Raw genomic sequence first — 72,089 nt, 5'->3', positions numbered from 1 at the left:
GGCTAATACGATCTAGCAGGGGTGGATTGGCTGGGTGGGTCCAGGGAGTGGTAATGCTTCACTATGTCAGGGGGTGGTTCCTGCTGCCTTGAAAGATGCTGTAACACACCCTCTCCTGAAGAGGCCCTCCCTGGACCCAGAGGTGTGTGAGAACTATCGCCCCATTGCCAATAACCCCTTTTGGGACAAGGTGCTTGAGCATGTGGTGGCTGGGCAGCTTCAGACGTTCTTGGAGGAAACTGATTATCTGGACCCATTTCAGTCTGGTTTCAGGCCAGGGTACAGCACTGAAATGGCCTTGGTTGCTCTGACTGACGACCTGCTCTGGGTGAAAGACGCGGGAGTGCTACCCTGTTGATCTTCCTGGGTCTCTCAGTGGCTTTTGGCACCATTGATCATGGTGTCTTACAGGTTCTGCTCTGCAGGATGGGAGTTGGGGGCACTGTGCTACAGCGGTTCTGCTCCTACCTGCAGGGCCAATTCCAGAGAGTGGTGTCGCAGGATTCCTGCTACCCCAGGGCTATTAAGCTGTGGGGTGCCACAGGGTTCTATTCTATCTCTCAAGCTGTTCAACATCTATATGAAGCCGTTGGGAGAGGTCATTAGGAGTTTTGGGGTGGGGTGTCACCAGTACGCTGATGATACTCAGCTCTATTTCTCTGTGCTGTTGGAGTTGGCTGAGGCGGTGAAGGTGCTGGACCAGTGCCTGGAGGCTATAATGGGCTGGATGAGGGCCAGTAAACTGAAGCTAAATCCTGACAAGACGGAAGCTCTGTGGACTGGTAGTTCCTGAGTCCGGGAATTGGGTAAGCGAGCTGTCCTGGATGGGATTGCACTCCCCCTGAAGGAGCAGGTGCATAGCTTGGGAGTACTCCTAGATCCATCCCTGTCACTGGAGCCCCAGGTGGACTCTGTGGCCCAGAGTACTTGGGGCCAGCTTCGGCTGATCCACCAGCTACAGCCTTTCCTGAACAGGGATAACCTAGCCACAGTAGTACATGTGCTGGTAACATCCCGATTAGACTATTGCAATTCACTTTATGTGGGGCTGCCCTTGAAGACGACTCAGAAGTTGCAGCTAGTGCATAATGCAGCAGCTAGACTGCTGACCAAAATGCCTCATAAAATTCATATAATACTAGTTTTAAAGGAATTGCACTGGCTGCCAATACACTTCTGGTCAGAATTCAAGGTTTTGGCGATGGCATTTAAAGCCCTAAGCAGCTTGGAACCTCAATATTTGAGGGAGCGCTTCTCCCTATATATGCCTGCCTGAGAGCTGAGATCTGTTGGAGGGGCCCTCCTCTGCATCCCACCAGTACAAGACATACAGTATGGTGGAACTTGGGAGAGGGCCTTCTCAGCTGTGGCACCCCGGTTGTGGAATGCCCTTCCCTTGGCGGCCCAACTGGCACAGACATTAGTCTTGTTTCGGTGCCAAGTAAAAACAAGGCTTTTTACCAAAGCCTTTGAGGGCTAAATGCATTCCCTAGCACATTGTTTTAACTGTTTTATTGTTTTAGATTTTAACTTGTATTAGCTTGTTTAATTGTTTAATATGTTTTAGGTGTTTAAATTAAGTATTGTTTTATACTGTTTAAATTGATTTCATCTGTACGCTGCCCTGAGATCTTAATGATATAGGGCGGGAGAGAAATGTTCTAAATTATATATGAATGATAGAAAGACTAACAGAGTATTCAAAAAATATATTTAAGCTAAAGATTTTGGCTTCTGCCTTCATCAGTAGCTGTGCTGTTAACTGGGTATTAGGAGTGGCAGTTTGGAATGCCTGGAGAGGAAAGTTCCTAAGGAGAAAGAAACAGAGGTATGGGTGGTATAACGCTTATGAACTGTCCTCCAGATTAAGGTCATTGGGACTAAGAGTTCTCAGTCTATAGATCCAGAAATGTTCCCTTTTGCCAAGCATATCATATCATTTTGTTTTGTTTGTTCTATTGGAAGCAGCTGTAAATCTGAGAGGCTATGTGAAGGTGAGTTGAAATGTCTTGCAACAGGCTTGTTGCAACTAAACATTTAGCATACACACACACCCTGTCTTTCCATCTTTCTTATATATTTTACCTTAAGACTGACTCCATCCACAGTGGTTCCAGAACCTCCTTGTTGTTTTGCTGTTGTGTGCCACTTTGCACCAACCTCTCTCTCGCTCTTGCTCCCTCTGTAAATATGTATGAGTTGGATCCAATGCTGTTAGTCCACTGACGGAACTGCTTCCATTATCAGTACCAGGAGAGGGTGATTCCCCCATTCCCTGCAGCTCCCTATGCACCCAAAAAGCTGCTCCAGAGTGCTAGGAAACCCTCCAGAGCCAGTTTTCATGCAGCGTGAAGGGCTGTGGTGAGGAGGAGAGAGGAGGAAAGTCCTGTTGTGCTCGAGAACGTCCACTAGCATGACATTGGATTTCACCCTATATTTACATAAAATATGTAAAATATAATATATAAGAAATTTGCACTTTTTGACATTCACATACAAATGCTAACAATCCCAGATTAATGTTAATGTCCAAAAATAGATATTTCCCGGGGGGGGGGGCATAACCCAGTAACATTCACCTCTAAATTTGGGGGGCATTCACATTTGGTTTTCTCAGTACTCACATGTAAATATTAAAATATGCTAAATGTGAAATTTATCTCTCTGTGTGTGCATGTGTAATAAAATCCTACTTTGAACCATTTCCAATATTTTTAAATGAAAATCTTTACTTCTTGAGGGGATAGCCTTCACTTGCCTTTTTCCCCTCACAGAAATAAAAAGTTATTGCCTATGGAAACTTTATTTCCTCTCTAATCTGACACAAGAATGCCCCTTCAGTCAGGAGTGGGCATAAAGTAGATTTCCAGATGTTTGGTCTTTAACTCCCAGCATGCATGACCATTGGCCATGCTGGCAGGGGCTTCTGGAAGTTGAAGTCCAAAATATCTAGAGATCTACCTTCTGCCCACCTCTGCCTGAAATGATCCAAAGATCATATGTAAGGGTAATATTTTTCTAGGAGCCCTAAGCAGCTGTTTCTTTTGGGTGAGTATCAGCAGCACATTAAGAAGATTCAGGTAGTAACCGTACTCCAGAAACAGCCGAGGCAGAGAGTGTTATTTAAAAACAAAAACAAAAAAACACCAACAACTTGTGAATAACTGTTGGTGCTGAACAGTGAACCAAACATTGTGTTATTGATCGGTACACTATATCATGTGCTTTTATTATTAATAATAATATTTTCCATTTAAATCCTGCCTTTGCTCCAAGGAGCCCAAGGCAGCACATGTGATCCTGCTCATCTCTCTCCCACATTGAATTTCCTCTCCCACATTGCCAGTCAATGTACAAATGCTGAAGAACTGAAAATACTTGTATGGGCAAAGCTGCAATTACATCATTCCCTTTGAGACTGTTCCCAATGTTTTGTTATGAACTGTTTTCACACAGAATGAATTTTCTACATGCAAGTAACTTCTGCATGAATACTGCATCTATGTCATGAACATTTTTCTGGTTTTGCCAGATTTTGCACATACTGTGGATCTGTAATAGAAAGTATGATGTACATTCATCATATGTGCTGAACTAAAAGGTGTATAAAATTTCCCACATGGAACGGGTTCCTTTTTAGAATATGATGCAGCCTTTGGAGTAGGAATGGAAAGAGATTCCAAGGTACTTATGCAACCGTTACTCTGCTCCTACATGGGCTTTCCTTCTTCTGAATGTGTATGTATTTGGGAAAACATCTGAAAGCAAAATACTTCTGAAGAAAATGTTGTCTCTTGCTGGGCAAGATTCCCCATGCCACCTCCATAAATATGATCCAACCCTGCCCTGAAGGGAACGTTTTCAGGGTGTGAGATTAATTTAATCTCCATGTACATCCTGTTCTCAGCTTCCCAATGCAGGCTTCCAGCCATGAATTGGTTTTCTGATAAGTATATGTTATATGCCACTGTTCGTTAAGCTACGAGATGCCCACTGTATCTTGTAAATTCAGGTTTTATTTGGCAATTAAACCTCACCCCAAGAGTAGGCTTTACCAATATGCCTCAATACCACATACTTTTTTGTTGGTCTTATGGTACTATAGATAAGAATTTTATCTTTTCTCCATAGTAGAAGGAAATAGTATGGTTATCTGCAATTTTCAACTGTAAACTGAACCCCAAATGCCTTTCTTTTTCTGTATCTGATTTTGTACCATAGTCTCTTTGGTGTAGTTTCTCTGTCATCATAGTTTGTTTAGCCACACCGATCCGGCTTCTTAAATCAAGGGTGCCACTAGCATACAAGACAAAGCTGGTAGAAGGCACTCCTGGCTACTGCTGCCACATTAGCAACTAGAGGAACAGGTTGTACCCCTAGACCTGGATCCAGATTTAGTCCTATGTAGAGCAGACCCATTGAAATCAATGTGGCTTAATTTAGTCATTACTAACTTAAGTCCCATTGATTTCAGTGGGTCCGCTGTACGTATGACTAAGTCTGGATCCAACCTCTAAACCATCAGATCCCCCAAAGTGAAACTGTTTTATCGTTATTCTTGTTCAAGATAAGATAAGTGGATACTTATGTATGTATGTGGATCCATAACCAGAAATGGAGCCAGTGAAACAGTGAGAGAGTAAGAAGCTTTGGCATGAACGAAGGGAGAGGGGTTAATTACTGTATGTACATTTGCAGCTGAACAAGCTAGGGCAAGAATGCCCATGCTAATTTCAGGCTATAAACTCAGCATATATATTAACCAGGAGGCCTCCTCCCTTTTCCCAGTTGGCAAAGTTACATCAATTTCTCCCCACCCCCTACCCCCACCGCACTCTCTCTCTGAACTTTTTCCCCACTGGACTCTACTGAAAGCCAGAAAGACTAGTTGGTCTTCTGTACTGTCCATGTATTCCAGACCTTAGGCTAATATGAAGACCCTTGAGACTGGCACAGTTTGGGGAAGTAGAGAAAAATGTCTTTGAGAAAGAATCCCTCATGTGGCAGTGGTTAGCATTAGTTGCTCCATCTTCATCCCCCTCATTTGTTGTTTTGAGTCTGTTTTAACTTGTCAGCAACTGAGTCATGTTGAAATGTATTTTGCAACCCCAGTTCTTCAGACTTTCAGTAGCGCAATCATTTTGGTAGACAGAACATGTTTGAACAATCTTGTGTGCCTTTTCTCTGGTAATGGGGTTGAATCATACAGAGCATGAAAAATCATGTACCGATATCTGCATCTTAAAACGTGCCCTAATGCTGGGAGAATGTATAGTTCTGGAACAGTCAAAGCCTCCAGTTGACCTATTCCAGTTCTTTGTGGAATTCCATAGTTTCTGGTGGCCTGTTTTCTCAGCCATTCCAGTGATCTGATCTCACTGCTTGACAGTGGTGTTTCACACCCATTAAAAGAGGAAAAGCAAAGCAAAAAAAGATAATCCTTTAGGTTCTTATCCTGTTCTGTAGCTTTAGCTGTATTAAAATGTCTCTTTCTCTGTAACTTTCAAGCCAGCATTCCTCAACCTGGCACCCTCCAGATGTGTTGGACATCAACTCCCATCAGCCCCAGCCAACATAGCCAGTGGTCAGGAATGCTAGGTGAGCACCAGGTTGGGGAAGCAGCACCACTGCTTAAGCTGCAGTGGTGCAAATTATAACAGGTGTCATTGCAGCTAAAGCTTCCAAGGAAAGGTACATACCCTGCAGCCACTGCTTTGCTCCTCAGGGGGGTTAGCTAATATTTGAAACTGCTAAGGCAAAAAAAAAGCACATAACATGAGAGGAACTCAAACATTCTCCCAGTCATTTAGTGTGTCACAAAGTTCCTTGTGGTAGCACAGCTGCACCACACAATGCTTAGGCAGGAGTAAAGATGTACAAGAATTTGGTTTCTGTTGCCAAATCATGCGAATATGTCCTTTTCACAATCATGAACATGAACATGAGCTGTACTTTTTTTCAATAAATGTTTGCAAATTTCTGAATTTGCACTTGCATTTGAATTTTTTAAAGTGCTTTGAAATGCTTGTTTCACCCCAAAATATGCATTTTCATGCTTAAATCAATGGGGGAAAGTATGCACTTCTTAAAAATATGCACAGAAATGCACACTTTTTCTGTTTGAAATGCACACTTTCCCATTTGCAAGAGCTAAGAAACAGGTTGAAAATGAAATTGGGAACAAGCCAAAATCAGCTCTGAAGTGATTTTCAGAGAATTTAGTTGAGCTCAACATTTGTGGGTTCTTCCATTCCTAGGCAGAAGCACTATAGTACTTCTGCACCAAAGCCAGGTCCTAGTGCAAGACTCTCGGCCAACTCTGCCAGTCCAAATACACCAGTCAGTGCTTGTTTTGAGATTCCTGTTTGCTATCCCAGTTTAAAAGTCCCAGACCTAGAGTTGGGGTGCCAAGCCCTTGAACATTTGGTGGGGAATTAAAAAAGAAGTGAAGCCTTTTCATAGGTGGGTCCCTAGTTGTTTCTCCAATTTCAAGCCAGTTCACAGGACCAAACTAAACATGAGACCATGCACATAATTAGCGATTGTGTGAATAGCTTTTATAAAGTAAATTGTGGGCACAGCGGGGCCAATCTAGACTGGGACCTGGGCATGGGGTAGGGGCCCACTGTGGCCCTGATCTGGATTCACACACATCTGCTATTTCATGGGGTAGCAGGGAAAGCTCCCATTGGAGAGAATAGGCACATTACCCCCATGCCTATAGCAGGCCAGGGGGATCAGGACCATTGCAGGAGCAAAGGGTTAAAGCACCCTTACCCACCATGCCAGGGTCCAATCCATATTATCCCACACACACCTGCAATTTATTTTTTTTAAAAAAACTCATTCATACCATTGCTTATTGCATTGTAGGCTGGTAAGTGCCTACTTTCTCTTGTTCCTAACACAGCTGGCAAAGAATCACTTTAGCATCAAGGGTCGTTTAACAGCAATGGAACTAAGTATTTCTAACACTCAAACTGATTGCCTACAGGAGTGAGGAACCTGCAGCCCTCCATTGACTCCCTCCCATCAGCCCCAGCCAACATGGGCAATGGTCAGGTTGACTGAAGTTGTAGTGCAACAGCACCCTGAGTGTATTTATTGTTAGAACAGTAATTTACATTAGGGCAGACAGAAAGGACAGTTTTAGTCTTCATTTTACCTCTCCATCTAGAAACATAGGAAGCTGCCTTACACTGAGTAAGTGTAAGCCCTTCTTGGCCCTTCTAGCCCAGTATTGTCAACACTGACTGGCAATGGCTGTCCAGGGTTTCAGGCAAGATGTCTTCCTAGCCCTACCTGGAAAGGCCGGGAATTGAACCCGGGACCTTCTGCATGCAAAGCAGGTGCTCTACCACTGAGCTATGGCCCTTCCCTATCTCTTGGAGGGAGCAATCCTATCGGAATAGGCAGCCGCCTCCAAACTTGGAGGCAACTGCCTATCCAATGCATGGTGGAAGAAGCAAGGAGGGGATCCTCTCCTCCACCACCCTACATTCATGGCTAGAGGGCCAATTTTGGCTGTCTAGCCACAAGATGTTGGAGAGCAGGGTGGAGGCCGGATGATGCATAGGAAGAGTCATACTGGGACTGCTGCACTCCCTGCCCCTGCCCGCCCCCAGGAACACCCCCTTTTGCCCTGTTCCATGCTGCTCTTACAAGCACGGAGGATGGGGACAATCCATGCCACTTCCAAGGCAGCAGGAGAGGGGGCAGGGAGGCAGTTCTCCGGGACCCGTCCTGGGAGTGCAGGTTCCAAGGTCAGTTCCTGGAAACTGACCAATCCTATAGTTGGCTAGCTGCTGTCTAGCGGCCACAGGATTGCGCCCTAAGTCTTACATTTATTTTTGCCCTGGGTATACAGAGCTCTACAGGTCTCCATAGGTTATTTAAGCTGCTGATGACCAGTGTCCACCAACTTTCTCACAGTTATTTCTCACCTTTTCTGTCCCATCTTGTTGCACCATTCTCCATCTCTGGTATGCCCTAATGCCCTGGTCTTTTCATATGACTGTCTTTGTCCACCAACTTCATGGAGATAGTATCTGTCTTTTTAAAAGTTCTATAACACCAAAATAATTTGCAAGTGCTCCACCTCTCACCCCACCCATACACACACTTGTTATGGGCAAAGCTAGAGCTCCAAATGCTACAAAACGGGTGGTGGGAGACAACAGACATATTTTCCAGTACAACCGCTGCTGAAAAGCACTCTTTTAGCTGGTTGGTCTGCTAGTCCTCTGGAGAATTTATAGCAGAGTTTACTATAATACAGCTTGCGTTGCTATAAGAAAAACAAAGCTAGTTTTTCCGTGGAACATTAATTTAAGCATGTCACCAGGAATCAGTATTTTACATATACACTTATACCCATGGAGCTGTGGAAGGAAAGCACCATGTATACTAAAAACTACATACTTTTTGTATGAAAATTATTCATTTATTTCTTGTACTTGTATTCTGCCTGTCTAGTTCAAACCTTGAACAACTCAAGGTACAGTCAGGGCCAGAAATATTAGATATTAATATTAGAACAAGGATAACTGTTTTGGCAGTTGGCCTCCATACACCACCACATTGAAGTTGAAAGGAAACACACCCAGATAGGAGCAAAGTCAGAACTTTCATCTCTAATTCAAGGGGTGTGACAAAAGTGGGGCACTAACCATTCAGGAAGGACAGCCAGTGGCATACACCCCCCCCCCCATCATTGATGGCTCATAAGTAATGGAACAAAGGGCTGACAAGCAGCTGCATGGCCAGGTGTGGCCTGTTTTCTGGGTACCCCATGACCAATCAAGCAGATAAAGAGGCTGAAGGTGGTTCTGAGTGTTACATTTGCATTTGGTAGCTGTTGACTGGAACTCCCAACATGAGGTCCAAAGAGGTGTCCATGCAAGTGAAGGAGGCCATAATTAGGCTGAGGAAACAAAATAAACCCATCAGAGAGATAGCAAAAACAGTGGGACTGGCCAATACAACAGTTTGGAACATCCTGAAAAAGAAGGAATTAACTGGCAAGCTCAGCAACAGCAAAAGGCCTAGAAGACCACGGAAGACAACTAAAGTGGATGACCACAGAATGCTGCTCATGGTGAAGAGGAACCCTTTCACAACATCTAGCCAGGTCAACAATGCTCTTGCGGAGGTAGGCATGTCATTGTCAACATCTACAGTCAAGAGACGGCTTTATGAATGTAAATACAGAGGCTTCACAACAAGGTGGAAACCACTGGTAATGCTCAAGAACCGAAAGGCCAGATTAGCCTTTGCCAGCAAACGCTTAAAAGGCCTGGCCAGTTTTGGAATAAGATTCTTTGGACCGATGAAACCAAGATTAACTTGTCTGAGAATGATGAGAAGAGAAAAGTATGGAGAAGGAAAGGGACAGGTCATGATCCAAAGCATACCACATCACCTGTCAAACATGGTGGAGGCAGTGTTATGGCATGGGCATGTATGGCTGCCAAATGGAACTGGGTCACTGGTGTTTATTGATGAACTGACTGCTGATAAAAGCAGCAGGATGAATTCTGAAGCGTATAGAGCTATACTTTCTGCTCAGATTCAGCTGAATGCTAAACTGATAGGACGCCGCTTCATACTGCAGATGGATAATGACCCAAAATATACAGCAAAAGCTACCCAAGAGTTTCTCAAGGCAAAGAAGTGAGATGTTCTTCAATGGCTAAGTCAGTCACCTGATCTCAACCCAACAGAGCATGCTTCTCACTTACTGAAGACAAGACTGAAGGCAAAAAGACCCGCAAACAAGCAGCAGCTGAAGGCAGCTGCAGGAAAGGCCTGGCAAAGCATCTCGAGGGAGGACACTCAGCATTTGGTCATGTCCATGGGTTCCAGACTTCAGGCAGTCATTGACTGCAAAGGATTTTCATCCAGGTATTAAAGGAGATCCTTAAGTTTGAAATGATGTTGGTTTGTTCCATTACTTATGAGCCGCCAATGGGGGGGGGGGTATACCACTGACTGTCCTTCCTGAATGGTTAGTGCCCCATTTTTGTCAAACCCTTTGAATTACAGCTGAAAGTCCTGACTTCACTCCCATCTGGGTGTCTCCTTTCAACTTCGATGTGGTGGTGTACAGAGGCCAACTGCCAAAACAGTTATCCTTGTTCCAATATTTCTGGCCCTGACTGTAGCTAATAGTATATGCAAAGCCAGCCTGGGTGTAACTAAAATGCTGTTTGGATCATTGTCAATTATGTAAAAAACAAGAACTGCTGACATAATCTGGTATTAACAGAATGGCAGTCAATTCTAATGGGACTAGGTGCAAAGCTGATATTACACTATTTTAGGAGCCAGAAGATAATTCTCCTGCTGATTCCTGTTAATTATATTGCTGGGTTTACAGTTTCTCCTGTGATGGATGTGATTAAAAACAACAAGCTTGATCATTTTGATAAGTCCCATTTTAATAAGATCTGGAAGGATAAGATGAATAATTTAATAGGAGCATTAGTAAACAGTAAAAGAGTTTTCAGGTAATTCACTTAAATGCCTTTGGTAAACTTTAAAAGTGCAGTTCAAAGAGTACACCAGTTGCTGGGGAACATGGGCGGGAGGGTGCTGTTGCACTCATGCCCTGCTTGTGGGTTTCCCGTGGGCAGCTGGTTGGCCACTGTGTGAAAGAATGCTGGACTAGATAGACCCTTGGTCTGATCCAGCGTGGCTCTTATATATCCAACACTGCCACTCCACTTACGCAGTTGATGTAGCGCTAGCGTAAGTGACTTCTCGCACTATGCGAATAGTGTAAGTTCCCGTGATGGGTGTTCTGCAGGAACCCATCACAACAGCTTATGCTATTGGTGTAGCACTAGAGGTCACTTGTGGGAGCACTATACCAATGGCATAAGCAGAGCAACAGAAGGTTCCTGCCTACCATTTTTCCAAACAACAGCCTGAGCAAGGAAACAGAAAAACGTATAATATTTGTCAGTGGCAAAACCTATGGTGGTTCATGAGTTATGGTTGACTGAACACACAAAAGCTAGGAAATCATTTTTTCAACCATAACCCCAGCCAGCCCCCTTTCAAACCACAGTGCACCTTGGGCAAAGGGGCCAGCACATGTGACAAAGGACAGGAGCCCTTTGGGATGCACACATGACTGTTGAACCACAGGGCTCTGGGACCTGTAAATCAACAGCCTGAGTGCTCAGACCTGTGAGTCGTTATGGATACCAAGTCAGAGTTACCCCCTCATTTAATATTGATTAAGCCTCCCTGGGTGTCTGCTTTTGTACCCTTCTCTGTACCTGAAGATCAAGCTACCTATAGTCCTGTAGCAGTGAAAGGGTTATCAGTTGGGATACAGAGAGAAAGCCTGTGACCAGCAGTACAAGGGTTATCAGTTTGGCCCCCATTGGGCTGCACTACCACTGCAGGGGTTAATGGCTCCTATAGCCTATACTACTTGTCCTTTTCCCTGTTTTTCCCAGCTCCTCCAATCTTGTGCCATCACCAGAAGCTGCTAGCACCATATAGTATTACAGGGGCAGTACTCATTGTAGTGGCTTATAGGCTTCAACAATCGGTTGATACATTCTAGCTGAAAATGCATCCCCAGCTAATTACAAGCCAATACAAATGTATCCTCATCCACTGATCTCCTCTTAACATCAACAATGAGCTGATACCATTTGTAGCTAGTGACTGGAGTTGCCCGAAATTAACTCCTGCACTCCTATAGGCAGGTAGAAAGCTGGCGGGGGGTTGCCCTTGCAGTGCTGCCGCAGCCCAATGGAGGCCAAAGTTAACTTTTTGTTTTGTGGGGCTCTGGCTTTTCTCTCTTTATCTGGCATGAGACCCCAGCTTCCTCTCTGCCAACCAGCGCACAAGCTGTTATCCCTTTCACTGCTGACAGTGGCACAGGGTAGGGGGTGGTAGGACAAAAGGGAAGTGGGATATGGAGTGGAGGCTATGGGTGCCAACCTGTTAACCCCTGTACTGCTGGCTTTCCCTCAGCTGTTTTCACTCAGGCATGAGGGGGCAACTCTGACTTGGCATGCATAAGATCTCACAGGTCCAAGCACCCAGGCTGTTGAGTGACAGGTTCCAGAGCCCTATGGTTCAACAGTCCCATGTGCATCCCAATGGGCTCCTGCCCTCATCACTTGCCACACTTTGTCCCAAGAGGAGGAGCTCATGCCTGGGTCTGCTGGGTGGGGCTTGTGCTAGGGATGGGTGTCTGGGGTTGAGGTTCATGCCAGGGCTGGTATCAGGGGTGGGAGTTTGTGCCAGGGGTGGGGGTCTGTGGGGAGCTTGGTTGGAGGCACCAGGCTGGGAGGGCAGTGGGGGCTCCAGGTGGGGGGGGTTGTACCTCGGTCTCTGGATGGGGAGCTCATGCCTGAGTCTGCACAGTGGTGGCTCAGGAGGGTAATGTCTGGTGTGGGGCCTCAGGGGGGTGATATATGGGGTAGGGGCACAGGGGCATGGGCATGTGTTCCAGTATAGGGGTAATAGTTAAGGTGGGTATATTGGGGGAGGGTGTGCTTAGCTTCTGACCTCCTGGCTCCACCTCAAGCATCACCCCCCTGAGTGCTCACCATGCAGACCCAGGTACTAGCTCCCCAAACCACCACCCCCAACCTGGATCCCCCACCCTGAGCCTCCATCCATAGATACTCACCCCAAGCATGAGCTTCCACCTCCGATCCCCCACCCCAGACTTTCAGACACCCACACCCAATACAAACCCCCACCACCACACTCAAGACTCCACCCCCTGCATGCCCCCCCCATGCCTGAGCTCCCTCCATAGATATCACCTCCTGAGACCCCACCCTGCAGACCCAGGCATGAACCCCCCATACCCTCCTCCCAGCCTGGAGCCGACTCCCCACCCCCCATCATACACATGCACACACACAGAGTATGAGCCCCCTGACTTCCGCACCTCCAATGCTTTCTATTGCAGCCTTTTTAAATACACACTGACTTGGTTAAACAAAAGAGCGAATCAACCACCCTTCTGCAGGGGCAGGGCACAGCCCCTTTAATTCCCTCTCCCTGCCTAGGGGTGTATGAACCCCACCTACCTGGCTCCGCTGGGGGTCTGTGGGGGGGAGGCAATCTGGTCCTCCCCCCCCAGAATCCTCCCCAGCCAGCTCCACTCCGCGGTGAGTCCACGGAGCTGCTGGCTGGGGCCGGCCGCTGCCGGACTTCCGGCCGCAGCTGGTCTTTGGACGCAAATGTCATTTGCATCCCTTCACCTTACTGTGATAGGCTATGTAAAGATTTTTGTAGCCTATCACGGTGAGGCAAAGGGACGCAAATGGCGTAGTGGACGCCATTTGCGTCCCTGCTCTTTACCGTGATAGGCTACGGATGGACCCGGCCGGACCCAGCGGTGCCAGGTAGGATCTGGCCGGGTCGGACTTCGCAGAGTGGCGGGGTGGGGTGGTCCATTCCACCATGGACTCCAGGGGGGGCAGATTCTAAGAATCCGCCCCCCCCCCCGGAGTCTGTGGCGGAATTCTCCGCCATCCCTATCCCTGCCTTAAACCTCGATTGATTGACCTGGACCAAGCTGCTCTGCCATGGGGCTCCAGAGGGCCCCTTTAATTCCTCCCCCTCTGGCCACATGCCACAGCTCAACATGAACATTCTGAAGCTTCCAATCAACTTCCCTCAATACAAACAAATAGGTGGGGGGGAGCTTATATCTCCCCCAATCCTTGACCGATCTTTCTGGATTTTGACCTCGCTGCTAGTTAGCCCATTCTCTCCCAGCCTGGAGAATCTGGTGGCTTTCCATCCATATTTTGCGTAACAGGCTGTTCATCACTCCTTTTCACTCTTTTTTGCTCAAATGTTCACACTCCAAAAAAAAAAAATTCTACCATAGCCTATGCACTAGAAGAACTCCCCACAGACCTATATCTCAAAGGGCAATGCTAGCTTCCATCCATGAGGCCCTACATGGAAGGATAATCCTTTACCCCTATAACATCTCATAATAAGCTTTGTTATGCATCAAACCTAGCTAATCTGCTACCAAATTACCATAGCTATCTAGGTGCAAAATTTGGGGCAGATCGGACAAAAGGAAGCTGAGCTATGCCCCCAAAACTGACTTTTTGCCCCTATGAGAAAAACATGCAGAATGGTGTTCCAAAGTGACATCTGCACACAATTTAAGATTCTGGTGTTGAGATGTGTATTCAAGGAGCCCTATGACGTTGACTCTTTCCTGATTTCCACAGACCCACTTGGTGAAAATATCAATTCAGGCACAGGGATCAGCCCTACATCTTCTGCAATGAAGACAGATCAAAATGATTCATTCTGCTTCTCTGCAGTCTCCTTATCCTCCATTAGTACTCTTTTAAGCATTGTCATCTAACAGTCCAACTGCCTCCCTAGCCAGTTTCCTGCTTCTGACATATTTAAAGAATCTTTATTGTTGGCCTTGATGCTATTAGCCATATGCTCTTCAAAATATTTCTTTTGCATCCCTTATGGTCTGCTTGCATTTCCTTTGTGCGCTTTTGTGTTCCTTTTTGTTCTCCTCATTTGGGCAAGACTTCCATTTTCTCAAGGAAGCCTTCTTTTCTCCTTGACACCACTCGTTAACCATGCTGGTGACCTCTTCAACTTGGTGCTACCTTCCCTGACCTGTAGTACATTCTGTCTGAGCTTCTATTAATGTGGTTTTGAGTAACCTTCAAGGATTTTGGATTTAACCCTCTTGACTCCCCCTTTCAACTTCCTTTTTACCAGTTCCCTCATTTTAGAGATGCTTCTTCTTTTGAAGTCAAATGTTACTGTGTTGGACTTCCTTGACAATTTTCCACTTAACTATGTATTAAATTTACTAGCACTGTGGTCACTGTTTCCAATTGGTACAACAAACCTCACATCTTATACTAGGTCCTGGGGGCAGCACCACTTAGGATTAGGTCCACTGTCACCTCCCCCCTGGTTGGTTCCATGACTAACTGTTCTAGGGCACAGTAGTTTAGGGCATTGAGAAATTTAACCTCTTTGCTGGAACATGCATTTGCCCAGTCAATGTGACGGTAATTGAAGTTACCCATTACTTCAAGACTTCCTTTCTCATTTCATTCTCCATCTCAACATTTTGGTCAGGGGGATGATAGCATGTCCCCAGCACTAAATTACTTTTGAAGCCTGGTATTATCACCTACAGTGACTCTGTGGAGGAGCCTGCCCCTTTCAGGATGTTTAATTTACTTGACATTATACTCTCTTTGATGTACAGAATAATACCACCTACAACTTGCTGCAAGCATACATTGAGCTTTTCTAGATGAGGCTTTTATTGTGCACTTGCCATTCCTCACTCACAGTTCCTTATGGGTGCTTTAGATGATGCTGTCCCTGTCCAGTTTTGCTGATGCTGCTTCTTTTTTAAAGCTGTTATGTGGGGGGCGGGGGGGGGTTTGAAACGGGGAAAATCTTTTTCTTTTCTTTTTTGCCAAAGCAAAACAAAGCACTAATCCCCACCATTGTAACTGAGTTATTCCACTATACCACAGCACTACCTAGAGGTTATGTAGCAGAAAGTACAGAAAGGCAGGGAAGAAAAATAATTTTATGTAGAGCTTCAATCTTAATTCTGCAATGAAACCAGAAGTATAAACTGTGGGTTAAACAGCCTCATCTAGAAAAGCTCTTGAAATCAATGAAAGTTACTTCTCAGTTTGTTGAAGAATGGAATGTTAATGTGAAACAGAGATGTTTCTCAGTGAGAAAGTTCTGAAATGTAAGCCAGTGATTGCCCCTTAATCTTCTTTGTCCCTTCTGAACCATCCCTGCCACCGCTACCACCACCCTACACACACACAATTTTTTTTTCTGGTGCCACCACTACTTAAAGAATTAAGGGCACAATCCAATGGCCATTAGACAGTGTCTAGACAGCCACAGGATTTTTCCGTTTCTGGGAACCAAGCTTGGAGCCAGCACTCTGAGCTCAGTTCCCAGAAATCCGACTCCCCGCCCCCTCCCCCACTGCCTCATAGGCGGCACGGTTCATCCCTGGCTCCACGCTTGTAAGAGCAGCGCGGAGCAGCTGAAAAGGGGGCATTCCTGGGGGTGGGGAGGGGACAGCGGAAGTGCCATTATGTCTCTTCCTATGTGCCGTCCAGCCTCCCCCCGCCCGCTCCAAAGCGCCCTGTCTAGACAGCTGAGATTGGCCATCTAGCCACAAATGCAGGGCAGCCAGAGCATGGAGAAGATCCCGCTCCATGCTCCACCTGCTCTGCATTAGATAGTCAGCCGCCTACGAGTTTGGAGGCGGCTGACTATCCCCATAGGATTGCGCCCTCCATGTGCTTAGAAACTGGAATCCCTGAATGGTTACTTTGCTGGTAAAAACATGCACAAGATTGGCATGTGGTGCTGACAATAAGATTTGCAAGATTCTGGTTGTCAGAATTAAATATTTAGAATTTACAACCAGAGCACACAATGTTTGAATTAAACATGCATAGGGTTGGGCTCTGCAGCTTAAAAAAAAAAAAAAAGCTTGCAAGAAGAAATATAAAATGTACCAGCATATATCTTATTAAACATTGACAAAGTACCAACTAGGGATGGTGGAGAATTCTGCCACAGACTCCAATGGGGCCGGATTCTTTAGAAGTCCATGGCAGAACAGAGCACTCCCCTCCCCCTCCCCCTGGAATCCATCTGGGTCGGATCCGTCTTGCTGTCGATCCTGCGGAGCCAGCCGCCTGCTCTGCATCACTGCCAACTATTGATATGGCCAGCAGCCATTGCTGTGCCGTAACACTGTAAGTAAGTCTCCGGATGCAAATGGCATAATGGGTGCCATTTGCATCCCTGTTCATGCAATAGGCTATGCAAATATTTGCGTAGCCTATCATGTCAAAAAACAGGGACTCAAATGGCGTAATGGACGCCATTTGCGGCCATAAAGCTGGTAGATTAACCTAAATGCAGCCATAATTGGCTGTATTTAGGCTAATCTACCAGCTTTATGGCTGCAAATGGCGCCCACTAAGCCATTTGCATCTGGAGACTTACAGCGATACAGCATGGCAATGGCTGCTGGTCGTATCGGCATTCAGCAGTGATGCAGACCAGGCGGCCAGCTCTGCAGGATAATGAGTTTTTAATCAGGTCCTGAATTGTCTTTGGTTGATTGTTTAAAAATTGTTTTTAGATGCATATTATCTCTGTGTGCTCTGTCTGTTTATATATTTTTATGTAAATGGTTTTGTACTTGGTATAATGTATAATGTATTTTAATGGTTTTTAATTTTTGTGAACCACCCAGAGAGCTTCAGCTATTGGGTGATGTAGAAATATAATAAATGAAATGAAATGAACCTTAAGAGCCTTAAGTCTTCTTTAAAAAAAAAAAAATGAAGGGAAGTTGAACCTAGAATGAACCTTAAAAGGGTGTCTTTGATTATTCCCTGTAAATTTATGGGTTCCATAGACACATTGTGCAGAACATTGTGGAGAGGTGTTGCTGTTAAAGAATTGTAGCTTTCAAGACAGAAAGGCATTTTTGGTTGTTGTTATGAACTCATTTTGCTGGCTCCATATATTTCTAGTAGGCATTGCTACTTTTGTGGTTGTTATATTTGAAAGATTTTAGATATATACATCCTTAGACTCTGTTGATGCAATAGGTGAGTTTTCCCCAACACTGCCTGCATTCATTCTTATGCCACCTATATCACCATGATGCTTCCAGACTCAGTCACTGTCATTATCGACCCTGTTGCACTGGAAGAACTTCATGCCATCAGCTTGCAATAAGCTTACACTACTCTTTCTGGTTATAGCCTCCTTCTTTTCCATCATCAAAATCCATAGGATTGGACCTTAATCTTTTAGATCAGTGCAGGACAGAAGGTAGATCTCCAGATGCTTTGGCCCAGCCAGCATGGTCATACTGGGAGTTGAAGTCCTAAACATCTGGAGATCTACTTTCTGCCCACTCCTGCTTTAGACATCTGAGGCTGCAATCCTGAGCACACATTTGCAGATGTAGTAAGTCCCACTGAAATTATTTGGACTTTCTTCCAAGAAATATGATTTGATTGGGCTGTAAGTAGGGAGATAATTTGCGGTTACTGAAGAATTCCACAATTTTGGTGTGCATAGAATTTGAGAAAGAAAAGGGGAGCCAAGTTCTTTGTACTGTTCTAGTTTGACTGTATACTTCCAATCTACCCCATGGTTATTTTAGGAGAATGATCTATCTTTGTTTTGAGGGTCACCATATTTATCACTAGCATAAATGTCATAAAATAGCTTTCTCCAACCTGTTGCCCTCCAGGTGTTTTGGACTACAAGTCCCAGCATTCCTGACCATTGGCCATGCTGGCTAGGGATAATGGGGTTTGTTTGTTTGTTTGTTTATTGAATAAATTATTGAATAAATAAATACAAGGTGGGTACCTCACCTTTCTACCAGGAAATGGCACTTAAGGTTGCCACTGAAATCCAAAACATCTGATGGGCACCAGGTTGGGGAAGGCTCTCACAGAGCCACCAGATGAACTGTTTCAATTCCATTGCCTCTTTACGAGTCCATTTGCAGCTGATAATTAACCTCTTATAATATCCATACTGAACATTATGGAATGCGTTCTATGCGGGGCTGCTTTTGAAGACAATGTGGGACTTCTAATGGTACAGAGAATGCCGCCTCGCAGGTACTCATTGGGACCAGGCAGTCAGAACATATTATATGGGTTCTATAGCAGTTGGACTGACTACAGCTGCATTTCCAGGACCACTTTAAGGTGCTGGTCTTGGCCTTTAAAAAAGCCCTAAAAGATTTGGGACCAGGTTATTTGAAGGACTGCCTGCATGAACCTCCCCATACCCTTAGATAAGTCTTGGAGGCCCTGCTCATTGGCCCACTTTTTATGATTGGTTAGACTGATCAGAACAAGGAAGAGGGCCTTTTCAGTAGAGGCCTCTACGCTATGGAACTCCCTCCCAAGGGAAGTAGTTGGCCCGTTTAGTCTTGGCATTCAAAAAGGCCTTTAAAGCCTATCTGTTTCAAGTGGCTTTTAACTGATGCACTTTTATTGGATGTGCTGCTGATTTTTTGTGAAAAATTGTTTTCACAAGTATTATTTTTCCAGAATTTTAAAAAAGATTTTGTTTTTAATATGTTATATTATACATTGTATCTTTATATTGTTTGCCACTTTAAGGGGGGCTTTGTTCAAAAAGGTGTGCTATAAATCATTAAGATAAATGAAGTGGATTAGGGCTTTTGACTCTTCTGGGAATTGTGATTGAGCCATGGTCCCAGGTGCGTGTACGTGGCTGGCTAGATGTATATCATGTACACTTTTATGTCTGCTACAGGAAACACCAATATAATTCCAGAATGTACATGCAGCAAATAATTTTACTACATAAACACTGATGTTGTAATGAATGCCTCTTAAGTCTGAGCACAATTTTTGTGAGCTGAGTAAAGAAATAACCACCTCAGAATCTCACATGAGGACCACTTAAAATTATAGTTGTGATATTCTTCATCCATTTCTATTCCATGGTTTAATTTCAGGATATGTGTAGTTAAGAGTATTTCATTTTCATTTTATCTAGAAATATTAGTTGTAATTGTGTAATGGATGATCAATTATACAGTAGCAGAGCAGAGGGCAGGAAGGCCTGGTGTCCATGGGGTCACGAAGAGTCAGACACGACTTAATGACTGAACAACAACAACAAATTCAATTATTAAAAATGTGTTGTTTTAAAAGACCAGAGTTAAGGCTATCTTATGTTGGCACAAAATCCAAAGAGCGAGGAAATAGGAAGCTAAGGCTGATCCCTTAACAGACATGCCCTGTGATCAACGATGATGTCATGCAATGTCACAAATTGTGCTTTCTTACAGTTTACCCTCTGTGCACCCATGCTTTTCCTTGCTCTATCAGGCCCAAATCCCGATGGGGAGGATGGAGTGTCTGGAACCAGCAAAGATTATCCTGGTCCTGTATTGCCTTGTGAAGCATCTGAACTTTGCTGTATTAGAGGAATCCTCCTGTGAGTTGACTCATGCCTGTTCATTGCTTACATCAGTAGCTGGCAGGATGGGTTACACAGTGAAAGAGAACCCTCTTCTAGCACATCCTCAAGATCCTTATGTTGTTTGTTTCTTGTTTCAGTGCTATGGTAACACACTGGATTACATAAAAACGTCAAGTTTCTTATTCTGGATTTGGAACTGCTCTATGATAAATGGGGCAGGGGGGTGGGATTCATTCACCACCACATTGACATTTCCATCAGCAGACATGCTGTAAGATATTTGGGGGGGGTTGGAATATGAGATGCTTGGTTGGGATAGAATGGGTTGGGGGTATGAAAAAAAAAATATTTATTGTCTACCACATTGAGGTTTCTACCAGCATGCATGCTGCAGGACCTATCTGTCATTACTCTGGAACTTAAAATGCCTGATGGGTATAAAATAGTTTTGGTGGTATGGTGTTGCAGTAAAAAAGAAGAGATAAATGGAAGGGTTAAGCACCTGACATCTTTGCTTCAAATTGCATCCTCCCTTCTTCCTTCAAATTTGTGTCATTGCACATCATCATCACTGGTCACAAGGCACGTCTCCTAAGGCATCAGCTTTAGCTTCCAATTTCCTGGCTGTCGGAGTTTGGATGAACATGAGATAGCCTTAACTCTGGTCTTTAAAATGAGCAGGTTTTAAAATCATTGAATTTCCTTTGTGTTTGAAAAGGAAATATCTCCCCAGCATATCAGACTCTGTCCAAACAAAAGGCACTTAGGGCACAATTGTATGTATGTATGTTTAGACAGAAAAAACTCCTACAACTCTCAGTATGCCCCAGCCAGTATGACTAACTAGAGGGCTGCTGCAGGTTGTAGGACTATTTTTCTGTCTAAACATGCGTAGGATTGTGCCATTAGCTTTTGAAACAGAAAGTACTGCTCCAATTGGAGCCTTAAGTCTTCTTGGGGATGGATTGAGTTGCTGCCTCCTGAACAATGTTACGGACCTCCATCCATAGTTCCTCAGGCACTCTGTCTATCAGGTCTAATCCCTTAAATCTATTCCTCACCTCCACTGTATATTCATAAGGGATATGATTTAGGTCATACCTGAATGGTTTAGTGGTTTTCCCTACGTTCTTCAATTTAAGCTGAAATTTTGCAACAAGAAGCTCATGATCTGAACCACAGTCAGCTCCAGGTCTTGTTTTTACTGACTGTATAGAGCTTCTCCATCTTTGGTTGCAAAGTACATAATCAATCTGATTTTGATATTGACCATCTGGTGATATCCATGTGTCGAGTCACCTCTTGTGCTGATGGAAAAGAGTGTATGCTATGATCAGCGTGTTCTCTTGGCAAAACTCTATTAGCCTTTGTCCTGCTTCATTTTGTACACCAAGGCCATGCTTGCCTGTTATCCCGGTGATTTCTTGACTTCCTACTTTAGCATTCCAATCCCCTATGATGAAGAGGACATCTTTTTTTGTGTTAGTTCTAGAAGGTGTTGTAGGTCTTCATAGAACCGATCAACCTCAGCTTCTTCGGCCTCAGTGGTTGGGGCATAGACTTGAATTACTGTGATGTTGAATGGTTTGCCTTGGATTCGTACTGAGATCATTCTATCGTTTTTGAGATTGTACCCCAGTACTGCTTTTCCCACCCTTTTGTTGACTATGAGTGCTACTCCATTTCTTCTCAGGGATTCTTGCCCACAGTAGTAGATATGATGGTCACCTGAATTAAAATCTGCCCACGCCTGTCCATTTTAGTTCGCTGATTCCCAAGATGTCAATGTTCAATCTTGCCATCTCATGTTTGACAACCTCCAGCTTACCTTGATTCATTGACCTTACATTCCAGGTTCCTAAACAATATTGTTCTTTACAGCATCGGATTTTCTTTTCACCACCAGACACATCCACAGCTGAGCGTCCTTTTGTCTTTGGCCCAGCCGCTTCACTCTTTCTGGCGCTACTTGGAAATTCCCTCTGCTCTTCCCCAGTAGTATATTGGACACCTTCCGACCTGAGGGGCTCATCTTCCAGCATCATATCTTTTAGCCTTGCGATAGGTTCCATGGGGTTTTCTTGGCAAGAATACTGGAATGGGTTGCCATTTCCTTCTCCAGTGGACAAATTTTGTCAGAACTCTCCACTATGACCTGTCTGTCTTGGGTGGCCCTGCACGGCATAGCTTATGGCTTCACTGAGTTACGCAAGCCCCTTCACCACAACAAGGCAGTGATCCATGAAGGGGACAATATGAAATATAATAGATTAAAACTACAGAATAAAGGTACAACCAGAATAAAACCTAGCAGCAGTGCAGATATTTAAAATGCAATAGCAGATTTAAGACAGCAGAGCTAAAAAAAAACCTGGAATGTTAAAAAGCTAAAAATGCCTGGGAAAATAAGGTCTTCACCTGGTGCTGGAAAGAGTACAACATAGGTGCCAGGTGAACTTCTCTAGGGAGCTTGTTCCACAACAAGGGTGCCACAGCAGAAAATGCCCATGTCCTGGTAGCCACCTTCCTTACCTCTTTTGGCAGGGATCATGGAGAAGGGCCCCTGAAGGTGATCTTAGGGTCTAGGCAGGTTGATATGGGAAGAGGTGATCCATCAGATAACCTGGCTCCAAGCCATTTAGGGCTTTGAATGTTAATACCAGCACTTTCAATCGGGCTTGGAAAGGGACTGGCAGCCAGTGCAGCTGGGAAAGTATTGGCAAAATATGATCTTGTTGGCCAGTCCCCGTTGATAATCTTGTTGCCGTTTTGGACCAGCTGAATTTTCTGATAATTTACAAAGGCAGCCCCATGTATAACGCACTGCAGTAATCCAGATGAGAGGTTATCAGAGCATGGATAACTGTAGCTAGGCTATCTCTGTCCAGATAAGGGCATAGTTGGTATACCAGCACTGATAAAAAGTGCTCCATGCCACTGAGTTCACCTGTGCCTCAAGTGACAGTTCTGGGCCACAGAGCACCCCCAAACTATGAACCTGACCCTTTAACAGGAGTGCAACTTCCTCCAGAACAGGTTGAACATCACCTAGTCAAGCAGACGAACCACCCACTAACAGTACCTACGTCTTGTCTGGAGTGAGTCTCAGTTTATTGGCCCTCATCCAGTCCATTACTGTGCCCAGGCACTTTTTCAGAATAGCCACTGCCTCACCTGGGTTTGATGAGAGAGGTAGAGCTGGGTGTGGGACACCTCAACCCACACCTCCGTATGACCTTCTCCGGCTATTTCATGTAGATGTTACACAGCATGGGGGTAAACTAAAGCCCTGTGGAACCATGGCATAGTTGCCAAGGCACAGAGCAATAATCCTCCAGCACCACTTTCTGGAATTGGCCATCCAACTAGGAGCGGAACCACTTCTATACTGCCCAATAGCTGAAGCTCTCTGGACAGTTCACAATTTTTTGTTCACAACAATATACCAGTGTGTTTGTGTGTGTTTCTGGTTTACTGCTCAGCCCTGTCCTATGTTTTCTCAGAAGTAAGCCCTATTGATTTCAATATATTTTTTTTCCAAGTAATTATTTTTAAGATTGGGGTGTAATGGAACAATCCTATATATGTGAACACAGAAAAAGGACTCACTAAGCTCAGTGGGTTTTACTTCTGAGTTGACATGTAGAGAATTACACAGAACAACAACAGTTGCTGAACTACAATAACAAATAGTTGTTGTTCTTTATTTCATTTTTTATACCACCCAATAGCCAAAGCTCTCTGGGTGGTTCACAGAAATTACAAACCATAAAATACAAGATGAAACAGTGCAATTTTTTTAAATAGTTTTAAACTTTTTATGTTAAACAGATAAACAATTTCAATTAAAAAAAACTAGACCTGATAAAGGCAGCTGACATAAATGTCCCATCATATGCCATTAAATGCCTGGGAGAAGAGGACAGTCTTAAGCTGGCACGGAAAAGATGACAGTGTTGGTGTCAGGCAGGCCTAAGTAGGGAGATCATTCCATAACTGGGGGTCCAGCACTGAGAAGGCTCTCTCCCTTGTTGCCACTTTCCAGGCCTCCTTCAGAGAAGGCACGTGGAGGAAGGCCTCTGATGTTGATTGTAGTGTCTGGGTACTTTCATGTCAGGAGAGACACTCCATCAGATATTGTGGCCCCAAGTTATGTAAAGCTGACCTATCAAAACATTAACCTGGTTTGATTTTCTCTTCTGAACCAATCCTGTTCATACTTAATAATCAGTCTCTTTTAGGTGTATACAAATCAATCATTTTATTATCCATTTTAATACTTTTTCAGGGACAGGAGACTGGGGTGGGAGGACACACGCACACATTGTGGGGGAGAGACACACACTGAGAGTGGAGAGAGACAGACAAAGAGACATTAGGTAGGGTGGGTAGAGACAGAGATGTACTGGAGTGTGCGGAAGCACATGCATTAGGGTGTGGGGAGAGACAGAAACATACACACACTGGGGATAGGAAGCCACAGACACACACCTATACTGAGGGGTAGGGCAATACAGACACACACAGAAACATACCAGAGGATGGGGAGACGCACAGACATATACACCCACTTATGGTAGGGAAACAGACATACAGTGGGACGGACGGACAGACACACGGGGGGGGGGGGTAGGGAGACACACAGAGAGAGCCTGGGAGGCACACACACATATACTGGGGTGAGACAGACATACTGGGGGAGGGGGGTGGGAGACACACACACCCCTACAGGGTGTGGAATTTAAACAGAAACCTGGATTGTTGGGGGTGGGGGCCAGGCTTATCACAGGGGGATCCAGGAGGGCCATTCAGCCCAGACCTCACATTCACGGTGGACCTCAAATTTAGACTTGACAGTTATCGCCAAATGAGCTTGTACACAAAGAGATTGACAGGAATGAAAGCCGTTGTTCATTATACAACTTTAAACATGTATCCCATTACAGGGCCATGCCGCCTGTAGTGCCAGGCCTTGCCTTTCCCCCAATGAGTTGTGCCTTCTGCTCCCACAGACGACCACCACCACCACCACCACCTCCTCCTGCTTTCAACAATGCAGCAGTTATTCCCCTCCCCCTCAACATTGTAAATCAGCTGTGAGGCAGAGAGAGGCTTGTGCAGCTACATCTTGTTATGAGAATCCCATAGACTGTCATTACATGTTCAAATCCATATTATTTTTAGATGTCATTGAATTTTGAAGGAAAAAACAGCATTCTTCCAACTACAACATAGGTGGAATAGGATATCACCAATCTTTGAGGTGGGGATCCTTTGTGTTTTTTTTCTTCCAGAAATTGTGTACAAGATCAGCACCAATCAGTTTCTCAGTCACTTTTGATTGGGGCAGGGGGGTTGTATTTTATTTTTAAACTGCTCTTTTCCCCCCAAGCTTTCACTGATCTTTCTGAAATTTTCCGTGTATGTAAAAGCAACACTTCTTTCTGGCTCCTGACAATTGCAGAGAGATTGATGAAACCATTTCAGTTTTATAAAGATGAGAACACCTCACCCACTCCAATCACAATTTAATATGAAATGTTCTTGTTTTTAATTGTTGGGCCTTAACAAAGGGGACACTAATGTCTTTATTTTCTGTTTTTTATTTAATTCTGTATCAGTTTAAAGAGGAAAGATAAAGCAATTGCATTGTAGCCTTGAGTGAATCCATTCAATTAGCCCAGTGGTGTAGTGCTCTGAGAATGTAGGGTATTTCTAAGTGAAAGTAAGATTACAGCGCACTGGAATTCTCAGCTGCAATTGGGCAGAATCGTCCCCCCCCAAAAAAAGACTTTACAACTCCCCCCTCCCTCAAATTGCGATTTGGATAAAGGTGTGACTACAAATTGTGTTGGACATTTCTGAACCAACTGTCAACATCAACAACACTTTCTGCTTTTGTTGTGACTTGCGCCATTGATCTATATATTTTACGATCTAAAATGGGCCATACTAGCCTTTTCCAACCTGGCACCTTCCAGATATTTTGGACTACAACTCTAATTATCCCTGACCACCAGCTGTATTGGCTGGAATGGGAGTTGTAGTCCAAAACATGTGGGGGACAGCTGGTTGGGGAAGGCTGCGCTAGACCATACCATCACTTTTATGTAAAACTCCCAAATACAAGGATGCATTAGGATCTATCAGGCAAGCATTAGAATTTGGTGGTTTTGTTTCTTTTAATCAAGTTGACTGAAAGAGTTGTTGTATTGTGATTACAGGTGTGATCTTTAAAACCTACTGCACTGACAAACTGCCCACATTGCTAATTTGCCAGTGCTGGTAGCTGAGCCTAATAAGTCTGTCTTACCAGGAAACCAGGATATTTTTTATTTCTTGTTTATATTACAGAGGTTTATAAACCACTTCCCAGTGAACTATCAAAGTGGTTAACATAACCATAAAAATATAAGATGCAATAAAATAACTGGTTGAGAATAAAACTGTATCAACCGGGTCCCACCTCAGAGAAAGCCTGCATGGAAGCCTCCATATCATATGGCCCAGCAACAGTTGACTGAGATGTGGGCAATATAGCAGAAATTAGTACTAAAGCCTGAGCAATGAATAAAACCCAAGCCACAGCCCTACTGAAACTCTGCCCATGCTTGCAACAGAACCTACCAGTGAGTGTAGGCAGAACATATAAGAAATGAGCCAGTTCTGAAGTGGCTCCCTTTATTTTGAAATAAAAGCCACTTTATTATTCTTGTACAAAATGCATTTAAAATATGAAGTTAAACAAGATGTTTACATGACTAGACACTTTTAAAGACGAATAGAGGTGGAAAGTACAAGTCCATTTCATTTTGAGTCAAAGCAGTTTCTGCTGGTAAGATAAACATAAAACATGATATATCAACTGCCTTTTGTAAATTTTTTATAAATATTTGATACAAAACTCTTAACTCTACATATTAAATCATACATTATTTTCAATTTTTCTCTTTTTCAGGCTGGCAAATTTAGTAATTCAAGGGGATTGCCAGATACAGTGGTTTCCAAAATGTCTTCTTTCAGGGAACTTTTCCATATCAACTAGTCTGCTAAACAACCCAATGGGACGTTTGGGCATTTTCTAGGTCACACACACGGTTCATGTAGGGCACGAGCCAGGCTGGTTATGCTTCACCATTGCTGCATGTGAATTGTGCACTGCAGGGGAAGATGTTTAGTGGTGACAAAGCTGTCTTTAGGGGGGGCTTATGGGCTATCATTAATCTTCACATCAAGGAATCCCTGATAGGCAAATACAGCTTGGAAAGACACCATATTTGTATACTGCAGCAACAAAGAGTCCTATTAACATCATAGTTAAATGAATGATTTGCTAAACATTTATGGGTCATCTTTGTAATTCTAACAGTTTGTCCCCAAGTGCAGAACAAGCAAATGGGAGAACCTGGTAATTAAGAGGAGTGGGGACCCTGTCTAAGCTGCTCCAATGACCAAGAAACTGCAATAATAATTTGCATGTATATAGAACACTTTCCCTGGGTGCTCAAAGCCCTTTAGATGCAAGGTCTCAATACTATGTAATGTAAAAAGGTAAAGGTAAAGGTGTCCCCAACCAATTGTGTCCGACTCTAGGGGGTGGTGCTCATCTCCATTTCTAAGCCGAAGAGCCAGCACTGTCCAAAGACGCTTCCGTGGTCATGTGGCCGGCGTGACTGAACACTGAGGTGCATGCAATGCTGTTACCTTTCCCACTGAAGCAGTGCCTATTTATCTACTTGCAATTTCTTGCTTTCGAACTGCTAGGTTGGCAGGAGCTGGGACTGAAGACGGGAGCTCACTCCGTCACATGGCACTCGGGTCTCGAACTGCTGTCCTGCCAACCTTCCGGTCTGCAGTTCAGTGTCTTAACCACTAAGCCACTGCGGCCCCAGTATTATTATCCCCATATTACAACTGGAGGGCTGAGAGATAGTGACTTGCCTAAGACCACGCAGTAAATGTATGACCAAGTGAAGATTTGAGCTAGGGATATTTCAGCTCATGCCACATACTTGTAACCATTACATTGCACTTCCTCTTATAAATATTATCTAAATTAAGAAAGCAGAAAAGATATAACATGATCTGATTTGGAATTAATGCGTTATTTTATAGTGTTCTATATGATGCAACATTTCTAATGTCCACCCCACCTTTTTCTTAATTATGTTCATTGGCTTTTGCAATTTAAAGTGACTAAAGAAATAAGAATAGAGTTACAGGACTTCTTTAGTTTTAATAAATTAAGTTATCAATGCAGACTTGGGGGGGGACAAATTCAGGAAGAAACCTGGTCCCCATTTTAAAATCACATACATATTCTCAAGAAGTAGTATTATTCTGAAGGCTTCCATTTTCTCCAATAATTCTGAACAGGATACTCTTCTTGGATATTAAATATTATACAATTGGGGGGAGGCTGTCCCTAGGCAGATTTAAACTGGTGGATGCCAAGCCCAAAACACACAAAAAATATTACTGAACAGAAATATTTGCTACTTTAGAGTAGGCTTTCATTTTAGTAAAATTTGTCCAGAATACCACACACATAATTTTTGTTGCTTTTCGTTTTTGCTCTGTACATTTCATCTTATAACCCAAAAAATATATTGAACAGGTAATTGAGTATACTTTAGTTTTTACTTTTTCTCAAAACTTAACAAACCAATAGAGAAAAATGATATCTATGTATGTGGATTTTGAACTCTGAGATGGTTGATTCTTTTTTCTGTTGTTCAAATTAGGAGAAAGGAGATAATGTCTATGAACTCTGTATGATATACAGCTAAGACAAGAACTGGAGAATAATAATAAGCATTTGTTGTGTAAGGGGAGGCAAAGGTAGATATCTTACAATCTTAAGAGATATTTTAGTGTATGTGTATTGTTGTTGTGTTTTTGTTGTTGTGTTTTTCTTTAAAAAAATTAAAAAAAAAACAAACAAACTTAAGAACCAGAAAAAATGCCTTTCTCCCATCAGTTCGATATCATTCTTTCCAGAAAAATACTAAGAACATAGCTTTGATATAGCATATTCTTCTTAGTTTCTGTTCCATCTCTTTACCTCAGTTTGTACTTTTGTCTATTTAACTATAAGGGCCCCAATACAGCTAAATTAGTCAAATCTGTCCACTGAAATCAATGTATAATGTAGTTGTGACTAACTCAAGTTTCCATTGCTTTCAATGTGACTTAATCATGAATGTTAGCTGGATCATGGCCATGATTTCCAAAGTAAGGCCCGTTTAGTATTCGCTAGTTTACGTGTGTGTGTGTGTGTGTGTGTGTGTAATATCTAGATTAGATATAGATCTTGGACCCAAGTCTGTGCATTAGAAACCCAACCCTTAATAAAGCCCTGAATCTAAAAGACATGTTGTTAATCATTTAAGGCTTTCCACTGACTTGGAACACTGTTTAATAGCTTTTCTGGATATTGCAAATCCAGAGAAATATATCCATATGGTATGAAAGGCTATAAGACTAACAGTTGACATACATGGGGAAAAACTGGTTTAAAGTGGACAAATCCACAAACCAATCACACCAACACATTTGGATTTAAGCGGATTCAGTGCAATTGGCTTTGGGAGGCAAAATCCACATAATGCTCAATATTTCACTTTAACTGGTCTAAAAGGTTCCTTTAAAAAGGCAAATCTATTTCTTATTTTTTCCTGAGACCGTGTACTTTTCTCTCAGTGCTCAGGATCTTTAGTGCTCCAGAAATAATCACTACTCATGATTATATAAACCAGTTCTGTTACTCTCCTATCAGTGGTACTGAAATGGGTTTAACAAAGTACAGGAGCATAGACAAAACTGGAATATATTAAGTTGAACATAACAAAAACAATTTGTTGTAACTCTATTAATTTCCAGTGTAAAGAAATGTAACAGGCATAACACTTTTTTAAAAATTCAGCAGGCTGGATCCAGACTTGGAGTAGACCGGCTGAAATCAATAAGATAAATTAGTCTACTCTAAGCATGATGAAGTCTGGATCCAATTCAATGTTACTTATGCCAATACATCTCCTTTATAAAGTCACCTCACTGAAGAGAGTAGATCTCAAAGTATAACAGGGGATATCCAACCAGTAGCTGCTACATGCCTCTTTCCCTCTTTTAGGAGTCCAAATTTCCAGTACCACACACTTGTTTTATGTTCCCAAGCAAATTGTAAATACATAAATATATTGTATGAAAAATATCAAACCTACATTCCATCAGAACAGTACACATCAGGGAAATTCATGCATGCAAATTTCAAAGCATCAGCCACCATGTGATGCAGACAGCCAGCAGAGATCATTCCTTCATATCTCTTAATTTGGCTCCCCACTTTACCCAAGATGGAAGGAGACAGAAAGTGGTGACTGATGCTAGCAATTTTTTCTAACTTATATCTGTAATTAAAATGTGATTGATGTAATGTTTTTTAACACTCAGCAGTATTCATTAGGTGACCAGTGCAGCAAATAACACTGTTATACCTGGAATTAATTTAAAATCTTGGAGTGAAATTGTGGCCTTTGCCATTCTTTTCAATGGCATGTGAATGTCACACTTTCATTTCTATGCTTATTGCTACAATGGCTTTAACACGCCCCTTCGTTCCTGCAGATTTGGTGCACAGAAATGCAATATGAGAGAGAAAAAGTTTAGAAATGCTAGATATATACATAAAGACATGTCTCCCTTCCCCCCCACCACCTATTTATTTTCAAATTTAGGAGCTTTTGCCTAATTTGTATGATCTAACGTATCATTTATATTAATGGCGAACTCATTGTCTGAGTGCTGTTCCTCATGCAGCCAAAATGGCACCATCCACACACAAGGGAGAGGTATCAGCAGGCTTGGGGGGAAAACCAAGGTTTGCCAAAGAACCTACCCCCCTCTTTAGGGGAAAAGCTCCTGGACAGCCCAATAATGACTGAGCATACTCAGTGGCTAGAGAACACTGAGTACCTGTTGGGTGGGGAAAACCATGAAGGGGGGGTGGAATGGTGGAACATGGAAAGGGCATGGTTGGCTGTAACATTTTGTTGCTTTAATTCAATTGCCTCGATTCTTAAAAACAAAACCCTTGGTTTTCATAAGAATATAAGAAATTAATAAGTATTTTAACATTCAGCAATAATGTTGTAGCACTTCTTTCTATACAACTAAAGGAAAGATTCAGGTGAATTAAACAAAGGTTACTACCACCCAGGCCCAAACAACCAGTAATGTTTTTGAAGCTTAGTTCCTAAAATGTTAAAGAATACACTTTGCCTTCCGTAAAAGGTAGGTGCAGAGAAAACCAGAAAATTTGTTGCTATTTAGAAAGCAATGTAACTACAAAACTGTATTTACATTTGGTTTAAAAAATAGATATTTCAATGTAAATCTAAGATAGTACATATGTAGATCAAATAGCACACAGCACCCTGAACTTTTGGTACAGAAACCTTGATACTGATAAACCTAATGTTAGAATGTATTTTGATTAACCACTCCCATAAGAAAAAAAGGAAGAAAAATCTGCTGTATTCAAGTTTTAAAACAGCTATCTTGTGGAAAGGGTGATGGTTTTCTGCACTATGGACAGCACACTTATCTCTTCACACAGGTTTCTGCTAATGTCCTAAACTTGGGTTCCAGCTGATCTAAAAAGTCAAGCGCCTCTTCTTCTTGCTGATCAGTGCAGCAGCCTACAGAGCCAGCCGGAGATCCTCTTCCTTCATAGTTATATGAAAGGATATAGTCATCAGAATGCTTATGCTCTTCATCCTGTCCACACAGATACACTTTCTGCATAGGAAAAAAAATGACATGTCATTTGTTTTCTTAAACTAATCTTAACATATGGCATAAAAATAATTTCGTTGATTTACCTTTCAATGTTTAATTTTTAATCAGAGTGTGTCCTCTAATGGATTCCTATATACAAAAAATGCACATGATTGGTCTATATCATTCATACTACGAAAAAATTAACAAATTTAACTTCTACTGATCACACATGTTATCAACTTCTTTATCAGTTAAAAAAAATTTACAGAGAAAATGAAAAACATAATGGTATATCATTTCTTATAGATAGGTTCAGCTTCTGGGCTTCAGTTCATACCAGATAGTTTCTCAGGCTGCACTAGCTAAGCAGCTTCTAACACCAGCAGTGGTGGTCAATACTGGAAAAATACTGATAGATTAGGTTGAAGGAAGGGAAAAAAGAGCACTACAGGGGAGTGCAGGAAACAAAACAAAGCCAACAGAAATTGCAAATACCTGGTGAGATAGAACAGTGTTTCTTTTCTTAAAACAAAGTAACTGTTCCAAGCAGAGCAAAGTTATTTTTTTTCCTAAATCCAAACACAATAGGACAACTGAAGGGAAGTCAGAACAGTAATGTTCCATGCCACAGGATGAATTCAAAGTAAATCCTATACATTTCTTCAAAATATATCGCCCATGGTTATAGATTATTAATATGACCTCTAAAAAATTATGAGCTAAGAATAACTGAAATATATGTCAGCATACTTACCTCGGTTAGGCGAGGGTGTGTGAAATTCTGCCATTCTGAATAATTGTATCTATATGTATCCATCATGGACTGTCCATTTCCCCTTCCATATTCTAATGTATGATGTCCCACTCCTTTGACAGATTCTAAGGTGTGGTGTCCTCCTCCCTTGACTGATTCCAGTGTCTGGTGTCCTCCTTTGACCATTTCAAAGCATTCCTGTCCACCAGTTTTCACACCAGTATCACATATAGCAGCCCCTTGATCACAAGTAACTATGTTTCCTTTTTTCACAGGAATTATATTGGGGTCCTAAAAGAAAAAAATTATAGCAAAAAAAAACCACATGAGGGTGCTTGGAGAGAAAGGGTGACATCTGAGAGTTGATTCGGATGTTGTCACAATCATGGAAATAAGGTATGCAATTTCTGCTTCCATATTTTTGCTGGATTTTCAGCCCAACCAAGCTTGTCCTCTACAGACCTTACATTGGAGGCCAATCCAATTAAATATCCGTGACTTTATTTAACACTTAGCTGATCTATTTCCATTGTGCCTTTTCACCTCCCTCCACTTACGTTCATGACAGCACATAGACAATTTTTATGGACCCCAAGTTAGAAAAACCTCAACTCCTGTGCTTCCTCCATTCACATAGTTGTAGCTCAGCTATTCAGAGTTGCATTCACCTATGTTACCCATGGCAAAATACCACTTCTATTTTCCCAAGATAGGTGATCCCATGGGGGCTGGGCCTAATTTTTTCAGCCAAACCAGATTGAGCAGTCACACATATATTCAGAAAAGCCAGCCACTGGATTATCTTGACTACCCAAGAATAGAAAGTGCAACCAAGCCTCATCTGTTCAATTCTTGTTAGAATAGATACACGTGCAAAAATACAAACTGAACTGAAAAGTGCTGCCATTTCTTTGCATTGTCCTTGATCCATTCAAATCATTTTATTGAAATAAGCACCTTCCTATAAAAATGGTGGTAGTTAGTATTAAGTACACTTATATTCTTTAATGATTTGAATGATTACATGGTTTGTTAAGTTCAGTTTTCTCATCTGAACCAGTTAAGAATTATTTGTGTCAAATGTTTATTGCTGTCTACTACAAGAAACTACCCTGTACACTGTGATGCCTTAAAAATATCTGCTTTTCAAATTAATACAATAATTCACAATATATTCACCCTCTTCTTTAATTCCTGAGATTACTAACTGTGCTATTTGGGCCAATACATTAAACATGCTTTTTTAAAAGTGTGCTCAATGCTGTCACTTTTATTTTGAAAGAAAGCAGCCAGATGGAGTCTTGCCCTAGTGCTGTGCTCCCAATCGAGATGAGGGCCCAAAAGTCAGTCATTCTCCCCCCACCCACTATTATTTTCCTGCTAAGATTCTGCAACAATGCCTTTCAAGCTAAAAAATAGTCTTGAGGGCAATTTTTGGCAGAAAACTGGCATAGGGCCTTGATCTGGATTGGGAGCAAAGCAACATATCAGGGCCCTGCACCACTATTATCCCCTCAAAATAAAGTGGCACTATTAAGGATACCTTTTAAAAAGCGTGCTTAAAACACGTGTGTTTTGGACCTTTTATCTCTTGCTGTTCCATATGGTTGGAGTACAATAGCTCTCTGATCTATTTCCATCTAGCTCCTTCCATTTCTGTGTGTAGAGCTCAGCCAAAACTTTTCAGAAGGTATTTTTCTGATTTTCGTTTTTCTCATGCTGCTGGGAAAAGGCCACTTTTGCAGCAGAAGCACACAAAAGAACCTTACGAAAAAAAGAAAGAAGCTGCGCTACTGCCACTGCTAATGGTGAACACTATCCCTGAGTAATTGTTGAAGAATTTGTCCTCCCTCTGAAGAAGTTTCATGAAATGGTCCCCTCGTTTTCTTTGCCAACAAATAGGGTGGAGAATTTAAGAGGTCATTTACACACAGCTCAGGTTTAAACAATAATTAGAAATGCATTCACTCTCTCAAACGGAATCTGTTCTGCCTTTTTCCCTTCCCCTACATGTCCAGCCTAGAAGGCTGCAGCAGGCCCATCCCTTAAGCTGAGGTATCACCTAGTATTTGTAGGTGCCTTAGATATAATAAATAAACAGAATAACTTACCATTACCTCTTCTCCAGGTGCTTCAGTATTTGATATGATTAAGTTCTGATTAGCTAAATCATCACACACATGCTTACTTGTGGTCACAGGTGCAGCACCCCAACAGCCACAAAGTGTTATCAGGATTACTGGAAACGGGGGAAATGAGGCATAATGAGATGCCAGTACATCTATGTGTTACTTGTTATTAGTATTTATTTGTTAAACAGCAGTTATGACACCCTTACTCTAATGAGGGTAGCATACACAGTCCATCCCACCCCCTCATCATTTATCCTCACAATGACCCAGTTCACACATCATGGTGGCAATTCCTGGGTTGTTTAACCCAGGAACTGTAGGGAAAAGTGGAATACACAGGCGGAGCACTCGTCATTTTCTCTTTTTATTAACAACCCAGGAACACCCAATTCCTGGGTTGTTTTGTGACATGGAACTCAGAAATTCTGGGTTGTTCATGGGTTAAAAAACCCAGAGTTAACAACAAACTATAGACTTTCTTGCTCACATGGAGAGCTTCTACAGATACAGGAAGCACTCCTCTTCAGATAGTCAGCCTGAGTGTAGGGCAACAAAATGTGATGGAGGGCTCCCCCTCCTCATGCATTGCCCTATTCAGGTACAGACCACTTGAGTAGGGTTACTGTCTTCAATGGAACTTGCCTCTAAGTAGCATGTGTAAAGATGTATAAGTGCTACTGAAATCCATGAGACAAGATAATTTGCTTCTTTACCATATGATATGCAAAGTCTTGCATTCAGTACTATGCCAATTCTTTTTACTAAGAGGGCTGGTTCAGACATAATGTCAAACCATGGTTTAGTGCAGGGGCAGGCAACATTGCCTTCCAGATGTTTTGGCCTATAATTGCCATCAGACCTAGCCAGCACAGCCAATGGTATGGGAGTTGTGGCCTTCTGAATGTTTTGGTCTACAAGTTGCTCACCCTAGTATGGCAAACCTTAGGCTTGTGCCCTCTGCCATTCTCCTTTGGCATACACCCAAGAAGATCGGAAACCTCAGCTTCCAGTCTAATGGAACCAGAGTTCCCCATTATGTCTGAACTAAGGAAACTCTGGTCAATTTAAACCTGCCTTCTCCAGCCTGGTGCCTCCAGATGTTTTGGATTCCAACTCCCAGCATTCTTGAACACTGGCCATGCTGGCTAGGGCTGGTGGGAGTTGTAGTTCAAAACAACTGGAGGGCACCAGGGCTAGGGAAGGCTGGTCTAAACTCTAGTTAGTGAACCAGTCAGGCTGACATACCACAGTTTGATCCTGGCTTGTTTTAACTAACTAGAGCAGGGATGGGGGACTTTCTTTTCTTTTTTTTTTTAAGATGGAAGGCTGCATTACCTTCTGGCTAAACTTTCAAACGCTGACTGCCATCATTGGGGTGAAATATAAAAGTGGGTGGGGCTACAGCCCTCTCTCTTTCCCCATCTACTCACACACATTCACAGCTCCTTCTTCACTGCTACTCAGCTGTTTCCTGAATAGAGGGGGGAGATCGCAGGGAGGAGAGGTTTAAATCTCACGTTCTTGTAGTCTCCCCCACTACTCTACCATACTGCTCAGGAAACAGCCTAGCAGTGGCAAATAGGGAGCCATTTCACCAGCCAGAGCATATAAAGCTTGTGAAGCAGAATGCTCTTGTCCTTGCTTTGCCATCCTAGTAAGTCTCCATACCATCTGATGAAAATTCACTCCTTTGCCAGCCTCATATAACCAGTCAGGCTGGAGAAGCAACTCCCTCTTTGCTGCTGCTCAGCAGGGGCGGGGGGATCAAGGGGAGAAGAGGTTTAAATGATCATCCCTGCTTCCCCACTGCTCAGGAAACAGCTCAGCACAAGCAAAGAGGGAGCTGGTCTGTCAGGAAGCACCTCAATGTGCTCCAGATGCCTTGAAGAGGTAGCTCCTGATGGAGCCCCCTGCTTTTCCCAAGAGATGAGGCTTTGGAAAGGATGGGGGACTTTTAGGCCAGTTGAGAAGACCTGGTGAGGTGGATCCAGGCTGTAGGCCAGAGGTTCCCCACCACTAAACTACAGGTTTACTGCCATGTCTGAACTCGTCTTCTAATTTGGGGGCATTTGTTCTAACAAACTGCCAGAGTTTGGATTAAGCCTGAGAAATCTGTCCAAATGCTGTTATACGGCAATGTAATCCATTCTCTTTATCCTGGTTAAAGCCTCCTAAATTACAATATTCCCCATTGGGAGTCTGGGAATGTATATGTAGTATTATACTCGATGAAGGTATACTTAGTTTCAACCACCTTAAAAACAGAGATAACCATCGCATTCTTTTACCAGTTCTAAAGTTCTAACCTGATTCGATAGCATATTTATTTAATATGCAGTTGATGTTTATTTATAATGCTGCTGCTCAGCTAGTAAGATGAAATTTAATATTGCATGACCATGGGCCTACAGGAGATGAGTGAAGACTATTGTTTACTAGACTTTTGTTTGCCCAACTTTAAAGTGGTGGTTATTTTAAATGGGTGGCTACTTTTGATTTTAATATGTGTAAATCATTGTGTTGTATATTGATTTTAAAGGAGAGACAGCTTGGGTGTCCCTTGGAAGAGAGACGGCTGAAATAGAAACGTAGTAAATACAGCTCTCTTAATCAGCAACTTTGGTATAGTAGTTTCCCTCTCCTCCAATGTTTGCCATACTGAACTTCCTGTATCTTGGACATTTGGTACAGAGTTTGATGGTAGGGGGAGATATACAAAACGGCTAAAACGAAGGATGATTACATTCACCATGCTTGCTATGGAAAGTGTGGCAGTGCCTTTTCATGAGCAACCAGCCTTCCTCCCTACTTTCAGGCTGCAGATGTGGGAGGAGATTATCCCAGCAGCTGCTGGGGGGATGGTTGTCAACAGCATCACTAAGGTACCATGCAAGGCCAAAACAGGGGCAGGAAAGGGTGGCAAGTCCTCCTAGTTGTCCATGTGGCTCCCCATTCTGCAAGGGATACATTTGCAGAAACCTGCTTCCACATGAAGAGTATCACTAGCTATACCAGGGTACCTATGCATTTCAAGGAAACAATCAGGATGGATCTTAATACAGACTGAAGCACAGTTGTAGTATTTTGTTTGCTTACTTGCTTAAACTATCATTTCAATGCAATATTTAATGGGCAATGATTTAAATAAACCAGTTTAACTGCTTTGCAGGAGTAAGATGTCAGAAGGAACCTGAATCTTACATGTATCCCCTTCGACATGATATTCATGGCAACTGTAACATTTCATATTTTAAAAAGGATAAATGTACTTACACAATAACAATAATGATCCCAAAACCATTGTGAGGATGGCCCAAATACCAAGAGTAACATTAGGTAGGTCCATGAACCTATCTTGACGATTACAATCACTAGGAGTGATACAATCACACACTCGAACTACTATTTCAGTGATTCCACTTTGGCCTGCATTATCAGTTACTCTGACAGGAATTGTGTAGGAACCATAATCTATGTTGCCCACTGGTTCCAGATACACAGATTTTTCTGTAAAATAAATAATACAAACTCAGTGGTGAACACAATTTCAAAATGGGTACTTAGTTGTTACTCCAGAAGTAACATTTTAGGAATGAGATACACACCATCATGTGGAGTTAGTCTCCACTGTGGGACCATCCGGTCAGGAAGTGTGAAATGGTAAGGAACTGTATGAGGAGGTATATCAGCATCCACGGCAGTAAGACAAATTGGTTTTCTGTCTCTGCACATTATGTAGTCTTTTCGCATTATCACTGGGAAATTATCATTCTCATCTAGTAGATTAACCACTATTGTTCCTGTGCCTGTTTTACCACCTAGGAAATACAAACAATTTTAGTGCCAGCCTTACAGTTTATTGCTATTCACAAGTTTTATCCTAATAAGTTATGAGAAGCCTTGCATTTCAGAAATTATAAATGGTGCTGCTTAAGAGAATAACATTTCTTGTTTACAGCAGCTATTTGCATGGAAACTCACCCAGAAATCTGAGATTGGTTCAGTAAGAGAAGCTGTGCCCAGGGAGGGGTCCCACCCCTACCCCCACCCCCACCCCCACCCCAAACGCTCACAATTACAAGGCATTTCAAGTTGATCTTGCATTTTTGCACAGCTGGCATTCATTAGACAAGGCATCATGTTTGCAATTAACAGCTGAATGACCGAGCTTCTCCCTTTCACATGGAAGTCTGAGAAAGTTGTGCAGGCCCAAAGGGCAGGGCATGTGCCTGTGTCATGTAAGTGGGGTGACCTTACAAAAACAAATACAGATGATTGAGGAATGCATAAATGGGTTTTGTGTTCGCCTCCTGGTGCCTTTGGAAACAGAATTAATTATTGAATGATAATACTTTATGAATGTTGTATCCTTTTTCAAAGGCATCCTTGTATTTTTTCCAGCATGGTTTCAGTCAGACCCATGCCATATATGCCTTTATGTGGTAGGTAGATTCTCTCGTCTTGAGTGGAAGGGGAAGGGATGATTCCTGCTGATCCAATTCTCCTGACCAAGCCAAAACACTATGGCCAGATTTGCACATAATGACAACCCAAAGGATGGGTTGTTGTTGTTGAATTGTGGATTGTCCTTATGTGTGAGCCCTGCACTATGGTTTAAGTATGGGTTGTTAACCACGAGCAACCCAGGAAGAGAACCCATGGTTTATTGTAGGGTTGTGAACTCTGCGTTATTCATGGTTAACAACCCATAGTTAAACCATAGTGCAAGGTTTGCATGTGATGACAACCTACAATTCAAAGACAATCTCGAACCCATATTCTGTGTTGTTGCTACATGCAAACCAGGTCTATATCTAACAGGTGGAAGAGCAAAGCCATGGGGAACTGTGGGGGAAAATGGGATGGTTCCAATCTTCCTGGCATTACATATGCAGAATAAAAGAGTCCTGTGATTGCCTAGGCAACATACTGACTTCCCTTTGTCACAAAGTACAATCACCAATCAGCAATTCTAAGGAAACTCAGGGTTCCACAGTCTGGTTAAGAAAAAAGCATGGCTACCCTCAAACATGATTAACACTGCAACCAGTGAAAAAACTAAAATTGTTAACCATAAAACATTCTAATTTTTGTAGAACAAAGATATTGAATATGGGGTGGGAGCTTGTTATTTTAAACAGGACATCATCCATATATTTAACAATTAAAATGGCAATTTTGAAGTAACCTCCTAAATCTTAGGATCTAAGATATCCCTCTTTCCCATTAACATCTATGTTCAAATCACTGCCACCTTAAAAACCCCACCATCTTTTTATACACATCTTTCATGTCAGCGAAAGAGCCTGAGTGAATATTGTTAATGTAAATGTGTAAATCCCGTGTCGCCATGGTGGCTTGTAGTCTGAGAATGAGGGGATCAAAATATGTTTGCCCATTTCCCTTGCAATTGTCTGTTTTCGTCTCTGGTTTTTCTGTCTCTTCTCCCGCTGTCCTTTATGCTCTTTCTCCTCCGTTTCTCTTCCTCCTCCTCTAACTATTATCAAATGACTTTTCTTCAGCCCCTTTCCCAACATTGTGTGCCTCTTCTTTCATTCACCCAGCACTCTAAAGAGCTCACAGAAGTATTATTACATGTGCATACACACACTGTGTCACATGTTACATTACATGCACAGTGTGGGGCATATGCATTTGTCTCAGTGTTCATTAACTTCCCCTTTGCCTTTTCCGTCTCCCTTCCTGAGCTGCCCAAAGGTTGAGCTTTAAACATATTTAACATTTCAACATTTTCTGCATGTCTACACTGCTCAAGCTTCAGTTTAAAACAAAAATGAGCAAAATGGGTCTGGTAGATCTCTAGTAATAAGCCTTACGCTACTGTATTCTTATACAGATTTTAGTAGGATATGAATTTTAAAACAAAACCTAGTAACAAATAAGGATAGTGAAAAACTAGGTCCAAACACTGCTTTTCCTTAATGGTCCAGTCTCCTTAATGCCCTTCGTGCTTCTTTGAGGGAGCAAACCTCATAAGAAAATCTTGCAGCTTCAAGTGCAGCAGTTTACAAGTAAGTTACTTGTGGCATCTGGTACTCACTTCGGTCAGTTGCAGAGACTGTTACGTTACACTGGTAGATTCTCAGATCTGGTAGATCCCGGTCTAAAAGTTTAGTGGTTCTGATCTGGCCTACGTTGTTGATAGTGATCCAATTACATGGATCATTTAGTATTCTATAGCTGTTAGAAACAAATATAGCTGTTAAAAACAAATACAAAAAGGGGTGGGGAACCTTTGAGGGTCCAGGGAACAGCTTGCCCCTCCCCAGGCCCCCATGGGCTTAATGACATCAGGGGCCAGGGCTCTGTCTGTGATGTCATTGGGTCCATGGCCAAAGAGCCGATGCCTCAGTTGGGGAACCAGCTTTGCTCAGCCCAGGCTTTTCCTAGCTCGTACAAGGGAATTTGCACCTTTCTATTTCACAACTCCAAGCTTGAAGACCTTTAAGACAGGGATGGGGTAAGGCCACATGGGGAAGGCAATGATGGGGGAGCAAAGCTGGCCTCTTGGTGGGCTTCACTTCACCCAGGAACAGAGCAAAGTATACAGAGTCGCCAGCTTCACTCCTCTGTCCTCCTCCAGCTGGCACCTCAGTCAGGGAGCTGGCTTAACTCCACCCAGGCTTCCTCTGCTAGGGAAAGTCTGGGCAAATCGAAGCCCACCAAGGCTCCCATCTTGCTTCCCCATCGCCTTCCCCATGTGGCTTCACCTGAGGCCCCATGAGCTGGAGGTTCCCCATCCCTGTCTTAAAGGTCTTCAAGCTTGATGTTGTGAAATAGGCAGGTGGAAATTCCCTTGTACCAGGCATCACACAGCAACTGATTATGGAGTGGCTTTATTGATTACAGAGTGGTTTTATATTCAGGTAATAGGCTGCAGAATATAGAGGAAGATGTTTCTATCGCTAAAGACTGTAGTAGTTCCCTGCAATCCTTAGTCCATTATTCTGATGTCAAATCTTGCAAGAGATTGGGGCTGTAGAATACTTCGTCCTCCTAAGCTAGCCCCCTCCCCTCCACTGGCTGGCACTTCTGGCATACATCCAACAGGGAAGCACCAAAGCATCCCAAAACAACAAAGGTGATACAACATCACACAAATTTTATGTCAATTTGCCCAGTGTTTCAGAGAATACCTCATTCCTCATTATGTGCTAAACGAAATTCCTTGTCATTGCACAAGGAATGGCAGATGTATAGAGACATGGAGTCTAATTCAGTCCAGGTAGTCCCTGAGGAAGGAGGTATTCTCTGAAATGATGGACAAGTGAGCACAAAATAAACCGGCACCTGTGTGAACATTTATCACTTCTGTTGTTGCTTCTACTTCTGGCAATACTGTGTTAGGAAGATAAGACCATCAGACTAGCATGAAAAAGGGTGTGTGGCAAGTTGAGTGCTGCATGCCAGTAGCAGGTGGGGCCTAGGCTCTTCCTCACCCTCTCTCCCCCATATACATCCTTCCCCCTGTTCTCTGTGAAGGATGCTCTAGCCCTCCGTACACCACAGTTTCTCTCTCAAGGCTCTTATTAAGAGAGGAACCAAAGAGTATGGCAGGCTAGTGTGATACAGTGTCCATTTTAGGCCCCAGTGGAAGCCAGAGGTACAAAATCTAAAAAGAATTGGGGGCAGTGGAGGGAAATTCACAGGGTTGCCCACATGTGCCATCAAATAACCACAGTGCAAATATACATATTCTCCTAAGTAACAGAATAGGCTGTTTGTGTAACACATAGATAACCAACCTGCATAGTTGTATAACAATCCATATTTACAAAGTAGACTTTTCATCTCTAGAGCTATGTCTATATTTTAATAACAATGCAAAAATCCTATAAAGTAAATTAGGCAATAAAATACAATACCTTATGCCTTCACTATTTCCAGTTTCTGGGTCAGTTGCTCTGTACTCGCCAACCAGTGTTCCACCTGGCAAACATTCCTTAATATTTAATATATATACACAAGGATCAAATTCAGGCCCTTCATCCAAATCCCGTACTTTGACAACAACAATGCAAGTACTTGTAGAAATTGCTCTTGCATTTGGTCCTACAGCATAAGGTACTTCGTTATTCACAACAATTTCCAATCTTCTCTCCTTGGTTTTTTCATAGTTTAGTCCCTGGAAAATATATACAAAGTCCATGGCAAGGCTTACTGTAAGTTAGCATCATTTCATCACAATTATCTAATATTCATAGCAAAAAGAAACAAGAAAAGTAATATTTTTTTCTTTTAAAAATCTGATTCCCCCTTCTGAAGGAGTTTGGGGACAGACTGTCCCTTCCCTTGGTTTCAGAGGCCTCTCAGATAGATTTGCCAACAGAATAAGAATTTTATGGGCTTTCTGCTGGCCAAGTACCTTTTCACCTGCCTTAAAAAAATCTGTTCCTTCTATTCTTGCCTCTAGTTAGGTACTCAGTGGAGGAAAACCAATCCTCCTAGTTCCCCCTCTCTTTGTTGTTGTTGTTCAGTCGTTCAGTCGTGTCCGACTCTTCGTGACCCCATGGACCATAGCACGCCAGGCCTTCCTGTCCTCTGCTCTCTCCCAGAGTGTGCTCAAGTTCATATTCATTGCATCGGTGATGCTATCTAACCATCTCATCCTCTGCCATCCCCTTCTCCTTTTGCCTTCAATCTTTCCCAGCATCAGGGTCTTTTCCAGGGAGTTTTCTCTTCGCGTTAGGTAGCCAAAATATTTGAGCTTCAGTTTTAGTATCTGTCCTTCCAATGAGCAGTCAGGGTTGATTTCCTTTAGGATTGACTGATTTGACCTCCTTGCAGTCCAGGGGACTCGTAAGAGTCTTCTCCAGCACCACAGTTCGAAAGCATCAATTCTTTGGCGCTCAGCCTTCCTTATAGTCCAGCTCTCACAGCCATACATTACTACTGGGGAAACCATAGATTTGATTATACGGACCTTTATCAGACAGCCACTTTGCTTTCCCCCTCTGTACTTTGATACAAAAGGGCTTTACTGAACAGCCTATGGAAGCTCAAAGAAGGCTGTAGGGAGAACAGGAAAGCAGCTCCCAGCAGGCCAGGGGCAGGGAGGAAGCGTCCTCAGCCATCATTCATTACCCCTAACGTTATTAGGGATGACTTAACCTCAAGGGCAGCATATGATAGGACAACCTCCATTAAGACCCAACTGATGTCCTGAGATTTGTTTATGGGTGTCACGATCAATTGAATGTGCCCACCCATTCTCAGCTCATAAACTTATGGTTTGGCTAGCTTCTAAGGAAGGCTGCAATATATCACATGCTTCCCTCAGCACTAACCCAAATGTTAAGTATCAGTTCCTAAGCAATCATTGTGATAGGCTGGGACCACTTGCTTTCCTTCAGTTTAAATCTCCATTTGCAGACTCATTCTTAGCACCTGTGTGCTGAGTTCTGCTGCTAGGGATATTCCCCAGTAGGTTCAGGAAAGTGCATATGCACTATTCTCGAGCCACCTCCATTTTTAGGTTTTGGTGATAAAGCATGCAGTCAGTTTGACGCTCCACTCTTATTGGCAAGTGCCAAATAGACATTTAATAGTAGAGAGACTTTCTTGTCCTGCCTGACACCTCTTCCACAATGTTTATCCTGTTGAATATATGCGGATAGACTAGAGCTCAAAAATAGGATAAAGTTAAGAAACACTTGCTTTTCAATGAACGCTTGGTACTCTAATCTCATTACCATCCATCAGGTTTTCCAGTAATTTCAAAGGAAGCAAAATTAGCCACTTCCTATGTACACTAGTACAAGAAAGTGGGACCTACACCAAATGTTGCAGTGTGGAGGACTGCTGTTTTTTATTAATCAATTAATTATATTTCTATACTGCCCAATGGCCAAAACTGTCTGGATGGTAAAACTTTTAAAAACAACTTGATAGAACATAATACAAAAGTTTCAAAAGTTTAGAACTAAAGTATAAAATCGGAATGAAAATAAAACCTAGCAGCAGTGCAAAGATTTAAAATACAGTAACAGATTCCAAAGCAACAGAAATACCAAAATGCCTGGCAAAATAATATATTCACTTGGCACTGGAAAGACTACAGTATAGGTTCCAGGTGAGCATCTCTGGAGAGCTTATTCCACAACCAGGGTGCCACAACAGAAAAGGCCACCTTCTTAGTAGCCACATCCCTCATTTCAATTGGTCGGGGTTCCCAGAGAAGGGCCACTGTTCAGGGTTCCTGCCACTCTGTACCAGCCCTCCTCCCCTCCCCCACTGCCTAAAACAGTCAGTCAACATTCCATGGCCACTGAGGGTGGTGAAGGTTCCCCCTCAGTGTTTTTTCCGAAAGATTTTTTTTTAACCTCTCTCTTGTGCATGGCTGCCATTTTGGTTACATAAGCAACAGCACTCAAATACCGCAAACTGGTAATAGAGAGAATGATGAACCACACTGAGCCATGATACACAACTGGAACTCTATTGTGTGATCCTTTTTCCTTTCATGGACAACAGGGGGTTTTGTGTGTGGTGGGGTAAGAGTCCATAAGAGAAAAACTACATCGGCTTTAAAATGGAAAAAAGACAGCTAAAATATGTGGTCAATGCACAGATAATTATCTGGAAAAATTCATTGCTGAGGAATAACGATACATTTCAGGGAGAACAGTTCAGTTGTAGAGAGTCAGAGGTTTTAAAATCTGACTGGAAACTATTGCTAATTTCTGTATTCGCCAAACAGGATTGGAATCTCTTAAAACATACTAAAATGCTTATGAAAACATATCCAATTACATTTGATATCTTTTCTATCTTCCATTACCTTTTCAATACATAAAGTACCAATATTTGAATTCTGATCCTTATCAATTCTGAAAGCACCATCTTCATTTCCCTTTATAATTTTGAAGACAACATGCCAGGCTGGTGTTCCATGCGCATCTTTGTCTATGACACCAATGTCCACTACTTTTGCACCAATTGTGTTTTCGGGAACATATGCTTCATACTGAAATAAATAATATTTTCAGATATTAATTTTTATTATACATAGTTCAAGAGCATGTGGTCATAGTTCCAAGTTGCTGGAATCGCAAAGAATATTAATTTTGTATACACATGTTGTCACATTTGTTTCTTTAAATCACTGTGGATTTATAAATTATGGCCTAAAACAGTCTTCCCCAGCCTAGTGTCTTCTAGTGTTGGACTGCAACTCTTATAATTTTGGGAGTTGCAGTCCAGCATGTATGGAGAGCATCAGGTTGGGAAAGACTGACACAAAAAAGTGTAAAAGTTAAGATACAGTGCCTTGCGTAAGTGGGAATGTGGGAAATTCAAAGGGGGGGTGAATAATTATGCAAGGCACTGTATAATTCAATCATCATATTAATATATCAATTCCTGACATATGTATTTGCCTCTGTCTTTCCAGCAGAGAGTAAAAGATTGTAAGAGAGCAAATGGCCTGGTAGGGAAATACCTCTGTTCTTGTTAAAGCTGATGTAACCAGATTAGAGTTACAGGCTGTAGGCTTGGACACAGAATTATGAAATTCATGGGAACACCAATAAAATTGAAAGCAAATAATACATGTTCAAAAATGTAAATGTTATATCAAGTTTCAAAATGGCAGACATACCATGCCATGTTCACACATGGGTGCATGATCATTTGAATCTTCAATTTGAATTACAGCTGTTCCAGTATTGCACAAACCAAAGCTCTGACCTGCCATATCTCTTGCTTCTATGTATAGCACATGTCTGTCTACAACCTGAAAGAGAGCATAAGAAACAGTATATGAACATCATTCATGCTTATAAAGAGAGTAATGAAAAAAGACCAACGGACCACAAGATCCTTTTGTTAGTGACTCATTGAAGTTATATTGTTTTCTATGCCAACTAAACAAATGCTTTTAAGGCCACTTATGCAGCTTTCCATAAATTCACTTGCCTCCTTGCCGGTGGTGCGGACCCTCTCCCTAGCTGCTGAGCAGCCCTGCATTTCAAGGAAAAGACCTGCTTCGAGGAGAGAAACTACCTCTTTTCCTCACTACAAAACACTTGAGCTTATAGCTTCAAAAGCAACAGACATGGTAGCATGGGAAGAAACGACCGAGTGAAGATGCTCAACACTGATAGTTTGAACTAGCCCCTTTTTCACTGGTATGCCTAGCTATTCATTCATTGGAAAAGTGGGCTCACAGCACCTGAAGAATCAGTCCGCTTTTAATATAGCATTTGTCCTTATCCTAATAGTGTCAGCTGTGAACCAGGAGGTGAAAGTTCAGATCTTGTCTTGGACATAAACCTATCAGGTGGCCTTAGCGAAGCCACCATTTCTCACCCACCCTCATCCACAATACAAGAATAATACTACTGAATTACTTTATAAGACTGCAAGGATTACGGAGATAAGCTATGTAAAGCACTTTGAACATTCTAACACTATATGAACTAACACAAAATCTGTATTAGTATTTTCTAACTCGTTCAGACAAGTCTGCTTCTTTGAATAACTCCTGCTGATCAGGAATGGTTGGGGCTGCTTTTTGTCCCTTGACAGAAAGCAGAGACCTGGACTCTTAGAAACCTATGTATATATGTGTGTCCATGCATGTGCACAAGAACATGAAGCTTTGGCTTGGTTGGAGAGATGTTTGCTTACAACACATATTGAGTCCATTCTAGTTATCTATCACATTTACTCCCCTTACAATTGTGGCCTCAAACTAAGGGTTTTGGAAAGTAATGGTAATCTTGTCCTCTCTAGCTCATTCCTCTCTACTGAGTCCCTATCAGAATTTGGATAGGAGCCTTAGGCACACTTTCTATCTTCAGCTTAGAAACTCAGTGATGAAGTAAGGGAGCCACCTGGTTGCAAGCATGGCACATGGTTTCAGCCCAGCAGCACTTCACCAAATGCACTTCTCCATAGCCTTTCATGAACCACCATGGATTCATCAGTTCTGTCCTAGTGTCTAGCGACTGACTCCCCTACCACGCATTTGCAAGAATCCTTCACTGAGCTCTTCATCTTTTGACCTGTCTTTGTAACTTCAGTGCCCTGAAGAAAGCAATGTTCAAGAAAAAAAAACACCATATATGAATAAATGCATGTTTATCTTCCAACTGTCAGTCATATTAAGCTATTGTGCACTGCACACACACATTTCTCTAGGGTGCGCATGTGCACGCACACACACACACACTAAAACCCTGACCAATAGATGAGAGAAGGCATGTGTCTGCATACTCACTGCATCCATACAAGTAGCACCATACCAGGCACTACCTCCCTTTAGAAATGGACTGTATATATTGCAGGATCCTAGGATGCTGATCTTGCAGGATGAGCAAGCAGCAGTGTTGTGCCTGGTCCTTTTACCATAAGGACCAGGCACAGCCTTGCTTCTCCCTCTCCACACAGTGGAAGTTGCTATAAATTATTTCTTCTGGAAATTCTGTGCCAATCTTTGCTTGGCTGAATGGGCTGATTCATATTTAATTAATTAATTGATTGATTTCCTGCCTTTCCACTACAAATCGCACACAAGGCAGCCAACAACATTAAATCTAAGATAGAGTACAAAATTATGATTAGAACATAAAAATGAGTTAAAAACTTATCAATACAAAATAAATTAAAACAGCACCCACCAGTTAAAACCTACTTCAGCAAACAGCTTAAAAGCCAAACGCCTGTCTGAATAAAAATGCTGGGCTGCTGGTGGAAGAACAACAAAGATGGAACAAGCCTGACAAGCCTCCCTTGTCAGGGAGTTCTGGAGCCTGGGAAAAGCCACCTAAATGGCCCTCTCTTGCCAGGTGTGTTTCCAATGGTGGCAGGAGAGGGAGAACGGCATCCCTGAAGATCTTAAAACTGGACAAGCTTGTATGGGAGAATACAGTCTTTCATACAGCCTGGTCCTGAGTTGTGTAGGGCTTTCTAGGGCATAACCAGCCCTTTGAATTGTGCCTGAAAACAGAATTCTAGCCAGTGAAGCTGTTGTAAGAAGTGAATCACACACTCCCTATAACCAGGCCCAGTCAATAATCTGGCTCCCATTTTGTAGATCAGCCGAAGCTTCAACTGCTTTTCAAAGGCAGCTCCATGCAGAGTATATTACAGTACTCCAAATTGTATAGAACATCTACAAATTGCCTCTGAGGAAGAGTGATAGCCCAAAAGGGTAGGACACAGAGTTTACAGACTAGAAGTACTGCAACTTTCTTCTTTTTGCTGGTATACTCCTGCTGCTGAAAAGATACCTCTCTTGTTTTTCCCCATATATTCATGTGTCCACTACCCCACCCTCACCATTCTGATCCACCGATAGACACAATACTAGATAGACACAATACTAGATGACTACAACATTAGATTTTTTTAATAAGAATTACCTCTCTATCCAAGGTTGGGGATGCCAAAGTAATACAAGCTGAAACTGGATTTATATTAAATGTACTGCCACCTCGAATAGGTACAGGATCCTGGCCCACAATTCTGTATCTCAGTTCTGTGTGCAATGTACCAGGTTCATCTCTGTCTGTTGCAATCATGTATCCAATAACAGTGCCTGCATATACAAATCGTCATTACATTTTTAACATTCCTCTATAACATACTCCTCAAATTATTGAACATCCAGCCTAAATCTAGCCTGTTGCATATAAACAAGACAAGCTGATATGCCTAGAATATTTGAAAAGAAAACAATACAGAATTATTTGCTATGGCCTTAGTAAACCTATGATCACAATCCACGGGGTACTGGTGCAACAAAACCTCTGTTCATTCCATTAGGGCTAACACCAGACCGGCTGAAAAGAACAGAGGTTGTACAGCAGTGAATAGCACCTTGGACTATTAACATTCCGTAAAATTCTGAGTACTGTATCAACACATTTCATATCAAAGAGATTCCTAACAAAATAACCTGCTTAAAAATGGCAGTAAGTGTGATGTTTTTCTCACATTCCATAGCATAGGCCATGCTAGAGGTGCCAGCAGCCATGGATTCATTCTGATGGTGTGTGTACAATCTGTCCAACTCTGACAGCTGCACAGCTTTGCTTTAAGGCTTCACTATATCAAGCTAAGGGCTGTTCCAACCTGTGCAAAGCCAGGTCCATTTGCTGGTACTTAATGAAAGCAAGTCTCTCACTCTTCAAACTAGGTATATTTTTACAATACTACAGTGCCTTTAAACATAAAAGGACAATGCAAATATAGACTATTCACATCAAGAAAATGTTCCATAGAGATGAATCTGCATGAAAATTTAATATTCTAATCAGAAAGTTTTCGAAACCATGATGGGGAGGGGACATAGTTCAGTAGTACAGCACATGGTTTGCAAGTAGAGAGTCCTGACTCCCAACCGGCCATTCACCCTGCACTGGCTTCTGGAGGAAACGGCCTAGGGTGGCTTGCCCAAACAAGGGGCCTCCGGACTAAGATTTTTTTGGCTCAGCCAATAAAGCCAGCTGAAAATTACAGAGCCTTGCTTAGAGAGTTATGAATAAAATATAGTATATATATCTTTGTTCAATTTACACCAGTCACAACCCTATCCATGCCTACTCAGAAATAGATCCCATTGAGTTCAGAGGTGTTTACTCCCAGTGGTAACTGGGTACAGAATTGTGTCAAAGTCCCTCCCAAAAGCACTGATTGGAACACAAGGAAATCTCTGGTAAAGACACACGCTAACTGGAAGCTGGAACTGTCAGTCACAAAATGCCCTTCTCCTCTGCCTCACCCCTTCTCTCTGCCTGACAACTTCCATTTATGGAGAGCTTGAAGGAGGTCCAAAAATGTCTCCAACAAAGGTATCCAACAACAAAAAACTACCAAGACTCCAATGTAGTTTCAAAGCCTTGGAGCCAGGCCACTTCACCCCTGACCAGCTCAGCTCACAGTCACCTCAGATACTGAGACAGTCCAAATACTCCCAAGGAAGGGATATTTGCCTCAGACCCATGCTTCATCTGAGACAAATACACAGCCCTAAAATAATACAAAATTAGTGTAATTATATATATATTTGTCAGTTTTCCAACCTGCCATTCCAAGGTGATGGAGCAGTCAATACTTTAAAAACCCAACACTATATACCTAAAGAAATCAGAATTACCCAACAATGGCTTAACCTCAGCCAAACACCAGTCCAACAAGAGGACTGACAAGGCAATATCTACTCAGAAATAAGTCCCACTAAATTCAATGGGGCTTACTCCCAGATAAGTGAGTATAGAATTGTAGCCTAAAGTTCTTAACATTGTATAAAACTAATTGAAAGGCCTTCTTGAATGATATATTTGCTTACCAACTCTGCTGCTTTCAACAATATTAAAAACAACAGTATCTGGGTTAAAAATTGGGGGGTTATCGTTGTCATCCTCTATTTTGATCAAATGTACAAGTGGTTTTTCTGGAGAATAGCCATCTAGTGTCCTTGCATGGCAAATTATCTGTAGAAAAGAGAGGAAGTACTTTCAGTTGTTTTCTGATTCATATATTCAAGGTTAAAAAAATAACAAAAACTGTTGATATATTGTTAAAAACAGTTTCCATGAATAGTGAACAGAAATTATAATAATGTATTGAACTGCACATTATAATTTTTTTAATTGACCAAGTTAGCACTTGTACCTGAAATTCTGAATATTCTTCCCGATCTATTGCGTTATTAACAAATAGATTTCCCGTTTCTTTCTGAATGAAAAAATAGTTTAGTGGTGGTTCATCAACGCCAGGGCCACTTATAGAATAGGTGATGTTATACTTTTGAGCTGTATCAGAGAAGAGCTATATAAAAAGAATAATGTATGAAACAAAAGAAAATCATTATCACTTTGCATCCTTTATCTCAGAACTGAAGTATAAATCTGTCTCTAATTTTCTAGTATCAAAATTAGTTCAGACTTCATAAAACATGGAAAATACCTGGGCATTAAAATTATACATAGTATATACATTAGAGAAATTCTGAACACATTGTTTGGGCTGTGATCATAACCCCATGGAGGAAGCAATCCTGGGGGACATAGAATATTCCAGATTCCTGGATCTGAGGCCAGAGACACCACTCTGACCATAGACCCAGGAGTCCAAGCTCATTTTGTTTTCATTTATATTCGTTGCTATACCACCCAACAGCCAAACCTCTCTGGGTGGTTCACAGAAATTACGACCCCCCAAAATACAACATAATAAAAACATAAGATAATATCTTTAACATACAAAACTTAAAAACAATTTAAAACCAGTAAAAAACTACAATAAAATACCAGGACCTGATAAAAACAGCTGACATTAAAAGCCCCATCATATTCCATCAGGTAATCACACCAAGATCAATAAGTAATAAGAAAACTGACTGAACCTGCAAACCACAAGCTTATTTGAAGCTTCCAAGGATCTTCACTGAATGGTTCATATGTGTGACTAGATACACCCTTGGCCATGTGGAAGGGCATTGTAGCTAATATAGTGCTATATTAAATATTACATGCTGTGATTGTGTAAAAGTGTTGTCTCAGCAGTACTCCTCAAAAATATTCTGTCTTCGCCAGGTAGTTTCACTTTAGCCAACCTCAGCTGCTCCCTTCCAAACTCTATGTCATTCAAACCCAATTTCCCAAACCTCCTGAGAACAGAATCTATCCAAACGAGCCTACGCTATGGTTAGCACAATGGGCTCACATTAGCCCATATTAGTTTACTTTGATAACTTGGGAAAATACAAATTTTAAAAAACAAGCTCCCCTTTTTAAAAACTATCAGCTCCCATCCCATTCCCCCAGCCCCACACAGCCAGGGCAGAGAGAACCATGCCGGCTGCTTCTATGAACTTACAAATGCGACTTCGTACAGGGGTAAAAGGGGATATGTTGATGGATGGGGAGGGGTGGAGACTGGGAATGCAGGGATCCGAGCTAAGCCCGGCCATCCCCAGCACAATGCGCCTCCCGCTCTGCACTGGATACTTGTAAGCCTCTGAACTTGGAGGCTTACAAGTACCCATGGCAGATCCAACTTGCAAGCAAGCCCTATTTGCTTGGATGGAGCTAATTTTTGCTTAGAATCACTTCATCTGGTAGAATTAACTCTGTAGTAACTTATTGACTAATATTGTTTTGTCAAATCTACTTGTTGGTATATGAATGCCACTAAAAAACATACTGGTGGCCAATGCTGTATTCTAATTCAATTGGGAAAAACAAAAAAAAAGGACACACACACAAAGTAAGTACTACAGATTCTATTGGGACACTTTGTATGCTTGCTAGCTGTGCTGTCAATCCTTCGCTAAATGCCAATGGGGACTGGCAGGAAAGCAGTTGTTTATAGGGATGATGTCAGAGAATTCCGTGATGGATCTCGGTGAGGCCAAATGCCAGTGCATTCAGCCCCCCCGAAATCCATCGCGGAACGGCCTGCCACACCCCCCCCCCCGCGGATCCCCCCCGGGATGAGACTTACCTGGGGTGGATGTTCCGGATGGCGGCGACTCCAGCGGCGGTGGCTGGTCTTCTGACCAGCTGCCGCCGCCGCCATTTGCAGTCTGGTCTTTTTCTTTTTTCCCCCCCATAGACATGATAGGCTACATAAAGACTTACGTAGCCTATCACATCTGGGTTTTAAAAAAAAACACACATACGCAAATTGCGGCAGCTACAGCTGCCGCCATTTGCATTCCTTATTTTTCGCCGTCTTAGTCTATGTCAATATTTACGTAGACTAAGACGAAGAAAGGAAAGGGGAATGCAAATAGCTCCCGCTACGCTATTTGCGTTCCCCTTTCTTTTCTTCATCTTAGTCTATGTAAATACTGACGTAGACTAAGACGGCAAAAAATAAGGAACGCAAATGGCGGTGGCCATAGCCGCCGCCATTTGAGTACGCATGTTTGTTTGTTTGTTTTACCCAGAGCCCTCCACGGCCAGAAATCCAGCTGCAGACAGCCCTGGCCTTGGCCTGGCCGGCTACTCCGTGGAGCTGCCGCAGAGCACAGCCGGCCGTCGAGGATTCCGGGGGGGGGGAGGACCGGATCGCCCTCCCCCCGTCGAGGATTCCGGGGGGAGGGACAGAACGCCTCCCCCCTACCATGAACAGAATCCGCGAAAAGGTAAATGACTTTCGTACATCCCTAGTTGTTTAGCATACATCTGCAGCCAAAGACACCCTGACAAAAAACCTGTTTTATTTCTAGAAAATAAACCTATTTTATTTATTTACTTCTAGAGATCCCAGCATGCAGTGTGTGTGTGTGTGTGTGTGTGTGTGCATGCGCGCGCATGTAGAGATATAGAAACAGATGTATATTAGACAGACTGCAAATCCCATTCTGTTCTATTCCAGAGTGCAAGGATAGCGTACAATAATTCCCAGTTCTGTCGTATCTCAATATTATGAATCAGAAAATGAGGTTTGTGGCTAGCATGGGAGCAACACTTGGTATCACCTCAACTCAAGGGCTGTTTGAGCTGTTTTGTTAGCTGTTTCAGAGACAGTGTTTTATTTAACTGAGACAGCAGAAGCAAGAAGATATATCTGAGTAGTACTATGATAATTTTCTTGATCATAATGTAAACTTGGTCAAATATTACAATGCTAAAGTGTGTTCTGTGGCTAGCATTTCTTTTATTCTATGACAATAAGCAGTCCAGATCTATCCCTTTAGCATTATTTGAACTGAATTGTATTAAATCACTGTACTAATTCTGCTTATAGCTGCACAGACAGCTAGGTTAATGGATGACTCAATTACATTTAGATCTGTTCTACTCAGCTCCCTAGAGAAAGTGTTAGTAAACCAAGTTAACATACTACTCTTGCTCCATTGTTACTTGAGAAATGGACTGGTGCTAAAAATTCATTGCAAGCTATACATCAGTGAATCTCAAAGGACAGAAGCCAACATGCAGGAATCTAGCCCTACTTTCAATAAATGATTTTCTGCGATATATTCACCTATGATCAGCTCAATTAATGTCGCTATCCAATATGGAAGTAGCTGAAATACTATGAGGAAATATTAAGTGGTTAGACTGTAGAATCTTATCGAATTGTCACAGACTGGGTGCCTTTTGATGTGTGAGGTCAGTTCCACATCTGAAATTGGTCTTGAGTAAGAAAGGTGAGCACATTATACACACAGCAACAGACTGCACAGCTTTCCTATGCAAGATCCTCTTTGGGCCTGATGAAAAAAATGCTGCCAGACTGATGTATAACTGATAACACATTGACCTAGCTGAATTTGTTCATTCATGCCCAAAGCCACTCAAAAGTCACAGCTATTTTCCTAAGCTAATAGCTTACATAGGTTTTCTCCTGCTTATCTTGTTCATAAAGCATATGTTCTACAGGTAATATAGAAAAGAACCTTTTCATATAATTTGCCTGGCTCATTAAAAGTTACCTGTTGAATTTGCATTGGGAAGCCCCCCAGTGAGTTTTCCATTATAGTGGTTGGAACAGGAGCCCATCTTCGCTTAGTTCGTCTCAGAACAGTCTCTCCTGTTCTGTGTGTCTGAGTTTAGGAGACAAAAACAAACAAAACTAACATTAGTAATATACTAGTAATATGTATATTCCCTATTTTTCCCTCTCTCATACAATTTATTTTTCCTGTCAGCTTTCTCCAGCATTTAATCAGGGGCTCTGATCCAGGAGAGGCTCCCACTGGTGGAAAGGTGGGGGAGGTGACTTTGGCCAATTTCCCCTTCCCCCTACAGTGCCTTTGTTGTTGTTGTTGTTCAGTCGTTCAGTCGTGTCCGACTCTTCCTGACCCCATGGACCATAGCACGCCAGGCCTTCCTGTCCTGCGCTCTCTCCCCAAGTGTGCTCAAGATCATATTCATTGCATCGGTGATGCGATCTAGCCAACTCATCCTCTGCCGTCCCCTTCTCCTTTTGCCTTCAGTCTTTCCCAGCATCAGGGTCTTTTCCAGAGAGTTTTCTCTTCGCATTAGGTGGCCAAAATATTGGAGCTTCAGCTTCAGTATCTGTCCTTCCAATGAGTAGTCAGGGTTGATTTCCTTTAGGATGGACTGATTTGACCTTATGCCCCCGCAAAAAAAAAAATCTGCTCTGGAAACTCAAGGAACCTTCTGGAACAGCTCTGAGGGTAGTGCAGGGGAAATCATCGAACACTACTTCCCTCCTCACTTTCTGCCAGTGGGAGCTTCCTCTCTATCAGAGCCACGGAATCCACCTGATTTTTCTCTTTGAATTGCCATGACATTTTGTAAAGTGGCTTTTAAATTCCTCTGCTCTGTGCAACTGTTTTAACATTTTCATTCTCCTATGCCCATTAGGTTTCTCACTGCCCCAAATATGGTTTCCCACCCTTGAATTTTAATGTCTTTAATTAAAACATGATTCCTTATTTGCTACACCAGTTTTAATTGGAAAGAGATTAACCCTTCATCTCTACCTCATGTAAGCACTACAGTTACATGCTATAAGCAGAACTAGACATAACTGGAGCTGCACGACTGCTGTCAAAAGCAGCAGAATCATACCTCTTCCTCCTCTCCCATCTATTTACCTCATGTGTTTTATAGTACTAAACATGACATCAGCACACTGCAGGGTTTCCTGCTCCTTGTGCAAGTTCCCTTGCTCCCACTCCATTTCATCGGCTGTTGCTTGCAGGGGCAAGGAAACTCACATTGCAGTTGTGTCATGTCAAGCATTTTGTTTTACTAACAAGAGGGGATGAGGTTGCTGCTTTTAGCGGCAACCACGTGGCTTCTAGTTCCAATAACACCTGGTTCCAAACTCACTACCTAGATGTAGGTTGGTGTGGTGGTCCCTGCGAAGACATTGGGATTAAACTGGCTTAAACACAAGTATCCTATATACATTTTCATCTGAACTAGGAAGGCAATGATAGTGGTTCAAATGACAACATCCATGACATCAGTTAACAGCTAGATTTGCCTACTGAGGAAGATAACTGAAATGTACATTGGTATATATAAAACATCTTAATATAAATGAATGTAATTTACCTTTTTGGGTTGTGATAGCAAATTGACATGTATTTTCTTTAGTTGAGGATCCTGCAAATTCTTAAGCAATATGGTAAACGTTTTCTTCTCAGAAGACAAAGAAACAGCCTTTGCTGTGAATATAGAACCATCTTGTAGAACTATGAAATCAGGATCACTTGAACTGATCACGTCAGAATTCCTAAGGCACTGTTCCAGATTTACTGTATTAAAAAAAGGAAAAACTATAAAGAAAGAAACTAAGTAGCAAAGAATAATTCCTAATTTTGCTTCCTAAAATCTTAATTACGTGTTGTTTAGAAAGAAGTACAACTCCCAGCATTCCCCAGCCAGTGAGAGTTGTGGGACTTTCTTCTGTCTTTTACATGCATAAAATTGCAAGCTAAACGTGCAAGAATGAACATGTATATTCCTGCAATGACTGAAGTCTCTGCATAACTTGTGACATTGGACTGGAGGTGACACCGCATCTGCCCCCTCTTCCTAACAACGTATTCAGTGACATGTCTTAGGATGGGATCATACATTCAAGTTATCCAGTTTTCCATTTTCATATGTTTAGTAGTCAGTTAAGCTTGCTTTAAACATACTTCGAAACTGAGTGACAGGGGGCTAAAACCAATGTTACACAAGCAGCTTTCCTTCCCTTCTTCAGCCCTCTGCACATCTTCTACCTCCCACATCTTCTCCAGATGACTCCCCCAGCCCTCAGGAGCAGATTTGGAGGTGTTTGGGCAGGTGCAGGGATGACAGGTAATTCAGTGTGCTAGCAGTGTCTGTTCTGATGGCAGAGAGACACCACTGGATACAAGCCATATATTTAGGTATCTGGGTAAAACATTTTACAGGCCTATTCACTGAATTATATGCTGCTGACCATTCCCCAAAGTAATGTGGCTAAAATCAACCTACTTGTAAGGGGGGGAAAATGGGGTGGGGGAGTGCACAGATTCACTTTTGCTTGACTGCACATGATCCACTTTTGCTTGACTGCACATAAATAACTAAAGCCTCATTTATTTTGAAGTCATCTAGATACTCAAGTGCCAATCTAATAAACCTAATGTTATCCACCCAGAGCCCTCAGAATGGTGCAGGCTACTAATCTAACTAAGAGCAAACAAATAATAAATCTGGTCACTGATGAGAATGAGGCCCTCAAAATTAAAAAAAAAACCACGTTTTTGGTAGTTTTGTTGGCTACAGCTGACCTGTTCTTAAGTGGCATGTTTTGTTTAGTATCATTATTGAAATAAACTTATTTCCCCACACTTAAGAAACTAACTTCACCATCTTATGCATTCTGAACAACTTCCTGCTGTATTCAATGCAGCCAAATCCCTAGTAAGTGTATTGAGGAGTGCAGCCTTGGACTTCAGGCTTATGCTCCGTAGCTTGGTGTCAGCCATGTTGAACAGTGGGGCTTACTTCCAAATAAATATGCATGCATAAATATACAATATTAACATAGCAAAAAGACAAAAACAAAAAACAAAAATGAAAGACATCACTGTAAAAACAACAGAGAAGAGGTTCTAGTGCAGGGGTGGGCAACATCCGAGGGTCCAGATCCCAATTCCTCTCACCCAGCCACCAGGGATCAAACCCCTGCCATGCTGCCAAATGTGTCACTAAAATGTGGTGGGCTGCAGCAAAAAAGGCCCATTTTCTTTAAAATGGCCCCTTTTTGCTGCCATGTTGCCAAATTTTGGCAGCAAATTCAGCAGCAACAGTGGAAGGGGAATTAAACAAGGCCGGGGGGTGCATACAGCCTGTGGGCCACATGTTGCCCATCTATGCTCTAGCGATTTGTCTGAAAGGTATTCTTTCAATGTCTCACCTCTGCCAATTAATGTCCCTGCCCCTAGTTCGGAAGGCACATTAAAAGTTACTTTCTTGCAAGCTTCACAAAGTAAATTTAGTATCTGCAGGAAAAAGAATGAAAGTTACATTTTGGTTATGTTTATACGTACAAAGCTACAATCAACAGGTGCAGATCTAGTATACTCATATAACTTTTATTTGTAGATTAGTTTTTCCATAATTTCAGTCATATTAAGGAATATAAGCATCCCATGTCCAAGCTCCCCCAGTGTTTAAGAATGGATGATTGGCCCTAAATAATGTTGGCAGGGCTTACATAAAGCTTCCCCATCAACCATGAGCTCCAAATGATTCTCCACACAAGAGAGACTCTGGCTCAGTCAGGTCCCCACCTGCATGAAGGAGCTCTATGCACATGTAACAGTATGCATGGAGAGCCCTTTCCCACACTGTCCATGGATGGTGGGGAAGCATTTCCATCATGGTCATGGGGGGGTACAAAGCTTTTCAGGGTGACCCCAAGACCCTCTCACACATTCCTTTAATGAATGGGGGTGTCATGTGAACCCCCCTAATGCATAACGATATTGATATGAGAAATGAAAACGAGATGTTATGGTGCAACAGTATCTACATCATGTTGCACTGTTACATGCACAAGATTATGTCTCAAGCAGCTGTCTCCTGATAAATGGCTTTACAGAATTGCAAAGCCATCATCCAGCTTGGAACAGACCAACATACTGTAGATTTGCAGCATACAACAGTGGCCTGCTCCCAGTGAGATAGCAATGTTGTTAATCTTTACAGAGAAAAGAATCACACTGAGAATATTACCGTGAGGGGCACCATCCTCCCTCTCAGAATATTTGGAACAAGTGGAGCCAATAGCCAACTTATCAGATAGGTGTACAAAAGAGCTGGGAGCAGTGTGGTATAGCTCTGCCCCAACGCTGCACATCCATGCAGAGACATGCTAATGGGGCTGCATCTCACATGAAGCCTCCCCCTCCCATCTACAGATGTTTGAATTCAGTGAAATGGCATCAGTGGGAGGGGCTGATCAGCATGGCCCACGTCCGGTGCTCATGTTTGCCTACCCAGTAAGTTGAACACCCGAACAGGGCTAATGTAAACCTGAAATGTACAGTTCCACATAAAGTCCTGTATGAAAATGCCTCTTAATCCAAAATTCTATAAAGGTCTCTGAAGAGCCCATATTGCATATGCCTTTTGAAAGTTTAACATACAAAAACTATCAGATGTTCTGTTCTCAGAAAGACTTTGTGAACCAGTTCCCAACTGAATCAAGTGATCAATAATAAGTTGATATTTGTAGAAAGTAGATTCATTGTTTTTTGTCAGTAGGTTATTAAATGCAAGGTAAAAGACTAGGTGAGCACTGAACAAGCATTTCAGAACGTTGCAGACACAACATATTAAAACAATGGGCTGGTAAACTGGATTCTTAAAATCCAATCCAGGCTTCAAAGTAGATACTGTGATGATAGTTTGCCACAAATCTGGAAACATGAGGCCTTACTAGAGACAGTTACAGAGGGTCAGCAGATGTACATCTTGGGGCAGTTGTCCCAACATAACAGATATTGTCTGGCACTGCAGCCACATTACCAGATAAGTGTGGTGCCATACTTAATGAGAAGAGCTGCCTGACTGTTGTCAATGAGATATACACAAATAGTGGAAGCTTCTTAAGTCTGACAGGCAATAATTCAGCTTGGTCGTTAACAGCGAGAGACATAAGAAGGTCTGTAACATCCTTTCCATGATATAAGGTGGTGTCAGATGAGATGCACAGTATTCAGTATTTCAAGAATTTCACTCCAAACATTTCTGAGGCTAGTGGGCTCTAATAATTCCAGATATGGTGGAATAATTTGCCTCCATAATATGCCTTCTTTGAGTGAGTCAGCTGGTCCTCTAGATTGGACATGACCATTTCAGTAATGAAGGAACAAAACTAGCAGTTGCAGCTGCTCTAACAGGTTTTCCAGGGAGGTCTTTTCAGTAAGCTCCCTTGAAGGAATATCAGTAGAATAAAGAGTGATTAGATCACGGAGGCCACCCAGGCTGCCATTGCCTGCAAGAGTGTAGTCACTGAAATGGGTGCAGAATATCAACCTTCCAGGCAAAGGACCCTCATTAGGAATGTATTTCAATATGTTAAAATAATACTGTGTTGTAAGTTTCCTGAAAGCAAATAGCAAAGTGGCAAACAGTGATTTTACATCAACTTGAGCCAACATACCAGGACAACTCCACTGGAAAACATTGCCTTTTATGGAGATGGCATCACAGTCTCATTAATAGCAGCACTTGACTTGTTGGTAAGTAGTAGGATGGATCTGTGCATTACCTATTTCTTCAGTATCCTGAAAATCATGACTGGCAGACACCTCCCCCACAGAATGAGATTTTCAAAGCCCATTTTTTTCTTGTCTTATTGTGACATCAGTACCTTCTGCTTTTCTAGTGCTACTAAAGGTTTGGTATTACTAAATGTATCTTTCAGCAAGTCATGCTTTTCAAGTGGGGATTTCACCTAATCAGAAAAGGATTCCTTAGCACTACTGAAATCACTGATCTACAGCCACTTCAGTGGACCATTGCTTAAGAGAAAGCCAGCTTGCCAGCCTAAGGGGAAGATTTTCTCCTGCTGAAACCCCCCCCCCCCAGTCTGCCACTTAGCACCACACCATGTGAACTGTAAAACATCCATTACTCTCATGGATCCTCTCCACACAGAATGTGCCAAGAACCCTCAGCAGGAAACCTGCAAGTCTCCAAATCACTGGCAGCTAAGGCATCACATTGGATTAGGTCCATAAGGCCAAATGTAAATAGCCAACTGTAACATTCTAGCAGCTTAGCCAAAAGGTGAGGAGGGAGACTACTGGATAAATGTAATCGCACCTGTAGGGTTTTCAATACAAACACTCAATCCCAGGGTGTCCAAATTCATCTGCTGCTGACTTCTCTATACAGTAATCACTGACAGGGAACTAGGAAGGGGATTTGATGTGTGTGTGGGGTGGGAAGGAGAGAGAGAACCAACAGAACCACATATTAGAAGCACTCCAAGTGACTAGGAAGTGAATTTAAGAGAGCTTCAGCTATTGGGTGGTACAGAAATGAAATGAAATGAAATAAATAAATAAATGTATTTTTACAAAAAATACTTTAGTGGACTGCTAACAAAAGTACTTTGGATAATAGTCTGTAATGGAATATATATTTAAAAATTACCAATTTAAATGTAATAATTTAAGAATAAGACAATTGCTATCCTATCTAAATTCCAATTAAGCATTGCAGTCTTGTGTTCTTATGTAGTCCAGTGCATTATGATGGAAGTAGGTGGGTTCGTGATTGGTGCAAAGGATTGTTAATTGCATGAAGAATGGTCTTGGCATTACAGCTATGACAATACAATCCGCATGGGTAATTTGAAGAGATGTCTCATACAAAGCAATAATCACAATTAAACCTACTACAAATTAGTCATATTGAAGCCAATTCAACTGAATTCCAGAATGAAGGATTGCACCCTCAGTGTACTGGGGGCCTGTCCACCATTCTCTGGATGTAGAGCTTCCAGAGAAAGTGCTATAGGTTTATGAAGATCTCAGTAACAAAGGGAGCCCATTATTTTCCATGAGATTACGATGATCATGAAAAAGGAAAATTCTTTCAAATTAATGCATATTTTTTTAAAATAAGAGGCATCTAGAAATCCTTAGAAGTAAATGTCTCTTCATATTAGCAGACATATTGTTCATAAAGGATTATGAGTTCAATTTCCAGCCTCAAAATATAGTTACATAATCGCCCCTTTTTATATAGATCAAAAGAGGATGTATTCTATTATAGTTTATCCTTATATTAAAATGTGTTTGAGGATCAGTTCAAATAAGATCCAGAAGGGAAGCTGTACTAGTCTGTTGCAGCAAAAAACAACAAAGAATCTTGTGGCATCTTAAAGACTTAGCAAATCTATTATCGCGTAAATTTTCACAGACACTGTCTACTTCATCAGATGCATACAAGCATCTACCAAAATATCAAAAATAGAGAATAGAGTGCCCATGAAAGCTTATGCCATAATACATTTGTTAGTCTTTGAGATGCTACAAGACTCTTTACTGGTTTTGGAAATAAAATAGTCTCTCTCTCTCTCTCTCTCTCTATCACACACACACACACACACACCAAAAATTGCTTTTTTTTCTTTTGCCTTCATAACATACAATTTGTATTTGACAAAGGGTTCTTAATTTATCCATCCTTCCCTAACTTGGTAGATGCCTGCTTAAGAATGACAACTCATAACAGGTAAATATGACTCACTTTACAGTATACTAAAGAACTTATTTTCTACAAGAATGACATGGAGTGGCCATCTAAAAATTACACAAACATTTATTTCACAATACTACATTTTACCACATTAACATTTCTCTCAAGTCCCACATTTACTTATGACTTTATTGTTCCACAAAAACCTCTGGCTATAGAAACTAGGCTCTTAGATCAATCATTCACTGATCGCAAATGGCCAGAAAAATGCAGCCCAAAACAGAGGAATGTAACAAGAACAAAGCCTGTTGTTCTTATCTAGACTTGAGCTTATTCTTGCCCCACTTGAAGTTTCAGTTCATTCATCTTGCTGATTCTACTACTGAAATGAAATCACACAGATTAACCATCTGGCTTGAATTTACTTCTCTATTATATGGTCCATGACCATAAGAGACATTCTCTGGGCAGATTACAAAAGCGGACATGTAGCCAAGTCAAATCCAGCACATTTCTTTTGAAAAGGTGCAGGGGGGGTGGGGGAGAAATCAAAGAAACAAGTTAACTGGAGCCATGGCAAAAAAAACCCAAAAAAACTGCAAAATAAATGCCAGTTCTTTCAAGGCACACGGATTGCCCCACGTTATACCGTAGTGTCGCAGTGCCCTAAAAACAAAGAACATTTCTCATTCCAAGACAAAACTCCATAGCATTGTGCTCTGGCAACTTAAGTGTATCACTATTACCCTAAACACACCTGGATACAACCACCACCTTCTCTTGCTCGTACATTCCCCACCCCCACCTCGCCAAGCAACGAAACTCAGAAGGGGGGGGCGACGGGGGGGGCTCTGCTGAGGTCAGGCCAAGGGAGGCCAGATTGCTATCCGCGATCTGATCATCTCTTATCACCAGTCGCCTGCGAAACATTAGTGGCAGCGTTAGGCAAAACTAGAGACAAGGGGTCACTTGATCTTCACTTTGGAGCAAACACGCTCATTCCCTCCTTTAAGGGCACAAGCCATATTCCGCGGGCCTAGTGAGAACCGTCCCCCTCCCACTATGAAAAAGCCCCTCAGAGCTTCACAGCTTATCTCGACGGATTTTTCTCCCCGTTTTCCTCTGTGTATGCGCGTGTGAAGGGGAGGAGATAAACTCTTCGAACAGTTTTTATAACTGCAAGAACATTTAAAAAGAAAACAAAAGAAAAAAACGACAACAGCGTTCCAACGTGTGCCAGCAGTCAAGGAGCCCTTCCATTCCCCCCGCCCCCTCCGCAAAGAAGCGTCGGTTCATTGCTATTTCCACAACACAGCAACTCCCCCCGAAACACGCGCCCGCACAAGGCCAGCGCTTTGCCGACCGAACTTGGCTAGTCTACCAAGCGCCTGCTTGGGCCAGTACCGGCTGCACAGCCTGTCCGCTTCGAGCTACAGCTCTGGCAACTTTACGCGCCTCTCTCGCGCCGCCGCCCCTTCCCGCGCTCGCTCAGGCGCGCTCCCATTCCCGAGGTCCCACTCACCAGGAGGCCGACAAGCAGCCGGAGGCACGCCGCGCTGCCCAAGCCACCTCCGGGCCGGGCCCTTCCTAGCGGGGCCATGTTTCAACGGGTTGAGGGGACTGGCGAGAACCGCGGCTAACCGGACTCGAACGGTTAGCTGCTGCCGACGGTGACCAGGTGTGGCGGAGCTTCCCCGTCCGGCTCAGCAGCTGCAAGGGTGGCGGCGGCGGTAGTGGATCAGCAGGAGGAGGCGACTTCGTTTTCTCCCTTTCGTCTCCTTTTTTTTTTTCTTCTCCTCCTTAACTCCGGCTCCGGCTGTCTCCTCCCGTCCGCAGGAGGATTTTGCTCCTAGCAAGGGTGGGGCAATACAAAGGGAGGCGAGCTTGCAGCGGCGCTTCTGAGAGAACACTTTTAATTAGGAGTGGGGCTCTTTTTTTTTTTCTTGCCTGCTTTCTTTATACTTGGCCAAGGTGTAGAGCAGGAAACTCCCTTGGCCCCAACCCCGCCCCTGCGCTGGGTAGAGCGGAGATGCGCTGCTGGCGATTCTACGCCCTTCCCAGCTGCCTCGCCACGAACGGGGCGGGGAGCGAGCGAGGTTCACACGGGCAGGGCGAAGGTGGAAGGCGCGGCCTCCGCGTAATTGCCTCAGCCTTTCAGGTTTCCCTTTGACGACCAGGGCTGACTGTTCAGGTAAGCCCTGGCTGCTTTCAGCAACGTCGGCCTGGCTCCCCTCCCGCGCCCAAGCAGTTTAGTTTGGAGTTGTTTGTTAAATAACTCCTACATTCCGACGGAAGTCCCTACCTACGTAGCGTAGTTTCCATTGTCCTGACCAAAGTTACATTGATTGATTTATCTTGTTCTCTGCGCCTCCAACTATACCTCTTTTTTTATTGGATACACGCTTATTGTTAAGTGTCCACTGTATCTAATACAACTGGATTATCAATAATAATAATACCTCAGCAGGAACAATTCTCAACTGGATTATCAATGATATTTATAACTCAGCAGTAACAAACATTCTAAAGCTTGCTATGGAAATAGAGGAGCATATATAAATTAAAGACCCCCTTTTCCCAATACAAATTGTGTTCTTCATTGAAACAAGGATTTTTTTAAAAAAATATATTTAATTGATTTTAAAGTTTCAGTTTTCCAAGGGTGGGGGGGAGGAATCAACAACTTACTAACAGTCAGTTTAGACCAACATTTCCTCATAGCAACAAAAGAGTTTAATAAAGGTGCAGTTCTATGCATGTGTAGACAGAAAACATCCTGGACCTCCCAGCTGCCATGAGAGCTGTCAAGACTTTCTTTAGACTGAAGACGCATAGGACTGGACCCTAATATTTTTTGGTACCTGCGAAGGAGTACCTATTGGTACTCCTGATGCTGGCATAATCCTGCCTGGTTTATTTGGAGAGACAAATTTTGAACATTTTAGTCTTTGGGAAGTGAAGTATCGCTGAATTGTGGCAGTAATGAATGTAAATACCTTTATGACCTTAAACTTAAAAAGCATGCAGTTTAGATTGTATGGAAGTGTATGTTTTGCACACACAGAGAGAGAGTCTGAAAACATATTTAGTTAAGGGTTTTCTCTAAAGGTGCGTACCAACCCCAAGATTTGGTTCGGACCCTGATTCAGTGATTTGGAAAACAACCTGCTTTAGCTCGGACTGCTTTGGAGGCTGCCCACTTCAGCTTGGGGCCCGAAGCCGAGGTGAGATTCAGAAATCCAAAGCTTCATTGCTCCCATGAGAAGTCCACAAATGGCTGTAACTTCTTTGCTGTTTGACAGAATGGGAAGAAGTTTGCAGGCATACTAGACTCTTATGAGAGGATGAAACCTGCCAAATTTCCCACTAAAATGTGCTGGGGATTTGTAATAAGCACTGTCCTGGATTTTTAGGAAATAGCTGTTTTTGCTTCATTGGACTTGCAGGGAAGACTGAGAAGATGCTACCCACCTCTCATAAAATAATATAGGATGTCTTGTTATGAAATGGAAATGCCAAATGTTGTTGATAAATAATGAAGAATTTAAAATGTTAATAAGTAAAAGTAGTAATTGTATTAAAAGGAAGATACAGGTTCACAAGCAGGTTCATAATGCATTCTGCTGGGTAACTGGCATAAAAAATAATGGTCAATTGACCTGGATAGTATCCAAAGAGAAAATGCTCAGTTAAAACCAAAAAGCTGAGCTAAAAGTTGAACCAGAAACCTATTTGAGTAAGAATAGGTGTTTATAGACTTAGGTTTACATGGCAAATTTTGATTAAGGAGTTATCTTCTCAAAGGTATAATGCAAATTGATTGTATCTAGCTTGAAAGGTGTATGTGTAAGCCTTTTTTGTATATTCCAATTTTTAAGGAATGTTTAATAATGAGATAATTAAGACTGAGCCTTAATTTATGGGACAGTAGATCATAGAATCATAGAATCATAGAATAGTAGGGTTGGAAGGGGCCTACAAGGCCATCGAGTCCAACCCCCTGCTCAATGCAGGAATCCAAGTCAGAGCATCCCTGACAAATGGCTGTCCAGCCTCGTCTTAAAGGCCTCCAGTGTGGGAGAGCCCACCACCTCCCCAGGTAATTGGTTCCATTGTCGTATTGCTCTTACAGTCAGGAAGTTTTTCCTGATGTTCAGCCGGAATCTGGCTTCCTGTAACTTGAGCCCATTATTCCGTGTCCTGCACTCTGGGATGATCAAGAAGAGATCCTGGCCTTCTTCTCTGTGACAACCTTTCAAGTACTTGAAGAGTGCTATCATATCTCCCCTCAGTCTTCTCTTCTCAAGGCTAAACATGCCCAGTTCTTTCAGTCTCTCTTCATAGGGCTTTGTTTCCAGTCCCCTGATCATCTTTGTTGCCCTCCTTTGAACCCTCTCCAGCTTGTCTGCATCCTTCTTAAAGTGTGGTGCCCAGAACTGGACACAGTACTCCAGATGAGGCCTAACCAGTGCTGAGTAGAGGGGAACTAGTACTTCCCGGGATTTGGAAGCGATGCTTCTATTAATGCAGCCCAAAATAGCATTTGCCTTTTTTGCAGCCACATCACATTGTTGGCTCATATTCAGCTTGTGATCGACGACAATTCCAAGATCCTTCTCGCTCGTAGTGTGGTTGAGCCACGTATCCCCCATCTTGTAACTGTGCATTTGGTTTCTTTTTCCTAGGTGCAGAACTTGGCATTTGTCCCTATTAAATGCCATTCTGTTGTTTTCTGCCCAGCACTCCAGTCTATCCAGATCACTTTGAATTTTGTTTCTGTCTTCCAAAGTATTAGCTATCCCTCCCAATTTTGTGTCATCTGCAAATTTGATCAGCATTCCCTGCACCTCCTCCTCCAAGTCATTAATAAAAATGTTGAAGAGCACTGGGCCCAGGACTGAGCCCTGCGGTACCCCACTCGTTACCTCTCCCCAGCTTGAGAAGGTCCCATTGATAAGCACTCTTTGAGTCCGATTCTGTAGCCAACTGTGGATCCACATGATCGTTGTTTCATCTAGCCCACTTCGAGCAAGTTTGCTCATCAGGATATCATGGGGCACTTTGTCGAAAGCTTTGCTGAAGTCGAGGTATATGATGTCTACAGTATTCCCACGGTCTACAAGGGAGGTGACTTGATCAAAAAATGAGATCAGATTTGTCTGGCAGGACTTGTTTTTGACAAATCCATGTTGGCTTCGAGTAATCACGGCATTGTTGTCAAGGTGCTTCCAGATGGATTGCTTTATGATCTGCTCCAGAATTTTCCCAGGGATTGATGTCAGACTGACTGGTCGGTAGTTCCCAGGTTCCTCCTTTTTACCCTTTTTGAAGATAGGGACAACGTTAGCCCTCCTCCAGTCATCTGGCACTTCCCCCGTCCTCCATGATTTCTCAAAGAGAATAGACAGCGGTTCTGAGAGTTCTTCTGCCAGTTCCTTTATGACTCTAGGATGCAGTTCATCTGGCCCTGGAGATTTGAACTCATTCAAAGTAATGAGGTGTTCCTTGACCATATGCCTGTCGATCTCAAGCTGCAATCCTGCCCCTTCAGCCTGTACTTCGCCTTTGCCAGGGGGGTCATAGACCCTCTTTTGGGAGAAGACTGAGCCAAAGTAGGAATTGAGCACCTCTGCCTTTTCTTTGTCATCTGTTATCATTTTGCCATCCTTATTTAATAGCTGAACAACCATTTCTTTCCTCTGCCTTTTACTATGCACGTAGCTGAAGAAAGCCTTTTTGTTGTTTTTAGCATCCCTCGCTAACCTCACCTCGTTCTCCGCTTTAGCCTTCCTGACGCCATCCCTGCAATTCTGTGCTACCTGCCTGTACTCTTCCTTTGTTACTTGGCCTTCTTTCCACTTCCTATATGTGTCCTTTTTTGTTTTCAGGTCATCCCTAAGCTTTTTGTGAAGCCACATTGGCTTCTTCTGTTGTCTTCCACCTTTTCTTCTTGTTGGAATTGTTTGTGATTGTGCCTTGAGAATTTCCTTTTTTAAAAGTTCCCACCCATCTTGGACTCCTTTTCTCTCTAGCATTGTTTGCCATGGGACCTTACTGATCATTGTTCTGAGTTTATGAAAATCAGCTTTCCTAAAATCCAGGGTACGCGTTTGAGTACACTCGGCTTTTGCTTCCCTTAGAACCAAGAACTCAAGTACAACATGGTCACTTTCCCCCAGAGTTCCTTTAACTGCTACTTTATCCACTAAGTCATCTCTGTTGGTTAGGATCAAGTCAAGGATAGCCGATCCTCTAGTTCCTTCCTCTACTTTCTGTAGGAGGAAGTTATCCGCCACACAAGTCAGGAATTTCCTGGAGGGGCCATGTTTTGCAGAATTTGTCTCCCGACAAATATCGGGGAAATTGAAGTCCCCCATTACTACTACATCATGCTTCCTTAAAACATTGGCTATTTGCTTTTCAAAAGTTTCATCCTTGGCTTCTCCTTGATTGGGTGGCCGGTAGTAGACTCCGACCACCAGGTTCCTTTTATTCTTTGCTCCATTTATTTCAACCCAGATGCTCTCGATGGGGCTACCAAGCTCCTCCTCCTGTATTTCTGTGCAGAGATATGTATTTTTCACATACAGTGCAACCCCGCCTCCCTTTCTGTTCCTCCTGTTCTTTTTGAACAAGTTATATCCTTCAACTGCTGTATTCCAGTCATGAGAGTCATCCCACCAAGTCTCAGTTATACCTATCAAGTCATAATTTCCCTCCTGTATTAAGAGTTCAAGTTCGTTCTGTTTGTTTCCCATACTCTGGGCATTAGTATATAGACATCGAAGACCATGTGCTTCATAGTCTGGCTTTCTTCCTACATGTGTCTGAAGACTATTATTGGGCGCTATCAGCGCTGTTCTCTCCATTGCAGTGCATGCGCCTACGTCCATTGTTACCCCCAACATTACATCTCCCTTCCCCGTAGGATTCAGTTTAAAGCCCTCCTGATGAAGTTCTTCATGCTGTGGCCAAACACATTCTTCCCAGCCTTTGTGAGGTGCAACCCATCCCTAGCCAACAGCCCATCTTCCAGGAAGTATAGCCCGTGGTCCCAGAATCCAAATCTCTCTCGTCGGCACCACCTTTGTAGCCAGTCATTCACATATTAGCTATGAGGTAATTTCTACACAAAGAAGTATAAATATGTGCTAATCTTAGAATGTGGGAGCTTCTTTTTAGAAGCTCACCAGGCCTGTGTACCTGTCAGCTGAATAGCCTGTTCAGTATTGAATAAAGAACCTGGTCCTTAGAATGAGATGTCTCCTTTTTTGGGTGCAATCCTATGTGTGTTTCTCTGTCTAAACATGCATAGGATTGCATCCTTAAGCTATCAGGACTAGAAGTCTAAGAACAAATAATACTGAGGAAACTCTATTTCCTGTTAAGCTATTAATATTTAAGAATCTTTAGCAAAACACTGTTTAACAACAAAAATGTTTTTATTATTTTATGCAAGTTATATTTTGATGTGATGCTAAAAGTGTATTTCTAATAAAATAAAAAAATGGATCGAAAAGCTTTTTCCTTTACTAATTCTTCTTAGTACAAAACCAAAATTGAATCTACCTAAAACAATTTTTGGTGTACACTCTGAAGTGTATTGATCAGCTATGGGTAGTTAACTAGCAGCCAAAGGCTTCCTAAATATTGGAACTATAGATTGAAAACAGTCAGTAAAGGCCAAATCTGTAACAGAACCTTTAACTTTTGATTTTTCAAAAAAGAAAACTGCTGATAACTTTTTTATTTCTTGAAAGAATACTAAGACATTTCCAGGTATAGTTGATCCTTATGAGGGGATCAAGCTTGTCTAGGTTCAGATGAACAGAAACAAGGGATTTTGTGCAAGAGCGGTCTTTAAATTTGGGGGCGGGGTCCAAAAAAGAACATAATATCCCGTTATGTTCTTTTAGGGCAAATGTTATGAATATGACATAGAGTACGGAGGTGCTCTGAGCTAAAAAAAAGAAAACTGAAAAATTTCAGAAGGATAGGTGCAGATTTTTTGTAGAAGGGTAGCGTTATATCTTCTCCTATATCTTCTAGGAGAATTAAGTGATACATTTCCCCATAACCCACCCCTCCATGTTTTTTTTTGACAATTTTTATGAAAATGACATATGTCATAGAGATGTCCCTTGGGCAAGAAACCTGCAAAATTTCAGAAGGATTCATTCAGGGGCTAGGGAGTTATGATGAATGAAAAACAGTTTAAGACTTGTTTCTGTTCTGCTCAATTGGCACCAAAACATCAGGACTAGAGAGATCCTGGTAAAATGTGCCCTATGATTAGAAGGTGGTCATCCTTCTTCCACCTTCCTAGTGTAGCCCCCATTGATGAGGAACAGGGGGGTGGGGGCAGTAGCTAATAATGAGAAGAGAATCAAAGCTAGGAAACACAGCTTTTATTGAACCACATTGGTGGAGAAGTGAGCTCTGAAAGCATCACAGAGCAATGGGGTAGCCTGCTTTTTAATCCTGGCAAGCCCCAGTGCCTTTGAAAGATGCACAACAGAAAAAGGGGTAGCAGGTGCAGCTTTTCCAATTACTATACCTTCATGCAGGCTGGTGCTGTATCTTTTACATTTTTGTCTATCATGCATTCTGGAATGGCATGTGGTGTATGCAAGAACAAAAAACTTGGCAACCACACAGTGGAGATCTGGTCTCTGGGACCCCCTATGATGATACACATAGGAGTCCCCTTGCTGGGTTGTAGTAAGTGCCCTGTCTTGGGTTGATACTTCTATCACAAAGGAAGACATAGAGGTGAAATTAAGGGCACAATCCTATGCATGTTTAGACAGAGAAAAGTCCTACAACTCCCAGCATTCCCCAGCCAGCCGTGCTTTTATTACTGGCTATTATTATTATAGCCATGTATAACATGATATGATTTTCTTTATGGAAGGTGATACCATCCAAACAAAGGACCAAAAAGTTATGTAATATCCTTTGTTCATTTTTGTTTTTTCTTAAATGTGTTATATGCTAGCACAATAAACTATTATGTATGCTTAGCTACAGATCACAATGATGTTACAATACACTCAGGAGGAGGATGTCAAATCACTTTCAGCGCCACTCAAAGCTGTCTTATGTTTTTATAAGATATCCAAGGATTATGGAGTGAAAGGGAAATATATCTGTGGTATATGATGAAACAGGTGGACAGGTATGTTTTCTGGCTTGCCTCTTACAGTTCAAGGTTTTTAAGCCTGATATTCCATGTCA

At 42.4% G+C, this 72,089-nt stretch overlaps 1 protein-coding gene and 1 non-coding gene across 3 annotated transcripts; both read right to left on the bottom strand.

The window, feature by feature from the left end:
• Nucleotides 1–7,303: 7,303 nt before the first annotated feature.
• TRNAA-UGC (transfer RNA alanine (anticodon UGC)) lies at nt 7,304–7,378 on the bottom strand. The gene has a single exon. It is a non-coding gene; the product is annotated as a tRNA-Ala (tRNA).
• A 19,321-nt stretch (nt 7,379–26,699) lies between these two features.
• LOC146347024 (desmocollin-2-like) lies at nt 26,700–64,925 on the bottom strand. 2 transcript variants are annotated; one of them, XM_084849633.1, is made up of 17 exons: nt 64,375–64,925; nt 58,552–58,636; nt 56,712–56,914; nt 55,115–55,225; nt 51,340–51,495; nt 51,014–51,158; nt 49,086–49,261; nt 46,319–46,453; nt 45,500–45,685; nt 42,585–42,844; nt 40,760–40,899; nt 38,304–38,516; nt 37,972–38,205; nt 34,678–34,805; nt 32,567–32,857; nt 31,914–31,959; nt 26,700–31,830 (listed from the first exon to the last, which is right to left on the bottom strand). In XM_084849633.1, exons 1-16 carry the CDS (start codon nt 64,450–64,452, stop codon nt 31,924–31,926), a joined length of 2,577 nt encoding a protein of 858 aa, XP_084705759.1. In that variant the 5' UTR covers nt 64,453–64,925; the 3' UTR covers nt 26,700–31,830; nt 31,914–31,923. The 2 variants fall into 2 exon arrangements, with proteins under 2 accessions (XP_084705759.1, XP_084705758.1); XM_084849632.1 differs by lacking the exon at nt 31,914–31,959.
• Between the last annotated feature and the right edge of the window lie 7,164 nt (nt 64,926–72,089).

The sequence above is a fragment of the Heloderma suspectum genome, chromosome 4 (genome assembly GCF_057233095.1).
Source record: "Heloderma suspectum isolate Gila_16-S chromosome 4, 16-S_ref, whole genome shotgun sequence".
Lineage (NCBI taxonomy): Eukaryota > Metazoa > Chordata > Lepidosauria > Squamata > Helodermatidae > Heloderma > Heloderma suspectum.
Note: the sequence above shows the minus strand (reverse complement) of the source record. Positions and strands in the feature narration are given on the sequence as shown.

What these genes read in the sequence shown, in the direction of transcription:
- LOC146347024 (XM_084849632.1), bottom strand. Translation starts at nt 64,452, where the DNA reads ATGGCCCCGCTAGGAAGGGCCCGGCCCGGAGGTGGCTTGGGCAGCGCG. An exon ending in AGGGACATTAATTGGCAGAG is followed by an intron (nt 56,915 to 58,551) that starts GTGAGACATTGA and finishes TTTTTAATACAG; the next exon opens with TAAATCTGGAACAGTGCCTT. An exon ending in AGTCTCTGCAACTGACCGAA is followed by an intron (nt 38,517 to 40,759) that starts GTGAGTACCAGA and finishes TGTATTTCCTAG; the next exon opens with GTGGTAAAACAGGCACAGGA.